Source organism: Rutidosis leptorrhynchoides, chromosome 4, assembly GCF_046630445.1.
Source record: "Rutidosis leptorrhynchoides isolate AG116_Rl617_1_P2 chromosome 4, CSIRO_AGI_Rlap_v1, whole genome shotgun sequence".
Taxonomy (NCBI): domain Eukaryota; kingdom Viridiplantae; phylum Streptophyta; class Magnoliopsida; order Asterales; family Asteraceae; genus Rutidosis; species Rutidosis leptorrhynchoides.
Window position 1 is genome coordinate 24290697 of NC_092336.1, and position 72089 is coordinate 24362785.

Sequence of the window (72089 nt, forward strand, 5' to 3'; positions counted from 1 at the left end):
AGTTCGAAGGTTGATTAAGAAAAAATTTTCGCAAGATTTTAACATGACTTCGGAGCAAGATATTCTCTAAAGATTTCAACGGATCCAGAATTACCCGGATTCTTTGAATATAGGGTATGGTCCTTGTATTTGTCCTTGGTCTCCTTCGTGGTTAGCTCAATCCGTTTTCCAGTTCCAACTTTTCTGAGCTTTTCCAACATACTATTCTTTATCATCAAACTTCCAGCGATTAAGGTCGTTTACGGTTGCCTACAGTTTCTGCTGCTTCATTCAGCTTTTTCAAAGTTCAATGTATTGATTCGTAGGCTGGGTGCTTTTCAAAATTTTAGAATTGAAGATCGTAATTCTAGGAGATAATTGTTATATGTATACATATAACTATTAATGTAGAAATGCTACTAGATTCGAAATACTGATTGCTGATTCTCGGTAATTGGTATGGCAATTCTCGTTACAATATGTGGATGAGTATATGAATAGGGTTTCAATGAATATAATGATTTTTCATAAAGTCCAAATTCATTGAAATTGCTGGTAAGTTTTACTACTAAAGTGGTGGAATATAAACGGTTCCCCGGTAACGATGACGACAGGCAAACTTATATATCGAGGTTATAATAAGGCTAATTTGAATGGAAGTCGAAGTTGATTTGTTGAAGCTGTAACAAAATTGGCTAATTTAAAAAAAATTGCAATGTTATTTTCGATAATAGCAATGCCAAAGGAGCTAACACATAGACGTGTTAAACGTTTACTCAGGTTCCGAGTGTTTTCAGGTGCATGACCATATGCATCAATCTTTTCTTCTGTAGATGAAGTACGGTCAGTTCATCCTCTCGATTGATGTGTTTTCAAGAATCATGAATGGTTTGTACGCATAATGGAATCGTCAAAATACAAATGAGGTTTAGAATGAAATCAAGTGGCAAACTTGAAGAAATGTTTAGTTTCATATGTTATAATCAATATTTTAATTCATTTTAATTGTCCAATGTTATTAGTCCACAGTCGATAGTTCACAGTTAACAGTCCAATAATTCATATATAGTTTAATATATAATATTCAAATTAATTAATACATATCGTGACCCGTGTACATGTCTCAGACTCGATCACAACTCAAACTATATATATTATTGTAGAATCAACCTCAACCTTGTATAGCTAACTCCAGCATTACTGCATATAGAGTGTCTATGGTTATTCCAAATAATATATATAGATGCGTCAATACGATATGTCAAAACCTTGTATACGTGTCCCGATATTTTAAGTGCGTAAAATAAATAACAGAAATTAAATGACGATAAATAAAATTGCGAGAATATAAACTGCGATAATTAAATTGCAATAAATAAAATGTAATCAGTTTGCTAGGAACAGTTAGCGTGGATTCTTAACAAAATTTCAATTAGTTAATTCGTTTATTTCTAACAAATTTTATTTTGTCCAATATTTTCTTCATTATGCCACTTGTTGAATTATGATAAGTCAAAATCCAAATATGAAATTGAATAAAAATGGTTATTCTGCGGTGAACAGATTCGTATCTCTGTAGATGTAAGTAGGATAGTAAATGAATGTTGAATCAGATTCGAAGAATGTACAGTATAATTTATTAAAGTGAAATCTAAATATTCCTCGGGTATTACCTACCCGTTAAAATATTTTCACCATTAACAGTTTGTACAAAAGAATTTTTAATTACAATCTTTATGAAAACATATATACATATATATTTTCTTCAGACGTAATCATGGATATAATGAGGCAATGTGATATTAAACTCATCAGATTTACGGCTAGAACAAGAGTACATAATCTCTAAAACATTAGGGATTACATAATCACCATGAAGGACGAAGATAGTTTATGTAGAACGATTCGTAGAACGATGATTATGCTTGAGGTATAGATTGCGAGGTTGAGACGTGTGATGATGTTATTGTTGTTGGTACTGGTTATGCTGCTGGTGCTGCTGATGGTGGTACTGTTGCTGTCAGTGCTACAAGTGTTGTTGGTGCTGAGGTTGGTGATGATGTTGGTGTAGTAAGTATAGCTTGTAAATCATGCACCAATCTTGTCAGGGTTTCTATCCTACCCTCTATCATTTCTATCCATCCACTCATCTGATTCGATAGATCTTGATTATCAATTCGAAGTTCCCTAACTTCTTCTAATATTCCCCTTCGAATGGTATTCGGAAGTAGAGGTTGAATATTTTCTGAGATTGCAGTAATGCGACCTTCGAGGTGGAAAACTTTAGCAAGAAGGGTGAATACAGTGTTGCGCATAGGTTCACCGGTGAGTACATCGTTTTCTCCGATGTTAGGAGGTAAGTTTGGTTCACGGTAGGGCTCGCCTTCTTCATTTCTCCATCGAGTGAGTAAGTCTCGGACCCACCCCCATCTCCTCCAGAAAGAAAAATTGTTAAACGGTGGAGACACTTCGGGTTCATTGACTTCGGATTCTACTTCAATACGCATCTCGAAATTGCTTCCGGAACTAATGGAATCCAAGCTAGGTGTAGGATCCATCTCTTATGATCAGTTAGAGGATTTTTGATATGAAATGATTTTCGGTTATCGGATAATATTCTAATTATATAGAATATCTAATATAGTACAGAAGATCCCATAGATTACGGAGGAAATTAAGGAAACGTGTCAGATAAAGTCTACAGTAACAGATACGCTAAGATATAGATTTGTCTATACACTATTCATGCAATCAATGCAGTAAGATGTGTCTAGACTAGGAATGATAAGCAGGTAATTTCCTAAGGATGATAAGTAGATGATTTTCGACACGAAATGATAAGCAAAACTTTTGACATGCAGACACGGTCGAAGTCCAGACTCACTAATGCATCTAAACAACTTATCAATTAGACACACTAATGCAGACCTGATTCGCTAAGACCACCGCTCTGATACCACATGTAAATACAGTGGGGACAACCACCGTCCCACCCAGTGCCTTCCCAGCTAACCGCCTGGTGACCACTGAGTGTACCTCAGATACTGATTTTAGGGCCTGCCTCTCGGCTATTGCCAACCCTCGTAAGGGATCGCAAGGAGTAAGAGCCAATGCTTCGTCACAGGTAACACTGTGAGAACCTCCTTTACGACTAACCCGCCACACATGGACGGAGTTATACCAGCTCTGATACCACATGAGATGACCCGTCCCAATCCATAAGGACGAATACAATAACATATGATTACATCGCGAGGTATTTGACCTCTATATGATACATTTTACAAACATTGCATTCGTTTTTAAAAGACAACCTTTCATTACATCGAAAGTTGACAGACATGCATACCATTTCATAATATATCAAACTATCAATGACTTCTTATCAATCTTGAAGAACTTAATGACTCGAATGCAACGTCTTTTGAAATATGTCATGAATGACTCCAAGTAATATCTTTAAAATGGGCAAATGCACAGCGGAAGATTTCTTTCAAACCTGAGAATAAACATGCTTTCAAGTGTCAACCAAAAGGTTGGTGAGTTCATTAGTTTATCGAAATCAATCATTTTCATAATTTTAATAGACCACAAGATTTTCTTTATTCAATAATCATACACTCGTAAGTGTTTAAAATTCATTCATATGGATTGAACACCTGGTAACCGACATTAACAAAATGCATCTAGAATATCCCCATATATAAATATCGAAGTACTAAAGCAGTTCAAATTCTCTGACTGGGGCTTGTCAATGGCCCATAGATCTATCTTTAGGATTCGCGTCAATTGGTGGCAATTATAATAAACACCAATTCTTAGGTTACCAAGTTCAACAAGGGTGATATCCGGTATAACAATTCAACCATAGAATGTAGTTTCAATTACTTGTGTCTATTTCGTAAAACAGTTATAAAAGCAGTGCATGTATTTTCAGCCCAAAAATATATATTGCAAAAGCATTTAAAAGGGGAGTAATGAAACTCACAATACTGTATTTTGTAGTAAAAATACATATGACGAAACTGAACAATGCAGGGTTGGCCTCGGATTCACAAACCTATATCATTTATTTATATATTAACACACATAGTTGTAATCGAACAAATTTATATATATGAATTTATTATTTATATCATTTTTATATTAATAACCTATATGTTTCATATATTCATTTTATAAAAATATAAATTTTGTTATGTTATATATTATATATATATATATATATATATATATCGTTTATTTTGTTAAAATTATAATAATACTAAAATAATATTAGTAATGATAAAATTAATAATAATGATAATAGAGTTAAAAATAATACTTTTGATATAAATGTTAAAATGATAACTTTAATAAAAAAATACTTTTTAATAAAAATGTTAATTTTATTAATAATGAATACTAATAACAATAACTAAAAAATAATGATTTTTCTATAATACTAATGATACTAATATTTATATTAATAACTATAATGATGATAATACTACTAATAATACTGCTAATATTCTTAATGATATTAATAATAATACTTATAATAATATTAGTAGTAATAATAACAATAATATTTATTATAATAACGAAAATTAATAATAATAACAATAATAAGAATAATAATAATACTAATAGTAAAAAAAAATGATAACTTATATTATATTCATAATAATAATAATAATAATAATAATAATAATAATAATAATAATAATAACAATTTTAATGATACTAGTAGTAAAACTGATAATAATACTAATATAGTTGTAGCAATAATAATTAATAGTAACAATGCTAATAATGTTAATACTAATGTTATTAATAATAATAATGATAATAATTATAATACTTATACATGTGATAATAATAATAATCTTTATAACATTAATAATAACAATAATAATAACACTAACAATCATGACAATAATAATAATAATAAGAAAAGTAATTGTGTATACCCTCAAAGCTTTGTCTAAAAAGAATGCTCCAGACGGGACTCGAACACGCAACCTCTCGCTCCCCAACAACTCCCTTAACCATCTACTCTGATCAGTTTTTCTGTCTTAACTCCTGACTTATATTTATTTAACCAATATTTCGATTTCTTCTTTAACTAACAGCCCAACATCACTCATCATTTGGCCCAACAGGGGAGGGCAGCCCAACAGCGATTAATCACAGCCCACATCAGTTTCTCTTATAATTAAATAAAAAAAATTGCAGTGGCCTGGGTTCGAACCCAGGACCTCTCGTTTAACCCACACCACACCAAACCATTACACCGCTACTTCTTTTCTATTTTAATTATCAACTTAAATTTATTTAGCTAATATTTCTGATTCATCTTCTACTTCATAACCATCATCATCGTCAGCTTAAACATCACCATCATTATATACTCCGTATACATAAACATTAAGTTTTTCGATCATCACGTACATAACAGCGTCATTGTCCCTCAATATCGAGCATCATCACCATACATAACAACATCATCATCATCATCTCTAACCTCGTGTATTATCTAACATCATCGCATATATCTTCATCATCATTTCTCTCAGTCACCATCATCATTATCATCCTGTCTTCACTGAGCAGAAACAGGAAAAAGAAAGAGAAGAAAAAAAAATTTGTTGGGCGATGGTAGTTTCAAAGTTCACGAGAGAAAAAAAAATGTAGAGAGAGAGAAAAGATTTGGGGGTGGCGGTTGATGTAGTGGCCGACGGTTGGAGTGATGAAGTGGAGAAAGTGGTGATGGGTAACCGGAGGTGGTTTGAAGAGGAAGAGGGTGGTAGCCGTGAGTTGATGATGGCCGATTGTGGTGTGATGATTAAAGTGATGATGGCTGTTTTAATGGTTCATGATGGTGGTAGTCTTGGTGTCGGTTCAGAGGTGGTTACATGGTGGGGGTCTTGGTGACTGACGGTTGTGATCTTGGTGGTGATATAAGCCGAATAAGGAAGTGATAAGGTGGTTTGAGTGGTTGGCGAGTGTGAAGTTGTAGTGGTGGTGATTCACCAAAATTTAAATGAGATATAGAGAGATAAAGACGAGAGATATATAGATAGAGAGGTGGTGACCGGAGATTGAGCTGTGGTGGTTGGCGGCAGAGGTGGTGGAGGTTGATGGCAGGTGATGGTGGCCGAAGTGCTAGAGTTTGTGTCTCCCTCTCCATATGTATATGTGCATCTATGTATATATATATATAAAAGTTACATTTATATAATATATAATATAATAATAAATATAGTAAATATAAAATTAATCACATGCACTAATAGAAAGTGATACGTGATCATACAGTGCAAGTAGTCATCAAATGTGAAATTAGGTGCCGACAGTCTATCACGGATACTATATCGTGTCCATTGCTAAACAGTTGACATAAAAAGTGTTCCTAAAAATTCCAAAATTTTAGATTAAATGTATTTATTTATTTTGGTCATTATGGTATAAAATTCAATCATTAATTTAATAAATAAAAATTACATCAACTGTCCCTCTCATTTATGGGTGGAATATAAAAAGTGCTAAAACTTAACAATTAGTTCCTAAATACAGTTTTAATAAGCCTAAAATTTATAGAACTCATTTTCGTGTCACCGTTTATTTTAAAATAATATTAGTTCGTATTTTACTCATGTAATATCCATAGAATGGCAATTGAGTGTAATAGTCGTTTACTAAATAGATTCAAAATTACAAAATATATATTTAATATACTTTATTTATATATATAGATATGTTTAAAAATAATAATTATCATAATATCATTTTTATTTTATTTTACATAATTACTTTTAATAAGAACAACATATAATATTTCAAATTATATTTTCAATTATTATTACATATATATATATATATATATATATATATATATATACACACACACACACACATAACTATTTACAATTAATTGTTCGTGAATCGTCGGAAGCGGTCGAAGGGTAATTGCATATATGAACATAGTTCCAAAATTTTCGAGACTCAACATTATAGACTTTGCTTATCGTATCGAAATCATACAAAGATTAAGTTTAAATTTAGTCGAAAATTCCCGGGTCGCCACAAAATCTCAACTCAGTCAACGAAGCTACCTAAAACACTTGTTGGGAAGCTCAAGAACACCATCCTCGAGACCGCAATAAACAACCCGAAAAGAACTATAGATAACCAAATACCCTAACTAATTCGGCCAACACAACAGACCACCTTGAAGCATGAGACATACGAATTGAACATACTGACAATTGAGAAAATACCAAGAGACCTCCTCAAAGAACCTATCCATATCAAATAAGAAGGCAACAACTTCAGAACTCCCCGAATAGAAGTGACGACGAGAAGGGTTGAACGAGTGAAATTGTAACCGAATAACGAACCGAGAAGCTAACATAACACGGCTAACCAAATCGAAATATGGCACTAGTAAAATCTAATCAAAACTTTGGCATCTGCCCCCCATTCCTGCAAAAAGTCGAGAGGACGGGAGAAGCGAAAAATAGGACGATTGGGAAGAAACTAAAATAAAAAAAGTGAAATTTTTTATAGCATTTCTCTTAGTCACATCAAAATCTTAATAAATCATTACATGTTTTTTTTTTTGAAAATATGATGATATCATAATCATATTTTTAAGATATATGTAATGATTTTATTAACATGTCGACGTGACAATAGAAATGACTTTCAATTTCTTTCTTGTCAACTTGTTTGATTAATTTGAATTTTGAACTTATAATATAGATGACAATTTTCTCTTTTTGGTGAAAAATACATATACGTTATATAAATAAAATGATCAGATGGGAAGGTTGAGTTACAAAGAACATGAATCGTGTGTTCGGTTTGAAACAACATTACGTTATCTTGAACGATACATACAATGACAATTTACCACAAACCACCATAACTAACAATAAACAATCGTAATATAACAAGTGCATCTAAAAAACCCCAATCGATCAACTAGCTTCCGATCTTAAAAACAACCTAAAACATACCGAGTCCCGCAACACGAAAAAAGACTCTAGTGAACCTCTAGCTACAAAAGAAAATATCAACTCAGTCGAAGAAGCTACCTGAAACACCCGTCGTGAAGCCCAAGAATACCATCATCGAGACCACAACCAACAAACCGAAAAGAACTATAGATAACCAAATACCCTGATTGAGTCCGTCAACATAATAGACCAACTATAAGCACCAGTTAGACAAATCCAACTTACCAACGGTCGAAAAACTACCAAGAGATCTCTCAGATAGCCAAGCCCTATCAACTAAGTATGCAACAACATCAGAACTCCCTGAAAAGAATCGACGTCGAGAAGGGTTGAATGAGCGAAGCTGTAACCGAATAATTCGAATTAGAAAGTGGAAAATAGAATAACCAAATCGACATAAGGCACCAGTAAATGCGGTCGGAACTTCGACATCTGCCCCTATTCTAGCAAGAAAAGCCGAGAAGATAACAAAAGTTATTTCTAGTAGTCACATCAGGGAATAACTAAAATAACGAAAAGGAAAAAAATAAATAGTTATTTCTAGTAGTCACATCAGAATCTTAATAAATCATTACATATTTTTTGAAAATATGAAATAAACATTATCATATTCTCAAGAAATATGTAATGATTATATTAAGATATCGATGTGACTATCGAATGACTATTTTTTTTTCTCTTTCCAGTTTTTTTAAGTCAATTTGAATTTTGAAGTCATAATAGAGAGGATAATGTTTTTCTTTATAACGAAAAAAACATATATCCTTTATAAATAAAATAATTAGATGACGAGGTCGGGTTACAAAGAACACGAATCATGCGATCTGTTTGAAACATCATTTGTGTTCTACTGAACGATAAACACAATGACAATTGACCACGAACCACCATAACTGAACAATAAAACAAACATTAGATTACCAGTGTATCCGAAAAAACTCAATCAACCAACATCGATCAACTAGATTCTAATCTTTAAAACAACCCAAGACATATCGAGTTACGCAACGCAAAAAACGACTCTACTACTGAGCCTCTGGCTACATAAGAAAATCTCAACTCAGTTAACGAACTACCCAAAACACCTGCCGGGAAGCCCAATAACACCATCCTCGGGACCACAACCGACAAATCGAAAAGAACTATAGATAACCGAATACCCTAGCAAATTTCGCTAACAATATGGACCATCTATTAGCATCAATCAGACGAATCCAACCTAATGACGGTCGAGAAACTACCAAGAGACCTTCACAGAGAACCTGGCCATATAAACTAAATGGGCAAAAACGTCAGAACTCCCCGAAAAAAATCGACGGCGAGAAGGGTTGAACGAGCTAAACTGTAACTGAATAATTCGAACCGGAAAGCAAATATAACATAGCTAATCAAATCGAAATTGGGCTCCAGTAAAATCCAGTTGAAACTACAACATAAGCCCTATTCTAGCAGAAAGCCGAGAAGATATAAGAAGTGAAAAATGTGACGATTAGGAAGAAACTAAAATATAGAAAAGAAAAAAAAATAGTCATTTCTACTAGTCAATTCGAAATCTTAATGAATCATTACATATTTTTTGGAAATATGAAGAAAATCTTTATCATATTTTCAAGAAATATGTAATTATTTTATTACGATATCGACGTGACTATAGAAATGACAATTTAACTTTTTCCCTTTCCAAGTTTTTTGTATTTATTTCAATTTTAAATTGATAATAGAGATGTCAATGTTTTTCTTTTTGGCAAAAATTACATAAATTGCTTATAATAAAATGATCAGATGAGAAGGTTTTAATTACAATGAACACGGATCGTGCAATATGTTTGAAACATTATGCGTCTATTGAGTGACACATACAACAACAATTTACCACAAACCCCCATAACTGAACAATAAACAACATTAGATAACTAGTGCATTCAAAACACCCAATCAACCAACATGTACGTTTAAGAAGAAACTAAAATAAAAAAGATAGGGAAATTTTAAATTGTCATTTCTCGTAGTCACATCAAAATCTTACTAAAATCATTACATATTTCTTGAAAATATGATGAAAAATCATTACATGTATTTTGAAATTATTAAGATTTATCAAAATTTCAAGAAATATATAATTATTGTATTGATATTTTGACCTGACTATTAGAAATGACTAATTAAAATTCTTCTCTTCCCAATTTCTTGGATTAGCTATTTGAATTTTAAATTTGATAATAGAGAGACATTTTTATTTATTGGCGAAAAATACATACATATATTATATATAAATAAAATGATTAGATGATCATGTTAAGTTACAAAGAACACATATATCATTGCGTTCTATTAAACATCCATAATTATTCGTTTATTTATTTCGTCAATATCTACCTATATTGAATAGACTGGGTTGATACACCTTAAATCCGACGGTGAATCTCATGTTGTCTTGAGATACATCAACTGAAAATTGTTAGGAGTTATCAGTCGATAATTAGAAGGATTGTCAAAAGCTTCTTTGGATGTAGTTTATAAATTTCTAACCTCCAAACATTTTTGCTATAAACTAAAAAGCTGGATTATTGGGCTACTGATGAATCCTGTAATGGGCTACTAGTTAGTATGAATTATTGAGATGCATGTTACTATGATACTATCGTGTCACCAGTTACAAGCCCAAACATTATAAAACTGTAGCAGCACAAAAGACTAGTGAAGTATGAGCTTAAAAAATGTCTAAGCTGAATGTATATTGCAATTTTTCTATTAAGATTACACATTTACACAAATTTCTACAATCCAAATTGTTACTAGTACAACATAACATCTGCATATCTTTACTATTACCCTGTCATGCTACGCTTCGCGCGATATCAAGTACCAAATGAACGCAACATAAACAGTATTCACAAACGAAACCAAAAAACCAACCATAAATCCCTTAACTTTTGATATGAAAACCTCCATTAAAACACACCCATTAACTGTGATTACCAGGCCAGCCACAAGCCACGAAATCATCTACAAAACCGACAACCAAATAATCAAAAGATTGAAACTTTATCAACTGTAATTAAAACTTTAAACCGAACTGACCATAATTGTATAGATACCTTCATTGTAGGTTTGATCTTAAACGGACCCATTAAACGCTCACTTGATACCAGCTTAAGAAGTGGGATTAGAGCAAAAGGAATCTGCAAACCTTGAAGCACATTTAGCCATTGATTTAAAACATCTAACGAATCTTCCGATCTGTTAAACCAAACTGCTATGATAATAGTTGGCACAATGGCGCAACTTCGTGTAATTAACGTTCTTAACCATTTTCTCATTGGAAGGTCTAAAAACCCGCCCATTATAAACTGACCCGCGTAAGTACCTGTCAAAGTACTACTTTGACCCGCTGCCAGTAACCCGATTCCCCAAATGTAAAGAATAGGAAAAAGCCCGTCACCGTATCGTTCTTCTAAAAAATGACCTGCGTTTAATAGGCCAATATTATCGGCCTCTTTTGTGTTGTAGAATCCTTTGGCAAAAATTGTAGTAACAAACAGATTGATCGTGAAAGTTACAAAAACGGCAATGGATGATTCTATCGTGTAGTAGTACAACGCCTCTTGAACTTGACCTTTCTTTTTTACGTCAACTTTTCTTGATTGTACAACTGCTGAATATAAGAAGATATTGTGGGGAGTCATTATACCACCCAGTAAACCAACTGCTTTCTGTATTGTTTTTGAGCCAACTTTTGGTATCAAAAGACCTGCAAACGGTATTGTGTTAGATGATATTTTTGAACATCGGCTGCAAACGAATCGAACTGTTCAAGAACATTTAAGAGTTATAACATAAATTTTGTTTATTTTTTAGGGTGGATCCAAGTGTGATTGTGTTTTCAGTATTTACCATATATTCTACTTTGATTATGTGAAGATTAAGCTTTTGAAGATGTATCATGAGTTGAGTTGATCTGTTTGCAGCCTTATTAATCTTTAACAATGATTAAACAAAATAAGGACATATGGTGGAACCTAATAGTAGTTCTTTTCCATTAGGATTGGTATCAGCAAACATCCATGCAAATGAAAGTGCCATTATTGAAATAAAACCAGCAAAAACAGCTTCCAATTTCCTCACTCCATAGTTCTCAAGAAACAAGAATATGAAACTAGTAAAACAAATTCAGTTAAGTATTTCAAATCTTATAGCGTGTTTGATTGTTTCTTAATTGAATGGTTCACCACAGCCATTCAGCATTCAGTTTGTTTGTTAGTGACATCTGAATAACAAATGATATTAAACCGTTCAACAATCTTTGTTGAATCACTATTCAACACATTCATTTTCTTTAATATCCTTAAATTATATCCTGATCACTTATCAAACAATTATATTCTTTTAATTTTCCATTTAAAAGTTTAGTACATTAATTTACATCATTCATAAAGTTCATTCAGAATTTGAGGTGATTCTTGTAGGGTTTATGGGTGATCAATATTTAACACATTCGATTAAATTAAGGAAACTATTTTACAGGCAGAACGAGTAACTATACCAATCGAAAGCCGTAATCAAAACGCCACACCAGAGGGGCACACCTCCATTGCTTAAAATCTTGATAGCAATTGCACTTCCAATCACCTCCTGAATATCGGCCGCAATGAGCGCTATTTCTGCCATAAACCATAGAAACAAAATCGCCCAATACGGGTATTCATCTCTACAGATTTCCGCCATGTGGCGCCCAGTCACCACACCAATCCTACATGACAAGAGCTGGATCAAAAGCCCCATTGCAGTGGACCACAACAACAACCATAATAACGAGTACCCTGAAACCGCACCAGCTTGTAGATCGCCTTCAAGGTTACCAGGATCAAGAAACGCTACGCTCATTAAAAAACCGGGGCCCGTGAATTTCCATAGTTTCTTCAAAGAAAATGGTGGTAAAGGTGGTAATGTGGTGTCATCTGGTAACATAACATGATGAATATTATCATCATGGGGAATTTTGATATCAGGAGGTTGATAAGAAATTTGATCAAGTTCTTCGTCAGATGATGATAATAGACGGTCGATTTCTTGATCAAGAGATGTGGTATCTATGAGATTATCATCATCAACATTCCGTTTTAATGGTAATGGGTCAAGATCCATTGAAGTAACATTCGAGATTTAAGTTTGTTGATTATTGTAATGGATTTTCCCCTTTTTTTTTTTGCTTGAATCTGATAAAGATTTAAACTTTTTTATGTGCATGACTAGATTAAGATTTGATTTAACAAAAGTGTTTCATGTTATTGACATCTAAAGTAATTAATATGAAGTATGGCTTTGATAATTCAATAATTAGTAACTGCCTTTTCGTTAATTTTTGACCTGCAAAACATATGTATTATAGGTCTTTTAATATATCTAAATAAATCTTAATATATATATATATATATATATATATATATATATATATATATATATATATATATATATATATATATATATATATATATATATAATCCATTATTAAATCTTAATTACAATTTTAATTTCCATCACATACATGGATTCGATTATTTCTATGAATCGAATTAATGTGAAAGGGTAGATTGATCTTTGTCGCACCGCATTAGAGTAGGATGGGTGAAGTGGAGGGCAGCGACCGGAGTCTTATGCGACAAGAAGATCCCCTTAAGCTGAAAGGGAAATTCTTCAAGGTGGCAATTAGACCTGCCATGCTATACGGATCAGAGTGTTGGCCATTGACGAAGGCGCAAGAGAGAAGGATGGAGATGGCAGAGATGAGGATGCTTAGGTGGACATGCGGTAAAACCATGTTGGATATGATTCCAAATAGTGTTTTTAGGGAGAACATGAAAGTTAGAAGCATCATCGACAAGCTAAGAGAAGAACGACATCGATGGTTTGGGCATGTGAGGAGGCGACCTCTTACTGCACCTGTTAGGAGAGTCGAGGCACTTACGGTTGACGGTGTAAGGAGAAGGGGTAGACCTACACGTAGGTGGGAGGACAGAATTAAGCTCGACTTGAAGGAGCTTTTATTGACCGAGGACATGACTTCTGATAGGAATGCGTGGAGGACTATAATTAGAATAGACGAGTAGGTTTTGGTACGTAGGTGCGTATGTGGGTTTGTATGTTTGTGGGTTTATGGGTATGGGTGATTGTGTGTATGTGTCCCCTTTTAGAGTGATCTACGTATGATTGTTTATGTATAGTATGTATCTCCATGTTTTGTGTATTTTCGCGCTTTGAATTTTACCAGGACCCCCTCTTGGTATCGGGTTTGTTTGTTTGTGCATGTATGTTGTATGTATGGGTGTTTGTGTTTGTATGTACGTACGCATGTTTTGGGTTTTAGGTATGGATGCATGATTGTCTATGTATGTATGTTTTTGGGCATGCTTGTGTGCGTTTGTTTGTATGTGTGCATATATGGTTGCATATTTGTATCTTTGTGGACGTATGTTCGTATGTTTTTTTTTATTTATGTATGTATGCGTATGTAGGTATGCTAGTTTGTATGTATGTATGTATGTATGTATGTATGTATGTATGTATGTATGTATGTATGTATGTGGTGTATGTATGTATGTATGTATGTATGTATGTATGTGTGTGTGTGTGTGTATGTACCATGTATATTCCTTTTTTTATATGTGCTGTGTATGTTTCGGTCCAGATGTAGGTTTGTATGTATGTATATATGGATTGTTGTGGGATGTATGTAAGTATGTAGATATGCATGTTTAGGTGTGTTTATCATTTATGGTTATTGTTCTTTTAGTATAGCTTTTCCCTGTATGCCTTAAGCACCCCAAGGCGGCCTAAGGTACGTTTTATATATATATATATATATATATATATATATATATATACACATTTTTATTTTTCTTTTTTATGGCTCTATTAAGTGGGGCAATAGCTAGTGTCGACTTGTTGGCGCCTAACTGCTGCTTAGAGCCTAAATTGAACTCCAGGCATGTTCTAAAACCCATGAAAATTTGATTTTACCATTTTCATGGTGTCGTTATTTATTTTATTCTTTGTTTTATTTTTTATTATTATTTTTTATTTATTTGTTTTTATTTTTATATATTTATTATTTTATTTTTATCTATTTATTTATTTATTTTAAAATTTTAAATTTCCTCTACTTTTTGGCCAGAGGTCCGCTTAGAAGCAATCTCTCTATCCGTCGAATCGAGAGAGGGATGACTCTCTCTACTCTTGTGAGTGTTTCACTCGGGGTGGAGAAACGATTTCTCTTTATTCAAGGATAGAGGAAGGATTGTCTATGTCACACCTCCCCCATACCTCATTCATATGGGATTGGGTTTTGTTGTTGTTGTTGTTGTTGGTAGATTGATCTTTGTCAACCATTCAACCAAGTGTTTGGATTGATTTTTACTTATTTATTAGATATTAGATTTATAAGTTCTTGTGTTTTTAATTAATGGTTTACAGTTTCCTCTAAATTTACGCCTTTCATCATGCATGCATATATACGCCCATACATTATTATTGTGCATTTTATATCAATTCTTATAAGTGATAAAAAAAATTAAAAAAAAATATAAATAAAGAATAAATGTCTACAAGGCATCATTTTTTAATCCTTGTTCTTATATCCCTAACCACATTAAGATTAACTCCCCAAATCAATGCTGCAAGGTTTCCTAAAGTTTTGTCGGAAGAGATCAAAACAGGTCACCGAGTTTTTGGTTCAAATGCAAGGGTGGTAGCAGAAGAAAAGGATATTAAGAACCCTGACACACAGCCCCAGTCGATTCCAAGTAAAACACAAACCGAAAATGTTCATGAGGACATAACAGCTAACCCAAAACCAAGGGTAATGGGACATGGTCGTTATTACAGGATTTGGAGGGCCCAACCACAAGGTGCAAAGGAGGAAGATAATATGTACGGTAGAGAGGTTATCTTTTCAAAGGAACCGGAAAATGAAGGTCAGAAAGGCATTGACCCCTAGATAAATTGGAACATATGTTTAGACGAATTATTAGATACATAATAACAGTGATCATTATGTACGCAATTATTAGGGTGGCAATTTGGGTTGCTTCGGGTTAATTCGTTCGAGTCATGGGGTTGACGGATCAGATTTAGTCAATCTATACCTGACCTGATTTTCTAAACAGGTCAAGATCTAGCACCCTATATATAGCATAACATTAGCAATTACATGTACCCCTAACTCAAAACCTGCAAACGCAGGGTTTTAGATAGTTGCACCATATATATAGCATAACATTCAAAAGCCCACGAATAAAAAGGTACAATGATCTAACACCCTATATCGAACCTAGGAGTTTTTGTACAATGCAAGCAACAACTCATGCAAAAAGATTGTCTAAATGCAAATTGGCTCTCTATTTTCTGATCTATAGAGTTCACTCAAAGCAACTCGGCCAATATCCAAAAAAGCTCGGAAAAAGTGTTACACAAATTTCACTATAAGGCTAAACCAGGAAGATGGTAAGCAATCTCCATAATTCATGAGATATAATATAAATATCACATATGCAGCGGTACATGTAATTGCTAATGACCAAATAAAAATACGTTGACCTCAGTTATAAAGAAACCGAGCAAAAGGTAACCATTGATCACCATCACTAGGGCAGAACCCCACAGATAGGGGTACATTGGTCATATTGGAACAAGTTTGAAAGTTACATGGATATGTTGATGACTTATCGATAAAATGTAGAGAGGTACGATGCTATTATATGGCTCTCCTTATCATAGTTCTTAAGTTCTACCTAATCAGGATCAGGATAAGATGGTATACAACAATAGATATTTATATATAAGCCAAAAGACATAAGAGTTAAACAAACAACATACCTCTAAAGTAGGTCCAATTTTGATGACTCCCTTGACTTCCTCTTAAGCCACCAGTGTTAGAAGAAGAATAAGTGCAAACGGGATCTGAATAGACTGAAGAACGTTAAACATTCATTCAACACATCCAACTAAGATTCCGATTTGTTAAAACAAGTGCTACAATCATAATTGGCACGATTGCACAACTTCTAGTTATCAACGTCGTTAAACCATTTTTCCAAACGAAGGCTAAGAAACAACTCCCATTATAAACTGACCCGTATAAGTACCCGTAATAGTACTACTTTGACCAGCTGCTAATAAACGCTACCCCATAAAACAAAACTGGCATTGATCCTCCACCGTACTCAAAAATGTCTTAACCAGAACAGATATAAGCAGTATGTACATGTGCGTTTAATGACCGTAATCAAAAGTCATAGACATTCACCAGTCAAAAGTGTAGTTTAATGACCAATTATCTTAACTACTTTATATTATTAATTCTTAACTTCATTTTATAACGAATCATATTCAAACTATGTCTGTTGTTTATTGCATAATTGACATGTTTATAGCTATACTTCAATCTCAAGACTTACCCTGGTATGCATATTATCCCTCATAACGATACAACCAGCAACAGATAATTGAAACCGAACCGATTAAACACCTTTGACGATCACTTCATGCCAAAATTTAGTGATCATCAGACAAACTTATATAAATTGCTAGTACTCGTATTTAGTTACTTTCTTCAGGTATTACTGTTGACATCTGCAGCATGAAATTGGTGAGCAAATACACAAAAATAACAACTTTTAATCACTTAACAAAACCAAAATCAATTTATTAAGAACTTTCAGCAGCAAAAACTTGCAAGTGATTACAGAATTTGTACATATCTAAGCATTTAGTCAGAACTTTTCTTCATCACAAGAAACTTCTTCCAACAAATCCATAAACCCTTTACCTCTACTATCATCATTATTATTACTAGTCTCTTGATTCACAGATGCTTTCAAATGAAACCCGTGACCGGTTGCCGCCTCGAATCTCGTCCACAGTTCTTTCTTTAGTGTGTTCTCACCAGCACGCTTGCCTTTTAAAATTGTTGTATCAAGATCCTTACAAATTGGAGTACTTTCAATAACTGCACATACATAAACAGAAGATTCAACTATAACTCATACTGTAGTAGAGCGTTAGAAATTAAAATCGAAATTTAAACCTGGCTCCTTAAATTTGGTACTTCCTTTAATGGAGTGCACATGGGGTAATAATATAAAATATAAAGTAGAATTAGATTACAAGTATTACTTGGAGAACAGTTATTGATAGTAGCATTAGATTACAAGTAGGACATTACCCGTTTGGTAAGTTTCTAACTATCATACTCATTATTTAAGAATTAAAATTAGTATTATTAGCTTCATAGTAACTATTTTAACCCATAAAAAAATCAATATAAGCTCTCTATGGTGGTAGTGGATTAAGCAGACTGACTTAATCTGCCAAACACTTCCACATAATTTTGTGTGTTCATTTTCTGTTCAATCAAGTTTGTTTCGTTTGTTATTTATTTGTTGTCCCCAACATTGAAGATAATCTCGTTTGTGCATATTATGTGTACTAATGTGGGTCGAGAGTGGTTGCTAGTAGGTGGTAACGTGTGAATGATAAATTTTCTACCAAGCAGTTGCTAGTAGGTGGCATTATGGGTAAGAGAATACAGACTACAAGAGAAACCCGCGCGGTCTTGTATTAGGAATCAAAGTTATATTGATTTTTAATAAATGTCTAGTTTTACTTCCCGACCACTCATCCAAGGCTATCTACCTACCTCGATGTTTCATTATATACTGCTCGAAACAAACCAAACTTGAGTTTCACTCATAAGGCCAGAATCCATCCGAATATAAAACAATGAACAGACTCTGCTCGTTTATAACCACACGTAACTCCCACAGGTAACCCAAAGTGTTTAAAAATGGTTAAAATATTCTAAACAACTTCGTAGAAACTGGATTATCAATGTAACAATATAGTATTTTTGAATATTTATAAAGAAAGAAATGAACAGCCACCTTACGATTTGGCACATAACCCAACCCACTAATGTTGATACATTTTAGAAGAGATAATTGTTACCTTCGTTGCATGAAACAGCACTTGTAAAACCACCTGCCTTGGGCACGTTTGTTCGAACATCTTTAATTTTATCATCATTAGGCTCCAGTAGAACACATGTCTTCGGTGGTGAAATTGGCATACACCAATTCGGCGATGCTTCTGCCATTTTTCTAACATTTCCCAGTTTATTACCAGATCTAATACCAAAAAGCTCAGGGTATTTTAATGTCAAATGCCTAGAATGCATAGTTGAGTTCTTCGGGGCATTAGTCTTATTCCAGCATTCAGAAGCAGGTTCCATGATTATACAAGACTTCGGTGGGGACATCTTTATGTAAGGCGTTGAAACAACTATGGTATCATTCACCGATATCAACTTTTCTGGCGAAGAAAATACACTGTCAACTGGCCCGGCACTAACATCAGTGGTTATCTGTTTTAAAACTGATTTGGATTTGGATGGTTTGTTTAGTTTAGAAGTGAACGGTGTAGGTCTAGGAATCGGTGTTAGCATAAAAAGGTTTCGACCACCTTCTGCAGCACAGTCCGCACGCCAAGACACGAGAGGTGAAGGTGACACCAAAAAGTCAAACTTGTCTATATACGGACTGTCAAGACCTTTGCTTGTTTCCCTGTTTATAGGAGCTATCTTCGTACTTGTTATACTTGTTTCCAATGACTTTTTAGACCTTACTGCTTGAGTCATAAAAACTTTCTGGAATCTTGGAATCCATGGCTGTATTTTTATATCAATGCAAAATGTTAGAATAACACGGGACATAAAAATATTAAATATAACATATTCTGGCATCAGCTAAATCAACCTTTAATGATGTTTGCATTTCTTTCAACACATCAGTAAAAGACTCAATCTCCTTCGTGTTCTTCACTTTTTGTTCCACTGCTTGTACAACAAGTTCATCGATCTGCATATCAGAAACTGACACATATTAGAGGATAAATAACAAATATATACAATTAATGTCGTTCCATTAAACTAAAAAAATTGCAAAATATTTAGAAAGTGCTAAGTAGAAAGGATGCATCATACTTCCAGTTTCTTGTATTATTTCACTGTCTATAACTTTTTTATTCTTTTATTAAGTTTTGTTTAGGGCATGACACATATCAGATACCACTTTTAAATCTTAAGTTAGCCATATAAAATCAGATAAAAAATTCACCAATCCTAAAACCAAAAGCACAAATTCCTTCAAAGCAACAAAAATAAATGTCCAAAATACAAAAAATAATAAAAGAAAGAAATTGTGATCATTCACCCTCAATTGTTGCTGTGATTTAACAAATTGTAATTTATATAAAATCTTAGTTATAATACATACAGTCATTTTGCAGATATTTCCCCTCTAATTTCTTATTTAATTCAAATTATTGTTTACATGTAATCCAAAATTATCATTAATTAAATCAATTACCCTGCATTTCGTTTTTGATAGGTTTAATGACGTGTGTACAGTGTACGCATAATTGAATTAAACACCATGAACTATATGGCTAACTAGATGGAATCACAATATTTGCCCTAATTTATAACGCAAGCGTATAAAACCCTAAAAAATCGGTTAAAGGTCAAAATCATCATATTTATAACAATCAACGCATACTTACCTGATGAATAAGAGTCGAGAGATTGGAGTGAGCAAGAAGAAGGCGATCGAACGAGTCGCTGCAACCGTCACCACCGCCGCAAGTGGTTACCGATTGCTGTTGTTGTTGTTGTTGTTGTTGTTGTTGAGTATTTAAGAATTTAGATTTCATAGTTGATGTAGTTAAAGAAGTTTTATTTGATACGTCTCTAAGAGGTTTTCTTCTTGGTTTGGATTTCGATTTCATGTCGGTGACGGTCTTCGGCATTTCTTATCACCGGTGGAGATGACGACGACTGTCTAACGGTAACTTTTGCGTGCGAGGTTTCAAATAGGATTTGGTATTTTATTTGTCTGGAAATTGAACACATTAATACATTATATAGTCGATTTTAATTTTGACCAGAGTGAAAAAGAATTTACGTCGATTTTATTGAATTATTATTTAAACTATTTATTTATTATTTATATTTATTATTTATTACTCCGTATTTATTTACAGAAAATTCTAATGCCAATTAAGAAGTAATTTAAAAAAAAAAAAATGCGGTAAATTTTATTAGTTAAAGTTATTTTTTCCTAAGAATTGAGTGGTTATTTAAATTGTACACTCATAATATTTCTAGATGTAATAAATTTTTAATAACAACTCTAAAAGTTATCATTATAGAAAAACTTTATTTATTTACTATAGAAATAAAAAAATAAAATATTATTTGGTATTTTTTTTAACAACGAACATGAACAATTTTGTCCATAATCGGACAAGAACTTGGAACCTCAATATTGATAAAGACCTCGAAGTCTAACTCCTAAAATGATTATCGAAGTATCACAAACTCCCGATATCGTTAGCATAAATAGACAAGAAGAGATCAAACTCTTCAACACTTGATGAGAGCACTTTATTATTATCTTTGATATTAACTTTTAAAAGAAATATAAATAAATTATTTTATAAATTTTCAATAAATATTATTATGTTTATTTATAGGCTTTTACGAACCAAAAAAAGGATAGATCACTTAATGTAGCATTCACATCCTACTTGACATTTTCATCCCTTAGTGGGGCGTTTTGGTAGGTACGAGACATACACAAGAGATGATTGCAATCCCAAAGTCTCAAATCCGGGCGAAAATAGTGCAACGGTAACACAACGAGGCAAACCAAAATTCTCTCGAGCAGTGAACATTATACAACCGGAATATACCAACCATTAGCTAAATGTTTAAAAGTTTTATCAGTTGGACATATGTGTTTATATGAAATTTCATAAACACAATAAGATGTTTGTTTTTAAGATGTTTTTGTCTGACCTGCGAACCATGTCTGTTGAGAATATGTGATCCAAAGGTTTGTTTACTGAATAATGAAGATTGTTTGTTTTTGTGTGTGGTTTGCACCACCATGAAACACATTTTTTTTTTTTTTTTGGAAAAACAGTCATATTATTTATTTACTCTCAAAATTATACATCAGAAAGGAGGCCACATTTACGACCCCACCATCTCAATTCTCAAATACATGTACATTTGTCAATCACAGTTGGCCAGTTGCTAAGGAAGAAACCTATTGACATTTTACTCTAGAAGGCTAGATGGACTGTGCAACCAAGTATGCTAATTAATTCGTTTAATCTCGCCTCTTTTCGTAATCCAATCGTAGCTCATGACTTGTATCTCACTAAGCGCCAACGAACTCGTCCAACACTTATTTTTAAAAACCTTTTGAATATGATTTTTCCAAATAAGATAACCACTCGTCCATTCAACCGCTTGCCATATATTCGCACCCAATTCCGACATCCCACGAGTTGCACGCCCTTTGAATAACTAGTTTATACTCAAGTTTGTCACGTTACCAAGTCCCCACCAATCAAAGATCTTAGCCCAATTCTCGAGGCTCGGAGGACATAGAACAAGCGAGTGGTCGACCAACTCAACCCCACCATCGCAGATTGGACAACGGACGGAGTGTAGGTCGATGTCTCGCTTGTCCAATTCCTCCAGTACCGGGATAGGTCTTCGCCTAGCTCTCCACACAAAAACTTCAACTTTCTTTGGTACAAAGTTATTTCTCAAAGTCTCCATACTGTTACTACCAAGGGAACAAGAGTCAATAATATTAGTAAGAGATTTGGTCGAGAAAGTACCATTGTTTTCTAGCTCCCACACTCACTTGTCAGCCCTATTCTCCCGATGTTGCAGCAGTACCGGGAGGCTAGTAAGCTGCTCGAATTCAGCAGCCACTCTACCTCTCGGCTGTCTCAACCATTCCCACGAACCAATGTATTTTGTACCATCCCACTTATTCTCTACACATGTCTCTATTTTTTTTTTTTTTTGGTAATTTACTCTTTAAATGGGCCTGAATGCAAATGTTGGTCCATTAACAGTCCATAGCAATTCGGGCTGATTTATATTTGGGTAAAAAGTATGCTTCAGAACGCCGCGAACAGAAAAACACAAAACCCTCGCAAAGAAAATGCTACTACTGAAGTCACCGTCAACCACTGTCACTTCCTCAACTGCCGTAATCAGTCGTACATCTCCGGCGACGTCATCACACATTCCGCTTACCCGTTCCGAGCTCTCAAGCTCTCATAGACTTGGCCAATTTTGCTCTCAACAGGTTTTTAATAAACTTTCTACTGTCTTACTTACATTTTAACCTTATTTTACTCTTTAGGTTTGTTATCAATCAAACACTGTAATTCATTCATAGGATGTTATGTTGAATTTAGGTTCTAAGTTATTCATCAAGATTGAATTGTTTTCGATATAAAGCAACAACCGAAGCTGCTGAAACCATGGCTGGCTCTATAGTTACTCCCTCTGGTAATTTTTATTAAACTTATTATTCCATATAAATGCTAATTTAAATTAATAAATTTAGTCAATAGTTAAATGTAATTGAAATAATTCTTTTACCGAATTCGGCTTAGTAGCTTTATTAGAACGCTGAAATGTTAAAACATTGAAAGGTCCTAAAAATCCACTACAAGCCATATTTAACTTATTAAATATGGTTTTGTATGTATCCAAATGTTGTTCAACTGTATTCAATGGGATATAAAAGTGTATACGTGTCTGATATGTCGATTTATATGATTTAAGTTACAAACTTTTGAGCGTCTGGCCATCTTTATTGTAGAAATGTTCTAGCATTATCGTTATTGGTATCATTTTCGCTCTTCTGTATGTATGTATGTATGTATATCATTTTCACTCCTGTATGTATGTATGTATTTTGGCACATGAGAGTCTAACCAGAGCTATGAAAAGAGATAAGACTAACTAACTATTTGACTCATGTCATCTTATTTTCAGCAAGCAAGCAAGCGTTGATTTCATTGTCAGACAAGAAGGATCTGGATCTTCTTGCCACTGGACTTCAAGAGTTGGGGTATACTGCTCTACTCAGTGGCGGACCCAGAAATTATTTTCAACGGGGGCGAAAATTATTTTTAAAATGTAGGGATTTTTTTTTTGGCAAAACATTGGAGGTTTTGGGACAAAATACAGAGTTTTTTGAGCAAAATTTGAAGTTTTTTGGACAAAATACGAAGATATTGGGCAAAATATGAATGTTTGGGACAAAATATGAAGGGTTTGGGGCAAAAAAAAATAATTACACCGGGGGAAAAATCGAAAAACCAAAAAAATTTGCACTAAAAATTGTAAATCCACTGAGGGCGGGCGCCCGCCCTGCCCCTACATAGGTCCGCCCATGGCTCTACTTATACGTGTCATACTATTTTTTTCTATACTCTGTATTTGTTTACACGTGTTCTGCATACCAAAAAACAAGTTGAATTGACTTTGTTGACCATGTAGATACACAATCGTGTCAACTGGAGGAACAGCATCCGCTTTGGAGAAAGCTGGAATCGCTGTAACAAAAGTAGAAGACCTTACGAGGTTCCCAGAAATGGTCAGCCATTCACTAAAGCATCACAAATATACGTCATCGTTTATTATAAAAGTATGTCAGTGATTGTTATTTCTATATTTTGCAGCTTGATGGCCGCGTAAAAACGTTACATCCTAATGTACATGGAGGCATTCTTGCCAGAAGAGACCAAAGCCATCACATGGAAGCGTTAGAAAAGCATAGTATTGGTACATTTGAACTGGTGGTGGTAAATTTATATCCTTTTTATGAAAAAGTTACTTCTACCAATGGAATTACATTTGATGATGGAATTGAAAACATCGACATTGGTGGTCCGACAATGATAAGAGCTGCAGCAAAGGTTATTATTCTTATCACATATATGTATTTTTTATATTAGTTACAATTATCTTCCTGTGTCGCTTCGGCATATTATAATTTTGCTTGTATTGTTAACAGAATCACAAGGATGTATTGGTTGTCGTTGATTCAGCAGACTACGTTGTACTTCTCGAATTCCTTAAGGGAAACAAGGATGACCAACAATTTAGAAGGAAGCTAGCTTGGAAAGCTTTTCAACATGTTGCTTCTTATGACTCCGCAGTTTCTGAGTGGTTGTGGAAGCAGACTGAAGGAGGTACTATTTCTATTTTGTTAACATGTCTTTTTTTTTTTTTTTTTTTTTTTTTTTTTTGAAATACAACATGAAATTTAACTATTTTATTTTGTGTTTGAAGATAAATTCCCACCTAGCTTTACAGTGCCACTTTCTCTAAAAAGTTCACTTCGTTATGGTGAAAATCCTCATCAAAAAGCTGCATTTTACACTGATAGTAGCTTGTCCGAGTTTAACGGTGGTGGTATCGCAACAGCTATTCAACACCATGGGAAGGTAACACATTATATTGCAGCTTACACATACTTTTCTACTGACACATTTCATTAAATTCCACTAAAATTTCAGTATTGCTATATTTAACTGTAAGGTTAATGACTCTTGGATGACACTCTTATGATCATGACAAGTTTATAAATAATATACTCTTTGGCACAGGAAATGTCGTATAACAATTATCTGGACGCTGATGCAGCTTGGAACTGTGTTTGTGAGTTTGAAAACCCGACATGCGTTGTTGTAAAGCACACGAACCCTTGTGGGGTAGCTTCACGTGAGGATCTAATTGAAGCATATAGGTTAGCTGTAAAAGCTGATCCCGTAAGTGCATTTGGTGGTATAGTAGCCTTCAACAAAGAAGTTGGCGAGGTTCGTTTTTCTTTTTTATTATTGTTTCGTTCTATTTTATGAATTTATTAGATTAAATTATCATACTTGACTGTCAATATCAATATGTTTTGAAGGATCTTGCTAGGGATATTAGGGAATTCAGAAGCCCAACAGATGGTGAAACTCGAATGTTTTACGAGATTGTTGTTGCTCCTAGCTATACTGAAAAGGGTCTTGAAATCCTACGTGGAAAGTCAAAGACTTTGAGAATTCTTGAAGCGAAGAAAAACAGTAGAGGGAAACTGTCACTTAGACAAGTAGGCGGTGGTTGGTTAGCTCAGGATTCAGACGATCTAACACCGCAAGAAATTAAATTCGATGTAGTTTCTAAAAAGGTCCCAGAAAAAACCGAACTTGATGATGCAAAATTTGCATGGTTGTGTGTGAAACATGTCAAAAGCAATGCCATTGTAATTGGAAAGGTTAGTATTAATCACAATTGGTCTTCATATAATCATATGTGTTATTTGAGGTAGCAGTATTGACATCTTGGGTCGACCCAAAACATTTGTTTGTCAAAATTCAATATTTTTTCTTGTACTGTATGATTTTCTAGTCGCGTGATATGTCAAAGGTGCCCTGCATTGAAAATACAATTGACTCTTTTGTTCACTTTATCTTTATTTTATGACCAATTAAGAAATGGAGAATAAGACCCAATTATAAGTAGATGGGTTGAAATTGTCCCATATATTTTGAACATTAAGTTAGTTTGGTGAATTTGGTGCAGAACAACTGTATGTTAGGTATGGGAAGTGGTCAACCAAACCGTGTAGACAGTTTGAGAATAGCTGTGAGAAAAGCAGGTGACGAGGTCAAAGGAGCTGCGTTGGCTAGTGACGCGTTTTTCCCTTTTGGTAAGTACTTAAAACCATCTTCACTATACATATGCGATATACATATAAATCATTGGATAACGTTTGGTTAACAGCATGGAAAGATGCGGTTGAGGAAGCTTGTGAGAGCGGGATTGGTGTTATTGCTGAGCCAGGGGGAAGCATAAGAGACAATGATGCAATTGACTGCTGTAACAAGTATAATGTTTCGCTCGTGTTCACAGGTGTAAGGCACTTTCGACATTGAAGATCAAAAGCTTATAATTTATGTCTGTACTTGGTTTTAGAATCATAATGCTCTGTACTTGGTTTTAGAATCATAATGCTCTTTGGAATTTTGAGTATAAGAGCTTTGTTGTAAAACACCATGTTGAACTGTGTTGTAGACATCAAGAAATCATTTTTCAAACAAAAGTTAAAACGTTCACAAGCATAAACCATACACATCTGCATATGCACAAATCAACCGAATTAACATGATTTTGTAACCATAAAGGTGTTGGTACTACGCACTTTCTGTTCACTTACACAGGATTATTTTGGAGTAACAAATGTACAAAACAAGCTCATATATGGGCTAGCGTACTCTGCATCTCTGCACGCGGTTTGCACTTGGCTACCAATGGTTCGGCTTTAGGCATAGTAAGACCAGGACCTTCAGTCATATCAATCATCTTTTCAGTTAACCTTTCCCAATTAAAACACTGAATTAGCAACCCCAAAGTGGACCCCATCACACGAACCGCCAAACCTTCACCCGGACAACTTCTTCTTCCAGACCCAAATGGCATCAACTTGTACCCATCTCTTGTACCTTCTAGACCTTCAAACCTTTCGGGATAGAACGTTTCAGGGTTGGTCCACAATTTGGGGTCATGATGTATGGCCCATTGGTTAATAAGTAGTGTGGTCCCACGTGGGACGTTATAACCACCAATAACACAATCTTCTGAAGATGCGTGGGGAACTAGTAACGGGCCTGCAGGGTACAAGCGTAGTGTCTCGTTTATAATACAACGGAGGTAAGGTAGGTTTACGATGTCTGACTCATCAACGAGACGATCTTTGCCAACGACTCTATCGATTTCGTTTTGTGCTTTTTGTAAAACTTGTGGGTGATTTAGTAGAAGTGACATAGCCCATTCCATGGTACCAGCAGAAGTATCAGTTCCAGCTGATAATAGTACCTAATCAACATGTAAAAAAGAAAATGTTATAATTGTTTAAAACTATATACGTCTATTTTTTTTTTTATTATTATCCATTATCCATAAGTATGATAATTGGATTATATGTCATGAATTTGTGAAGTTTCTAAATTCTGTACTTCTATGAGCAAATTTCAAAAACTGGATCAAGAGCACATAATCAACAAAAATATATTTTTAAAACTATTCCCGATTGGGTGTGGTTTTGACCCGTTTTCCCCAAAAGGCAAAAAAATGACGCCGAAAGCGACCCCTGTGAGGCCGCCGCGTTGGTTTTAAATTTTGTTTGGGGCGTCGTTTATTTAATGATAGGAAAAATGTGAGGAGCGGTTTCTGATATTAAATTAAATTTCTTATTTTTTCACTTAGCTTTCAATGATATTTTACTAAATCATCCTAAAACCCCAAAGCGACCCCACGTCACATTTAATGCTACGAGTGATCTTAGATTAGTTTTGCTTTTTTAGAAGAAAATAAAACATAAAAAATAAAAGTAAATAAGGAAATCATATATATTTGAATATCCGTTTGAGAAGCATCGAGGTAGATGGCGTTATTTATTTCCTATTTATGAAGAATTAAAGTCGCTCATGTGCTGAACTATAAGTCAAAAAAGGCATCTCAATCTGAAAATGAATTAAAGTAGAGTTCCTTTCAGATTACAAGTCAAGAAACAGAGTATACAAGTCTAAAGTCTTGTTACCATTATCAAAAAATTGACTTTAGTACCTCATATAATATAATCATAGTTTATAGACCATGTCTCCTTCTCAAATGTGTTTTCACACTTTGTATGGCACAAGTTTTGGACATTCCCATATTTCTACGAGACTTGACACAAAAATAAGACCTCGTATAGACTATTATATTAGGGAGTATAATTACAATAACTAACACTCAATTTCGCAGTATCAATATTTATAGACTAACTAGATTTGTGGTCCGCGCTTCGCGGCGGATTAGTGTCATTTTAACGCTACAATATCGTTAGACAGTTTTCGGCCTGAAAGTCATCAAAATGTTATCCACTCTTTCTAGACCATTTACGCAACGGCCGGCAACTGTTATGGTAATATTCTACTATATAAATAAAAAATACATAAACAACTGGATATATGTTACAGTCTGGGTTGCAATGCTCAATTTAACAACAAAACGAATAAAAACAAATTAAGTTTTGAGGCTTCTAAACAAATTACTTATTCGGCAAAACTTTATGGTCCATATAATTTTAGTAGGTTTTTTAAAAGATAAAAAATCAAATAATATATAGTATATTGAAAAAGGTGATGAAAATATAAAAAATATAACCCTTTTTACCTATATTTTTTAGGCTTCTATTACGATAGGATTGTATTAGTAAGTAAAAAAAAAAATGTTACTACAGTATAACAGTACTTTTGCTGACGTGGGGGGGCGTGATTGGTGGGTGATTATCCATATTTAGTATATATATAAATTATGAATGCACGTTTGATATGAGTATTAATTAGTTATATTTTGATTTATACGGAGTATTTGTTAATAGTGATTTGTAAATATGATATTAAACTAAAGATACTAATTACTCCATATATAAATACTAAAAGATACATGGTTTGTAATATACTAATTTGAGAGGGTGAATATTGAAAAGTTAAAAAGGTGTAGGGGTAAATGTAAAATATGAAGAAGATTGTGAAGATGACATGTGAACCAATTATTTGTTTGGCTTTTGTCATATATAGTAAAGTAATAATAATAATAGTATAATGCTCTCTCCTACTGAACCCTTCATCTTCCTCACAACTTCGCCGGATCTTATCTCCGGTACCGATTTCTGATTGTTTACTGCACTCGCTTTCTTTTACGATTCTGTATTTCTCTATTTGCATTTTCCTTTTTGGTTCTCTTCATCATGTATCATATTCCTACATCTCCTTTCACCCCACAACAACCCAACCGCCGTTACAACAAACCTGGTTTTTCCTCCAACCACATCCAATACCAACCTATCAACGAAGGAATCTGGGTTAAAGTTGAACAAGGAAACCGAAAAAAACCTTCCTCATCCAACACCAAAACCGACACCATTAACCCTAACCCTAAGAACACCAATCTTAACTCTTCATCTAATCTCATCTACAACCAGTTCAAACAAAGAGAAGCATCTATTAATCTTGTCAGGCAATTCGGAAATCACAAACCCAATACATCCACACCCCTAAAACCTATCGACAAAAACCGTATCACATCCTATCTATTTTATAATTTCCCTGAACAATGGACATCTGCTGATTTATGGGCAACCTTCAAAAAGTATGGGAACATCCATGAGGTCTACATTCCAAAAAAAACCCTAAAAAATGGAAAAAGGTTCGGTTTCGTTAGATTTTTAGACGTGCCTGATTATCACAAAGAATCTCTGGCCAGAAGATTAAGTTTAGTTGTTGCTGGGGATTTGATGCTCAAGGTCCATAAAGCTTGGGACAAGAAACCTAATGATAACTCTAAACCGTCTCAACAGCCTCCTCCCAAACCTAACATGTCTGATTTCCCCAAAAATAATATGTCCAGCAAGGTGGATGGCCGCAGCTTCATGGATGCCTTTACGAACAAGAAACAATCTGATGCAAACACTCCTACGATTAAGGTAACATCTAATGAATCCCTAATTGATTTGCTTGGTCATGCGGTTATTGGTAAGGTAAAGGATCTCGAATTCCTTGAATACTTTCACGAAATATGTCAAAGTGAAAACTTAGATGGTTTCAAGATTAAGTATCTAGGTGGACACGATATCATGCTTGTTTATGATGATAAACGTATTGCCCTTGAAATGCTTAACAATCAAAATCACCCACTATGGAATTGGCTCGAGGATATCAATCCATGGGACCCTGAAGAGTATTCCACTTCTGGCCGTCTTGCTTACATCGATATTCTGGGTGTACCGATTACATGCTGGATGGAATCCACCTTTCATGATATTGCTAGCAATTGGGGCCATGTTATCGAAACTTTTAATTGTTCTATTACTAATGAGGATAATCAGGATCTATCACATGGCTCGGTTATTATTAAAACGAATGATTTTAAGCCTATTGATTCACGAGCTTTAATCTGTCATGATGAGTCGAAGCAAACGGTCATATATGTCAAGGAACTCCTGAATTTTTCCATGTTTAATTGTCATGAAAACTCAGCTTATGATCTTACTTCTTGTAATGAAACGGACAACGATGACCCGGTTTCGGATGAGGAATCCTATATGGACGAAGATGACCTAAATGATGATAATCCAACTAACCGTAATCCACAAAAAGTACAGGACACTTTTATCTCCGGCAACATTCCCGATCATAATTCCGTCAATACTACACCGGTTAACCCCTCGAATTCTCAGTCCACCAAACGTATGGAAACCAATAGTTTCAATAATAATGAGGGTAATAAATATCACAACGGCTCATCTCACGTGACTTCCAAGCTTGATATCGGGTATAATTCCAATGATGACAACTCAGAAGCATCGAACTCTGAACCCTCCTCACCCCTACCCATTTCCCCTACAGCCCAACAAACTAATTCAGAAGCTTCTATACCCCAAACTGCCGTAAACCAATCAAATGGGCCTAATCATACAGGTTTATCTTCACAGCCCATTAATCCACCACTTATTCCCACTAGCCCAAGCCCAACGGTCAACTCATCTTTGCATACAGACGAACAGGAAGAATTAATCAGAGACACTCCTAATCCTGATGACAATCCAATTGGCACTCAAACACCTTCTCAACCTTATCATATATCCCCTATAAACCTTATGCCCGACCCACCTCAATCCAACATCGATAACGCACCTTCTGACCCTTTCAATCTTGAAGACCTTATTAACATCACCAAGAAAAAACCCAAAACCAAACAAAAACTCTCCTCCGGTTTTAAACCCAAACTAATCCCTAAAGAGAAAGAACGTCCATTTAAGAGAAGTGTTAAAGATGATATATTGAAAAACAACACCTCGACACGCATACCTACCGATGCCCCTCTCCCTAATCCGAAAACCAGGCCTAGATCAAACATGCTCTACATGAAACACCTAGCAAGAAGTGGCCAAAAATTACGATTCTCACAACTATCGAAGCGTAGCAAAACACCATCATTAAACGAGGATAACTCTTTTGGACACAATCGCGCTGCTGACACTTCCACAGGTCGATGTCACAATAAAATTCCATCGGGTTCCTCAACTGACAAAAGCCTGGACACTAAGGATTTTGGAAACAACATCGGTATCCAATGGAACTCCCGGTAATCTCACTCCTCTTATTTCGTTTTTTATTATCATTCATAATGTGTACGATATCTCTTAACATTCGGGGACTTGGGCAAATGGGTAAAATCTCATGGCTAAAACGAATCTGCAACAAAGAAAAACCGGTAATACTTGGTCTTCAAGAAACTAAAAGTGAACAAACGCAAGACAACATCATTGAATCATTCTGGGGAAACCCCGACTTCAAATTTGTTCAAAAAGACTCGATTGGTGCATCGGGTGGGATCATCACTATATGGGATTGTAATTCTTTCACCTTCGACCACGCTATTGAAGGTGAATTCTTTCTTGCAATTTGCGGTTTTTGGGTGGGTTATGATTCTAAGATTGCTTTCATAAATGTCTACGGCCCACACTCCTCAGTCAAAAAGCTTAGACTTTGGTCTGAGCTATCCTCTCTTATAAGCTCTCTCACTATCCCTTTTATCATTTTCGGTGACTTCAATGAAGTCAGAAAAGCTTCCGAACGTATGAATTGTGAATTTAACCATCAATGGGCCACTAACTTTAATAATTTCATTAACAACTTTGGACTAATAGACATCCCACTTGGCGGAAAAAAATTCACCAGAATCTGCATTAAAAGAATGAAATTTAGTAAATTAGATAGATTCCTCGTTTCGGACGACATCCTGAAAATTTGGCCAAACATCTCATCTAAAACCCTCGATCGTGATCTCTCGGACCACTGTCCCATACTCCTTAGGAACACATTATTTAACTCCGGCCCCAAACCTATTCGTGTCTTTAACACTTGGCTCGACCTTAAAAACGCTGACTCGATCATCTCTCGTGCTTGGTCAATTCCTGTAAGAGGAACCCGCCCTGATTGTATCTTTCGTAACAAGCTTAAAAACGTCAAATCTGAACTTAAGAAACATAGCGAACAACTCGATAACCTTGATTCTCAGATCCTAGATCATTTAACAAATATTAACAAATGGGAAACCCTAGCTAAATCTAGACCGTTAACCGAATCCGAAAAAAACAAATGGCTTGAGGATAAACACTCACATCTCGAAAAAGAAAAGAAGAAAACAAACATGTTAAAACAAAAATCCAGAATTAAATGGGCCCTCGAAGGAGACGAAAACTCGAAATATTTTCACAACTTTATTAAAAAACGCAACAGCAAAAACAATCTTCATGGGCTATCGATTAACGGAACTTGGATTGAAGACCCTGACATCATAAAACGCGAAACCTATCTTCATTACAAAAATCTCTTTAAATCCAATAATCTAAACAACCAATGCCCTCTTGATAATGCACCTCACCTAGATTATATCTCCTCGCAAGACAATCTACTTCTAGAATCCGAATTCCTCGAAAACGAAATCTGGGATGCTATCCACGGCTGCGATAGCTCGAAAGCTCCAGGTCCCGACGGTTTTAACATGAAATTTTTTAAAAAATATTGGGACCTCATAAAACACGACCTTATCGCAGCACTAAACTGGTTTTGGTCCAATTCCGAAATTTCCAAAGGCTGTAATGCGTCTTTCTTCACCTTAATACCCAAAAAATCTAATCCAATCGGTCTTAATGAATATCGCCCTATTTGTCTAATAGGGAGCTACTATAAAATTCTAACCAAGATTTTATCCAACCGCCTCGCCAAAGTCATTCACAAGGTCATTGGGGTGGAGCAAACCGCTTTCCTTAAAGGCCGTAACATCTTAGATAGCGTATTAATTGCTAATGAAATTATAGATGAACTTAAACGCAAAAAACGCAAAGGTTTAATCTTCAAAGTGGATTTCGAAAAAGCTTTTGACTGCATCGAATGGGATTTCCTATTTAACACCATGCATTACATGGGATTTGGTCCTAAATGGATCAGTTTCATTCGTGCATGTCTTTCCTCTTCATCTATCTCCATCTTAATCAATGGATCCCCTACGGCCGAATTCTCCCCCGAAAGAGGTATACGCCAAGGGGACCCAATCTCGCCTTTCCTATTCATTATCGTCGCTGAAGGCCTTAACATACTCACTAAACGGGCCTTATCTAGCGGTCACCTCCGTGGAATCAATGTTGGCGATGACAACATTTGCGTCACCCATCTTCAATACGCCGATGACACAATCTTCTTCGGGGAATGGAGTAAAAGAAATGCCAAACACATTTCCAAACTCCTCAAATGCTTTGAAAAAATTTCTGGACTCAAAGTCAATTTTCAAAAAAGCAAACTCTACGGTATCGGTATTCCTCCCCATGAGGTAGAAGAAATGGCCAACTATATTAATTGTTCCTCCGATACCTTCCCCTTCACATACCTTGGACTCCCCATTGGTGTTCCCTCATCCCACCCTTCCTCTTGGCAACCAATTATGGATAAGTTTGATAAAAGACTTTCCGACTGGACTGCCAAAACAATATCTTTCGGAGGACGACTTACCCTCATTAAATCTATTCTAAGCAGCATTCCTCTATATTATTTCTCCCTCTTCCATGCACCTTCCTCCATCCTTAAACTCCTTGAATCTAAAAGACGCAAATTCTTCTGGGGCGGGTCTTCAAGTGAAAATAAAATTAATTGGATAAAATGGGATCAAATTTTATTACCTTATGATAAAGGGGGATTAAATGTGGGTTCACTTTTTAGTAAAAACATCTCACTACTATGTAAATGGTGGTGGCGCTTTAAAAACGAAAAACACGCACTATGGGTAAAAATTATCACCAGTATTTACGGGGGGGGCGGGGGGTTGGATACTAACGTTTCTTGCAGGAACATTTCAGGTCGCACGGTTTGGAAGGAAATTATTAAAGCTGGAAAAATCGCTGACAACACTGGAGCTTCATTTTCTTCATCCATTACAAAAAGTCTCGGGAATGGCACATCCATCAATTTCTGGAATGACACTTGGTTCGGCTCGGAACGTTTTAGCACACTTTTTCGCAGGTTATACATGCTTGAAACCAAGAAAGATGCTACAGTCGCTGAAAGAATTATACATTACAACGGATCTTCTGTTGGTAATTGGTGCTGGACAAGACCCCCATCTGGTCGGGCCACAAATGACCTCTTAGAATTAAACAACATCATATCTTCCGTATCTTTATCAGACGTCCAAGATTCATGGAGATACGAGTTAGACCCCACAGGGATTTTCACTACCAAATCTTTGTCACGCCTGATCAACTCTCTAAAGCTCGGAAGTAACGCTTTAACTTTATCGATTCCGCGTAACAAACTTCTCCCTCAAAAAGTTTACACATTCATCTGGCGAGCCATTCAAAAAAAGATCCCAGTCCGATTCGAAATAGACAAAAGGGGCATTGATCTCGATTCCTCCTTATGCCCCCTATGTGAAGCAGATATTGAAACCACAGATCATATTCTCATTGCTTGCCCCAAAGCAACACTCATATGGAAACTTGTTCTCGATTGGTGGGCCCAAGATGTCTCTCTTATCTCCAGCCTCAACGACGCCATTATAAATGATCAACCATTTGCTTCCAACAACTTTGGTTCTTCACTTTGGCAAGCAACAAAATGGATAACTTGCTACATAATATGGAAACACAGGAACCAGAAAGTTTTCTCCAAAAAAACGTGGTCTCCGGGCTCGATTCTCTCCGAAATACAATCCCAAAGTTTTTCCTGGATATCTACAAGAACACGTAAAAAGATATTAATCGAATGGCATCAATGGCTCATAAATCCTTCCTTCTTTGTTGCAGGCTCTCCACAACGTGTCGGGATTGGCTAATCTTATAACAACACCTTCGGGTATCCCTCAGATTCCATTTCTTCTACTGAGGGTCTGATTAATCGGGCTAGTGTTGTTGCCTTTGTTGGCGCTTGATCGTCACTGGTATCCTCTCTAGTCCGGCTTGTTTCTTTCAAGTTCTTATTCCCTCTTTAGTTTTTTTGGTTTTTGTTGGGTCCCGTAAATATTCTAGCCTACTTTTTGTAGTTCCGTTCCATCATTGTATAGATATGTATAGGGCCATGTAACTACATTTTATTAATGAAATATTTTCTTGCTTTTCAAAAAAAAAATAATAATAATATATAGACTAATATATTATAGAGTATAATTATTTATTACTCCGAAGTTAATATTTGGAACATGTTTACTGATTATGCCATAAACTATTAATAATAATGTTTATGCAAATATAGGTGTTAAAAGTTTTGTTAACGTGATGAATTCATATTTTTTAGAAGCAAAACATACATACATACATAAGATAGTAGATTAAGATCGAAGATACTCCTAAATCATAGTTAAATTAGATAAACGAGTATCAATTGTAAATGATAATAATTTTGTTTTTAAAAAAATTGAATATAATTTAATTTTAACTTTAAGTATTCTTATTCTTAATAATTACAACCACCAAGCACCGGTGTGTCGTAATACTCCAAAGGACACCTATAAACAATTACACACTCAACAGTCAATACATTTCTATCAATCTTTACTTTTTCTTAATCACTTGAATCAAATAATCAACTAATGGCATCAACTTAGATAATGATGACGTGGCGTTCAAGTTCAAGTGATAGCCACGACTGATTTGTGAACAATATTACTGTTACTATATTATTTAATTGACAAAAACGGTGAATAGTAATTAGGTGTATTTTCATCTTTTTATCCCTTTTTTTTAATTCTAATTAATTTCACTACACTAACAACAAAGACCCTTACACTTTTTTTAAATATTTAAATCGACCCTCAAACGTAAAGTGTCAAATAACTATTTTCATAAAAAATCTTAAATAAACTCCACCAAAATATTCAACGGGTCATATCTTCTCCCTCGCAACTGAGTTAAATGTTTCCGACACCATCGTTAAACTCGAAATAATTTGGAGAACACAATGTCACTAATTATACGCAAAACGGACGCTTTTTAAAAAACGCTAAATATTTGGGGTATTTTTCATACACGTTGATTTTGCGTTAAATTTTTAAAAGTCGATAATTACATAGCTAAACGCGGAGATGGACATATATTGTTAATTTAAAATAACATTTAAATCTTTCACGAGTTATATCTTTTAGTTCGACTCGAGTTGCGCTTAAACGACATCATACTTTAGCCACGAAATAATTTTACAAACTAAACCCAATAAAATACATTGAAAACCAAACCCCGAACGCGCGAAGTGAGGGTTCAACAACTAGTTAACACAATTTCACACTTTTTGAAAAAATAATCATTTTCTGAACATAATTAAAGTACACAATATTATTCGTATATTATTTGTGTATCTAGTAAAAGTAATATTACTTTCATTGTTAGTTTAATTAACTTATGTTACCTATTTGACCATAATATTTTAAAAAGTTGGATATAAATTGAATTTTTGACTTTAAGTATTAAGTATACACTACAAAGGACACGTATTAACAATTACACACTCAATAGTCAATACATGTCTATAGATCTTACTTTTTCTTAATGTTATCACTTAAACCAAATAATCAGCTAACCTTAATATAGGTAGATCTATCATTATCATCCTTATCTAGACTTTTGAATATTACTTGTTAAATTTAATTATCTAATTAGTGCAATATTCAAATTTAATATGTGACATTAAATTAATCAAGATGAAGATTTTACCAGCACAAAGCTTCTGATCATTTCGTCATTATAATATTTAGGATCCGATTCTTGTAACGTTAACAACAATTCAATCATCGTCTTCTTCTTCTTAATACCATTATCATTATTATCATTATCAGCCCCCTTCTTTTCCCTTAATTGCTCAATCAACCCTTGAAAAAACACATCTCGTTTTTTTCGCAACGAAATTAACTTGTGCTCTAAACCATTCATTCCAAAATACTTCAAAAACGGCAAATAATCGCCCAAATTTGCAGCACCCCCAAGCAAAAACGTCTCATCCAAAATCTCCCTAAATCGTTTTCCTTCTTCTTCAACCGCAACAATATCGCCACCAAAATATCGTTTCCCCGATATCATCCGCATCATTACATTCAAAGTAAGTTCATAAAAAACTGCCTTCACGTTAACACTAGAACTTTCTATAAGTTTACGTATCAAAAGCTTTCCTTCCTCTACACGAATGTCATGAAACTCATTGAGTCGATGAATCGATAAGATTTCAATGGAAGCGATTCGGCGTAAGTTACGCCAGTGGTCCCCGTACGGGGACCACGCGAGACTAGTGTAGTTGTTACCAATAATCTTGCCAAATAACATATGAGGACGGTTGGCGAAAACGACGTCGTTTTTGGTAAGGCATTCTTCTGAAGCGGAAGGTGATGAGATGATGAGGAGGTTACGTGAGCCGAAATGGAGGTTGAGAATTGGGCCGTGTTTGGCAGCGAGTTTAGCTAAAGTTCGGTATAGGGGTGGTTTGAAAAGGTAAAGATGACCGACGATTGGGAGAGATGGGAAGATTGTTGGTGGTTGGTTAGCGGATTTACGACGGAAATGTGATATGAAAAGGTATGAAAGTGTAAGAAGTAAGAGAGAAATATAGAGATAAAGGTTCTCCATTACTTATGAGGTTTGGGTTAGTGTTTGTGGTGGTGTTTGGCCTTAGATTTATAGGGACGTCATTGTTTTAGTAATACTCGTAGTAGAAATGTAGAAATGTAGAAATGGGTGGGGTCAAATGAAATGAGTGGTCATGATATACGGAGTGATTGCTTGATATTCACAATTTTAACCGAAAAATTCACAATTTTAATTGATTTAATGAAAAAGGTAAACAATTATATAGACTATATCTTTTTTTTTTTTTTTTTTTTTTTTTTTTTTTTTTTTTTTTAAAGGCAAGTATAGACTATAGTATAGTCTATATAGTATAGACTATATCTATACTATTAACGAATTTTACTTCAAGAGTAAAAATACTAAATTTTGTTATGATTCTTATGTAGGCACACAAAGTATGTCAATTGAGTTCAACGGATATGCGAAATATATAGAAAAAAAATCAGCAAGTTGCATCGGTGTTGACCATAAATGACTACTTCAAACGCTTTTTTACATTGAATAAACTCCAAATAAACTCTACTATTAACACATAATTGACACATAATCGTTAAAAGACACTTAGCTCCAAATAAACTCTACTATTGACACATAATTGGACAACATCATATACAAGTTGTCTTCCCAATTAAATCTTATCAAACACTCGAACTATAATTTTATTTTATGCAACGTTTGCATTCTTCTTTTTTTTTAATGTATTATTTGTTAAACTACATTATTAGTCTGCAAATCATTATTACATCATTGAATTTAATTATTACATGAAATCACTCATAATTTCTTATCACATTATATTTAGTCAAAAGTGCATATGAAAATAATACAATAGTGAAAACTATAAGAACCAACAAATTATATAGCCCGCGTATGTTTTATTTGAAACGGCTAATTATATTAAATAAATTAAAATCTTGCAAGGAGCTAGGCTCAAAAAATAAAATAAAAAGAATTTTTATAGGATTACCAAGTCAAGAATTTCAACTGCCGCTATTTTATTTCAAGATTTGAGCAAGAAAAAACAACTAATCTAATACTATCGAATATATCACTTTTACTGACTTTATGCGAATCATGGACTGTGTCGTTACGTAATCCCCAAATCCACCATAAAGTTGTATCCGTAACGCAGTAAAATCGATCCGAATGGATGCGAGATCCAGAGGCATCAACAATCCACTTGAATAGCTCATCGTAGAATCAATATTAGTAGGCTAGACAATACCCACCCAAGAACAAAAGTGTCTCCAAAAAATCAATCGCCAAAGTACAATGCAAAAAAAAAAGTGATCACGAGAGTCCCCTCCAATACCACGGTTCGGACACACGATTGAGTTAATATCAATACCTTTGAATGCAAGATTAATACGCGTAGGAATATGATCATTTCATATGCGCCAAAGAAAGATATTAACCTTTATGGGAATCATTTTGCACCAAGGAGTACCGCGATAATGCGTCGGAAGAAGGTAATCATCTAACCTTTTGGGCATACCTGCTACCGAAGACAAACCATTAGGTTGTGTATTCCAAGCCCATCGATCCTCCTAATCATTTAACACAGTCCCTTGAAGATAAATACTTCATAAAACAAGTATGAAAACTATGACTAACATCAAACAAGCAAAATAAACATCCGAAAGTAAGAATCAAGCTTAAGTTCATAAGTTACAAAACATAGAAAAAAAAAAACAACTAATTAACATATATTTAAACCATGAAATCAACATCCGATTACCTTGTTATGTTACTGAAATCAAGGACACTAGATTGCACAGTTAATTGAAGCCAAGAAACAAGAATCAAAGTTAGAGTTTAAATGGTATAAGGGTGTTTTGGTGTGTATGTGTGTTTGAGATATTTCCAAACAAAGAAATAAGAATTGATACAGAGTATAAATGTAACTGGGGTTTCTTCAATGTGTGAAATCCCACTCTCAATTTCACACGGGTATTTACCAAAAATAAAAAATAAAAAATAAAAATGTACCTCATTAAGTGATTCTAACGAAGCCCAAATTATATATAAACCTATATGTTTTGTGACTCTTGTCATAGAATAACTAATCAATAATATAATTATAAACACATAAATTATAAAACATCCATATTAACCACTTAATATTAAACACCATAAAGATTCGATTTACCAAGGTTGATTTTGAGACCAGATGATCGATGAAAAGGGTCAGGGATCTGAAGGATGTTGTGAAGATTATTAGAGCTCCATTCTGAAACCAAAGCAACATCATTCTCGAATAAAAAATGAGATATGTTGAGAGTGTTAATATCATCCACTCATTTCAATGCTCGATTTTGAATAGTTTCATTTAAAACCAAGTGTAAAGTCTCTATGACAATAATAAAGAGTAAAGGGGATAATCGTTGTCTTAGGACGCATTTAATCGAAAACTCAGAAGTAGGATTACCATTTACTATAACCGAAGTTCTAACCGAAGAGAGACACACTGAAATCCATATACGCCATTTAGATTCGAAGCCAAAGTGATGCAACATGTGATCAAGTTATATAGCCTATGTAAGTAGATTTAGGGGTTGTTTACTTTTTTATGTATTAAATGTTGTTTACATTTGACTCTCTTTGAGATGGCGGTTTGATTCTATGTCTCTTAAAAATAGACCATTTCAGATTAAGCGACAAAGAAAAAACAATTTTACTTAATGAATTAAAAGATGTACAATAACACATCATTAAGTGGAAAGTAAACATGTCATTAATTCATATTTTATATTAATGTAGATATAGATATAGATTAAGGTTAAGTGTAAATTAGTTTAAAAGCTTAAGTTTTATATATTAATGTAGATGTAGATGTAGATATAGATTAAGGTTAAGTGTAAAATAGTTTAAAAACTCGTGTTTTAACTTAAAAAATAAAATTATATTTTTCGTTTACATGTGTACATTTTTGTGTCTATGAATGATCATGCATGGATTTTCCATAAGGAATATCATCCATAATCTACGAATAATATGAGGTTTAAGGATCTTAGTATTTAGCTCTCCGGTCCGGCTACCGTGAATAACCCAGATTGATATGATGATATCGATTGGGTGGCTAAATGGTTAAGTCCCCCACCGATGACGTTCGTCGATCGATGGCCCCAAAAAGGTTGTAGGTTACCGTCGACGATGACTGACCTGTTAACCTTGAATGTTGAACGAGTGAAGATGTTGTTTACGTAACTCGATTGTCAGATGAATTCGAAAGAGTATGATTGTGACACCGCTATATATATATATATATATATATATATATATATATATATATATATATATATATATATATATATATATATATATATATATATATATATATATATATATATATTATATACATACACACTGCGGAAGCATTATTTTATATTATTAAAACCACAGTGACTTACAACTAGTTAATTCAATACATTTGGTGCAACGTGCCACTACAGCGAAATACAATTTTACCAGAAATGACGTATCCACATTACATTTACAAAAGAACACGGTTCAAACAAAGTAAAACAACATCAGAGTTAAATCTAGTCAAACATAACATCCTCATGCCCGTCTTCTCCCCAAAAGCAATGTCTACAAAAGTTAACAACCTGCAGGGAGGAGACTGAGGGGAATTAGCACGAAGCAAAGTGAGTACAACTAACTACAGGTAATGGCATACAGAAACTGTCATACTAATCATGTCACATAGTCCAACACATAAACATCACCCAGTAGTTCAGTCAACAGAGACTCCGGCTGAACCATTAACCACCTTGATCGGGCTGGGGTTTACCGGAAGTTCCTCCTACATACCGTGCTGCATAAATCATCCACACTCAACGAACGCGTCATTCAAAAATATACCCCACGGATGCTAATTAGGCTACCACATGAGGAACCCAACTCGCAAGTTGATCTCTCCTATTAAATTAGACTACCACAAGATAGGTAGGGGCGGATCTAGGATTCGTGGTCACTGGTGTCACCGATTAATACCCCAAAAATTTTTCTAATACATGAATTATTTCAATGGTGTCCCACAAAAAAATTTACATTATCTACTGGTATCACTAGTTAAAAACCTCAAAAAAAAAGTTCACTACATCGTGTAATTCAATGGTATCCCGTGCAACCACTGGTAACACACTAGATCCGCCCCTGCTCGAATGCACACAAACACATGAAGTTGTTATCGCAACCTTTTCATCGTGCATTATCTCTAATTCTCGCATCATGACCGAGTTGTCAATAGTGCATCAAGTTTAGCTGCTAACCAGCGAGCGCAGTAGCTTAAGAAACCTATTTCGACGTTGATCACTAAAGGCTAATCCATTTCAACCTCCGCCTTCAATCTTAAATTTTGTAATCACATCTTAAACATGCTTACCCCAAATAAAGAGAAATATTTATGACAAGATGGATATGGGTACAAATGGAAGTTAATATTGACCCGAGACTTTCAAAAATTAGTATCCAGCTAAATGTAATACTCCTTAACATTGTAAACCAATAATCAAATAGAGAACCGTGTATTACAAGAAGGAAAATGGGTTAAAAAGGAAATGAATAACCCAGTGACGGATCTAGGATTCATAAATTTTTTTACACTATTTAGTTCTGTTACTCAAAAATATTTGCACAATACAGTGACGGATCAAGGATTTCTTTCCTGGGGGGGGGGGGGGGGGGGGGGGAGTTAGATTAGTAATTACTTTATAACTTTTTTTTAAAGGCAATAATTACTTTATAAACTATTATCTCCGTCATACTATAAGTTTATACTATTGATTTTCAAAGTATTTCTTTGTTAACTTTACTGTAAATAGTTTTATCTGTGTTAATGTTTATATGTGTTATATATGATTTGATGAAACTTATATGTATGAAAATATTTTTTAAAAATAATTTATTCATATAATACTTCTCAATTGTATTAAGAGTACTTTCTATTAAAATAATATACTCCATATATAAATATATAGATTAAATACTACAGAGCCGGTTCTCATATTATTGATGCCTAGTATGATATAAGAAAATTATGCCCCATAATTTTTTTGTAAGAAGTAATCAGCTATTTTTTATATTTAAATTTTAATAAAGTTACTTGTTTCATGTTAATCATACACTTTGATTATACATTATTATTATTATTATTATTATTATTATTATTATTATTATTATTATTATTATTATTATTATTATTATTATTATTATTATTATTATTATTATTATTTTTATTATTATCATCATCATCATCATCATCATCATCATCATCATCATCATTATTATTATTATTATTATTATTATTATTATTATTATTATTATTATTATTATTATTATTATTATTATTATTATTATTATTTGATTCGCGGATGAAACCTTCATTTGGGTCTCCAATATTATTGTTATTAAATTATTAGGGGTAACTTTTTAAACTTGAACTTTTAATAATAATACTGTATGTTATTGTCCGTACGTAGTAAGGAGTAATTAATAAATAAAAGAAGTATATAAATTGAAAATTTAATTGAAGTAGGTATCTTGTAGACTTGTGGAATTACGAGGTACACCGTTCATAGAGCGCATCTTGTACAGTATATTATAGGGGCCTATAGAGTTAAATATTAAATTTAAGTTCCTAAACTATACTACTCCTATAATATAAATGGGTAATTAAACAAATATATTTAGTACGGAGTACATATCATCTTCTTCAAAACATCACCTGCAACTAAACTCCTCTCAAACAACCATAACTCTTCAAAACATCACTTGCAACATCAAAAAGTTTTAAATAACTGGTTCAACCGTTCAACTGACCCAGTTTGGTCTGAACTAGATCCGTGCCCAAATTTCAGTGGTGTCACTAGTTTAAAACTTAAATTTTTCTCCATTAGATGGCTTATTTCAGTGGTAGCACGTGCAACCACTGCTAACACTATATATCCGCCCCTGAAGATAGGGACGCACTGGGCTCCATCAATAAGCATCAACTAACATAGAGTCATCACAATAATAACTAACACTAGTAGCATGTTAATTCTAACAAGCATGGCAATCTTAGGATTACAAACTACTCTATCTTATTAATCTCCAGTTAGTCCCACTCACCGATACCAGCAAATGAGAAGGTGTTCAGCTATCTAATCATTGAACCTTCTCTTTCTCCTTTTCTCCTGAGAAAGACATATACATAAGTTAGTTATATCATTAAAATCAGCAGTATACAAACGGGCAGCATAACTGCTAGAAAATACCCTTAAACAACATGTCAGGTTCTGATATACAACCGTACGGTTGCAGGTACAACCGTACGGTTACAGCCTCAACCGTACGGATACAACATGTATCCGTGCGGTTACAAGTTTATGGTCTGGTTGCACAACACTGCTGCATCCGTACGATTACATTTGCATCTGTACGGTTACACAATGCACCCGTACGATTACAAGCAGCAACTATACGGTTGTGTTCTTCAGCAGCAGCAACAACTAACCTACGGGTTTTAAGCTAAAATCATCAATTCTTACTCTAGAGCTCAATTTTGACCCCAAAACTGACCGAAGCACAACCAAAATCACTCATGTTTCAATAACTAAAATCCACCTCAAACAAATAGTGATCAGAATTGACACCCACCCCACTGAAAAATTCAGCATTTGATTCACCATCTCTAACCACCTTTTCTTTTCTTTTCTCTTTTCTCTTTTCTCTTTTCTCTTTTAAAAGCCAATAAATACACACACAATTAACATGCAATTCAAACAAAAAATAAACCTACAAATAACCTGCAACTACAAAAAAATAACCCTTGAAAATAGCGATCGTGAACCAAACTCTTGAAAAAAGCAACAACAAACAACATCATTGTCGTAATCGAAAATAACCACAAAAATTATGTCGCCGGCGATACTGGTCGAAATTGAAGAATGACTCACCAAAAAGAAGGTTGGATGGCACTATAGCAACGGCTGTGATGATACCGACGGTTATGGAGGTCAAATCGAATAGGACTCACAAAGATGGCGATTTTAGAAGGTTGGTGCCCTAGTTTTGTTTTACACCCAGTTCTGTGATTTTTTTTTATCAAATGGGGGTTTAATTTTTTATTTGTTATAAAATTAGCTTAATAGCTTAATAGATATTCGAGATTGCATGCTTGATTTATGAAATTAGCTTTATGAAACTTGCTTGTTTCAATTTTGTTTAGATAATTAGCTTGATATAATCTGCTTGCTTCACTTTTTTATGATATCATATTCGATGAATATTATCAACAGATTATAGAGGGTACACCGTATGTGTGTTTATTTATAGATCGGTATGTGTGTTTATTTATAAATTTTACGATTTTGTTTCAATATTAATCTTTTGGTTTTCTTTGTGCTGATTAGGTTATAACATATGTGATTTTTAGATTTTGGTCTATAGATGAAAATTTGGATAAATATTAGGGTACGAGATTTGTAAATTTGGTTGATAATGTAAACTTGTTGCTTTCGAAGTGAAGTTTCATGGAAGGGAAAGGCTGAAATGGTGAGGAAAAAGATATGTATTGAAAGGGAGTAGATGTGAAAAAAGATTGAAATACTCTCACATGATATGTACATGATTCAGCTTAACAGAAAAAGGAACGGAAAGTAGACGGAAGAACAACGAACGTTATTTTGTGAAAGTTCAGTGGCGACGCAAACAAAAAAAAGGTTAAGGACGACGTGAGTAATTTAGATACAAGTTCAAAGACGACCGTCGTAATTTTTTCTTCTGAAAAATTTATGATCACAATTGATAAGCATGTACATTTGAAAACTAGTTATACCAATAATAAATTTAATGAATTTTTTCTCCAAAATAACAATAACATTGATATATCCGAAGATCAAACTAGTACAACTGAACAAAATGTAAGTAAAAAACGAGCCCTAGTCAATGAAACAACAAAATATACATAACTAACTCACCAACATGTTGAAAATTATTTTTAACTAGGAAATAAAAATACGACTAAATGCTCATGGATACAATCATACAATTGAAACGACTATGCTAAACCATTCCGACCGAAGCACAACCAAACTCGTAGTTACCCTATGTATTACAGTACCACACAACGACACTAAATCATTACAGACAAATAAGCCATTACCTTCTAACTCACTCATGTTTCAATAACTAAAATCCACCTTAAACAAATAATGATCAAAATTGACACCAACCCCACTGGAAAATTCAGCATTTGATTCACCATCTCTAACCACCTTACCTAAAGCTACTTGAATAGCTTCAATTTGGTTCTCGCAAACCTACGAAACCAGCTCCAATGTGACTTCCTCCTCTTCAAAATCAAATTGAGAACGAAAAGTGGCACAAATCCCTACCCTCATGGTTTACCCTCACAGAGTCAGTACATGTTTCACAAATTAAAACATGAACACAAACAAGTAAAACTCTACAGTTAAAAATAGCAGTAAGATGAGCATCTATTTATATCTTAATGTCATAAGTTAATAATTGTTTTAAGAAGTTAATTGTTCTACAAAGATAAAGTTACGCCCGTCGTCCTTGAACGTGTATATAAATTACTCACGTCGTCCTTAAACTTTTTTTTTTGTTTGCTTACTTCATCACTTAACTTTCAAAAAATAACCGTCTTATTACCGTCTAAACTTACCATCGACATGAAGCATGTGACAAACATGTGAAGGTATTTTAGTCTTTTTATACTTTTCTAATTACATAATTTAATATATCTCTTCTTTTCTTTTCTCTTTTCTTTTCTTTTATTTTCTTTTATCTTTTCTCTTTTAAAACCCAATAAATACACATACAATTAACATGCAAATCAAACAAAAAATACACCTACAAATAACCTGCAACTACAAAAAAATAACCCTTGAAAATAGCGGCCGTGAACCAAACCCTTGAAAAAAGCAGCAACAAACAACATCATTGTCGTAATCGAAAATAACCGCAACAATGATGTCGCCGGCTATACTGGTCGGAATTGAAGAATGACTCACCAAAAAGAAGGTTGGATGGCGATATAGCAGCGGTTGTGATGATGCCGACGGTTATGGAGGTCAAATCGAATAAGGACTCACCAAGATGGCAATTTTAGAAGGTTGGTGCCCTAGTTTTGTTTTACACCTAGTTCTATGATTTTTTTTTATCAAATGGGGATTTAATTTTTTATTTTTTATAAAATTAGCTTAACAGCTTAATAGATATTCGAGATTGCATGCTTGATTTATGAAATTAGCTTTATGAAACTTGTTTGTTTCAATTTTGTTTAGATAATTAGCTTGATAGAATCTGCTTGCTTCACTTTTTTATGATATCATATTCGATGAATATTATCAACAGATTATAGAGGGTACACGGTATGTGAGTTTATTTATAGATCGGTATGTGTGTTTATTTATAATTTTTATGATTTTGTTTCAACATTAATCATTTGGTTTTCTTTTGTGTTGATTAGGTTATAGCTTATTTGATTTTTAGATTTTGGTATGTGGATGTAAATTTAGATAAATATTAGGGTACGAGATTTGTAAATTTGGTTGATAATGTAAACTTGTTGCTTCCTAAGTGAAGTTTCATGAAGGGAAATGCTGAAATGGTGAGGAAAAAGATATATATTGAAAGGGAGTAGATGTGAAAAAAGATTGAAATATTCTCATATGATATGTACATGATTCAGCTTAATAGAAAAAGGAACGGGAAGTAGACGGAAGAATGACGAGCGTTATTTTGTGAAAGTTCAGTGGCGACGCAAACAAAAAAAAGGTTAAGGACGACCTGAGTAATTTAGATACAAGTTCAAAGACGACCGTCGTAATTTTTTCTTCTGAAAATTTTATGATCACAATTGATAAGCATGTACATTTGAAAACTAGTTATACCAATAATAAATTTAATGAATTTTTTCTCCAAAATAACAATAACATTGATATATCCGAAGATAAAACCAGTATAACTGAACAAAATGTAAGTAAAAAATGAGCCCTAGTCAATGAAACAACAAAATATACATAAACTAACTCACCAACATGTTGAAAATCATTTTTAACTAGGAAATAAAAAATACGACTAAATGCTCATGGATACAATTGAAACGACTATGCTAAACCAATCCGACTGAAGCACAACTAAACCCGTAGTTACCCTATGTATTACAATACCACTCAACGACACTAAATCATTACGGACAAATAAGCCATTAGTTTCTAACTCACTCATGTTTCAATAACTAAAACCCACCTTAAACAAATAGTGATCAAAATTGACACCAACCCCACTGAAAAATTCAACATTTGATTCACCATCTCTAATCACCTTACCTAAAGCTACTTGAATAGCTTCAATTTGTTTCTCGCAAACCTACGACACCAGCTCCAATGTGACTTTCTCCTCTTCAAAACCAAATTGAGAACGAAAAGTGGCACAAATCGTTCCCCCTACTCTCATTGTTCACCCTCACAGAATCAGTACATGTTTCACAAATTAAAACATGATCACAAACAAATAAAACCCTACGGTTAAAAACAGTAGTAAGATGAGCATCCATTTATATTTTATGTCATAAGTTAATAATTGTTTTAAGAAGTAAATTGTTCTACAAAGATAAAGTTACGCCCGTCGTCCTTGAACGTGTATATAAATTACTCGCGTCGTCCTTAAACTTTTTTTTTGCTTGCGTCATCACTTAACTTTCAAAAAATAACTGTCTTATTACTGTCTAAACATACCATTGACATGAAGAATGTGACAAATATGTGAGAGTATTTTAGTCTTTTTATACTTTTCTAATTACATAATTTAATGTATCTTTTCTTTTCTTTTATTTTCTTTTCTCTTTTCTCTTTTAAAGCCCAATAAATACACATACAATTAACATGCAAATCAAACAAAAAATACACCTACAAATAACCTGCAACTACAAAAAAATAACCCTTGAAAATAGCGGTCGTGAACCAAACCCTTGAAAAAAGCAGCAACGAACAACATCATTGTCGTAATCGAAAATAACCACATCAATGATGTCGCCGGCTATACTGGTCGGAATTGAATAATGACTCACCAAAAAGAAGGTTGGATGGCGATATAGCAGCGGTTGTGATGATGCCGACGGTTATGGAGGTCATATCGAATAAAGACTCACCAAGATGGCGATTTTAGAAGGTTGGTGCCCTAGTTTTGTTTTACACCCAATCTGTAATTTTTTTTTATCAAAAGGGGAATTAATTTTTTATTTTTTATAAAATTAGCTTAATAGCTTAATAGATATTCGAGATTGCATGCTTGATTTATGAAATTAGCTTTATGAAACTTGTTTGTTTCAATTTTGTTTAGATAATTAGCTTGATAAAATCTGCTTGCTTCACTTTTTTATGATATCATATTCGATGAATATTATCAATAGATTATAGAGAGTACACAGTATGTGTGTTTATTTATAGATCGGTATGTGTGTTTATTTATAAATTTTATGATTTTGTTTCAACATTAATCATTTGGTTTTCTTTTGTGTTGATTAGGTTATATGTGATTTTTAGATTTTGGTCTGTGGATGTAAATTTGGATAAATATTAGGGTACAAGATTTGTAAATTTGGTTGATAATGTAAACTTGTTGCTTTCGAAGTGAAGTTTTATGAAGGGAAAGGCCGAAATGGTGAGGAAAAAGATATATATTGAAAGGGAGTAGATGTGAAAAAAGATTGAAATACTCTCACATGATATGTACATGCTTCAGCTTAACAGAAAAAAGAACGGAAAGTAGACGGAAGAATGACGAGCGTTATTTTGTGAAAGTTTAGTGGTGACGCAAACAAAAAAAAGGTTAAGGACGATGTGAGTAATTTAGATACAAGTTCAAAGATGACCGTCGTAATTTTTTCTTCTGAAAAATTTATGATCACAATTGATAAGCATGTACATTTGAAAAATAGTTATACCAATAATAAATTTAATGAATTGTTTCTCCAAAATAACAATAACATTGATATATCCAAAGATTAAACCAGTACAATTGAACAAAATGTAAGTAAAAAACGAGTCCTAGTCAATGAAACAACAAAATATACATAAACTAGCTCACCAACATGTTGAAAATCATTTTTAACTAGGAAATAAAAAAATACGACTAAATGCTCATGGATACAATTGAAATGACTATGCTAAACAAATCCTATGATCACAAAAATTTCCAGTAAAAAAGTCAGAGACTCCACACTGGCGGAAATCAGAAAAAACATAAAAATGAAATAAAATAACATGTATACAATTAGGAGAACATCAACCACCTCTAAAATTGATGTTATACTTAAATAAATTTTGTACATTTAGTGAATCTTATCTTATACAGTTATCTCATTATTATCTAACTAGTGAAATGATCTGTGGAACTATGAGTTCGTTTAAACAAAACAGTTTAATGATATATTTTAGATATTAAGCGAATGTAATAAAGTCATTTAGTTTAATGAACCGTGGAACTAAGGATTCCGACTAAGAAACTTGTCGTTGTTTTTACAAACATATTGATATATTTAATTTGATCAGAATAAATGAATTACATTTATTCCTCTATGTAACGACCCTACTTTTTCCGTTATCTTTTACCGTTAATTATTTAACGACCGTTAACAGTTATTCGTGCCACGTCATTTCTATGACCTATATTATTATATTTGTAATAATATATTAATTATTATGTATTATATGAATATTTGTATTCATATCTTTAATTGTACATTTACGTGTCGCGGATTTCTATCCGGCGAATCTTTTCGGTTTTCAAACCAACGGTCGAGCTTTTGGGATTTTTAAGTCCTAATTATTTTAAATATGATATTTTAATGTCATATGATCATATATAGTGTTTATATATTTTATCCGTCGCGTAGTTGTTATCTCTCCGAAAAATCAATCGCGTAGTAGCGTTTTCGCGTTTCGGGCTTCGATCGGGCGTTCGGGCCACAAGCAATTAGTCATTTATCAATTTTGGGCCGTAAAAGGGGCCCACCCTCTTGCTAGAGCAGGCCATCACCCCATGGGGAGGGGGTGTTTGTGCCATTTTTCAAAACTAGTGATTTTATGGAACAAAACCTAGTTTTCACTCCTCATTTCACATTCTAATTTTTTTTTTGTGTGTTTCTACTCTCCTTGCTCTCCTAGCCGTCACCACTAGCATCATCATCATCATCATCATCCTTCAACCAAATATTAATTGGATCAAGAAGCTTTAATCATCAACGGATTCCTCTCTTCGATCTCTACACACTCATACCATTCGATTCTTGATTAGGGTATAAACCCTAATCCTAGATTTTTAATTTTTCTTTATTTTTATGTATTTTGATTATATTTTAATAGTATGATGATTACTTGTTGTTGTAATGGTGTTTGTATGCATAGAATTACTCATAAACACATGTTTTCGGTTTGATAAAATTGGGACAGCAGCTATTTCGTGTATTTCTGATATTGTGACTGTTATAAAAGTTAAAATAAAGTATCTAGATGAGTTCCTCTCATCAAGACATTAATTTTAGACTCCGGATTCATGTCGTTTCGATTCCCGGAACCCTAATTATGATCAAAATGGTATTTTGTTAAGATTGAAGTGTGATATTGGTATGAACCAGGTTTGGTCCGACTTTACAACCATATTTGGTGACTTTAGGGTGTGTTAGGACTGATGGTGGGGCGAACTTTCATGTTCGGGTCATCTCAATCCGAGCCACGAATCACCCGTTACGTCTAAAACACGTTTTTGGTTGAATTGAAGTTCCAAGTAGTGAATTGGCTGTACATCACGAATTTTGGGCTATTCATGATGTGTTCTTGAGTGTACCGAAGTGTCGGGTGGTTTGATTAGGCGGAGATATATGTAAGGCTCGCCGAAAACCGACCCACGGGGCTCAAGATACGACCCAATGAACTTTTGATTTAAAACTTGTGATTAATTATTAAACTTATGATATAAATAATGAATTTCATTATCATTTAATTACTTATGATATAAAAAGTAATTATTATAATTTAAGACTTATGATATATAATTATTATATCATTTAATTATTACTTATGATTTAATTAACTTTTTAATTAAACTTATGATTAATAATACTTTTATTATTAATGGAAAATACTTATGATAAGTATTAAAATTATATTATAAGATTATTATTATAAGACTTATAATAAAGATTAATTAATTATTTAATTATTATAAGGCTTAGTTATTATTTAATTATAATTTAATTATTAAATACTTATGATTTAATAATTATAATTAGAAACTTATGATATGATTAATAATTCATTATTAATTAATAATACTTATGATATGATTTAAAATTTATTATTAATTAATAATACTTATATTATGACTAATATTTAATTAATTAATTAAATACTTATGTTATATTAATTATATCATTTAAACTTATGTTAACTTTAATAATTCATTTTAATTTAATTAAACTTATGTTATGACATAATTATACATATTTAACTTTAATTAACATTACAACCTATATTATTATTATAACCTATACTTTTAAAATTAATGTTGACTATGTTTGACCGAGGTTGACTTTTGAGTTGACTTTCGGTTGACTTTGACTTTCAGTTGACTTTTGTTGACTTTCTAAATAAGGAAACTTTCCTAACTTAAAACTTTCTAAAAATAGAAACTTTCTAAATTTGGAAACTTTCCAAAAATATAAACTTTCCTAAAATAGAAACTTTCCTAAAATAGAAACTTTCCAAAAATAGAAACTTTCCAAAAATGGAAACCTGCTAAAAATAGAAACTTTCTAAAAATAGAAAGTGTGTGTCCGTACGTTGTTCCGATCAAACCGATGCATGTTGAGTATTGTTCTATGACTACTTGCAATATGTACAATAGCTATCATACTAAGACTTGACCTAAGTTAGTTATTTATATCGACCTTCTTTATTTATAGGTCGGCGTTGTGATCATTCCTGATCACTTTACTTCATTTGTTGTTCGCATATTTGTATGGTTACTTCGTTTGCTATTAAGGTGAGTTATAGTCCCATTTTCTATTTTAAATCTTTTGGGATGAGAATACATGCAATTTATTTTATATTTTGGACACAAGTGAAAGTTGGTTTAAATTATTCATTGTGAGTTGAACAAAAATATTCCCTAGTCTGGTAACTGTAATCACTGATTTCTACTAGTGAACGCGAATCCTATGGATAGATCTATCGGGTTTGACAACCCCATTTCGAGCTAGTCGCGCTAGCAATTTATAATCGGAATGTTTAGTACTTCGTTTGTAGATACACTTGTTCGGTGTATATTATTTATTGTGTTTGGCAAGGGTAAATAAATGGTTAAGTGTTTACCAGGTGGCTCACGGTAAATGGAATAATGTTTTTATATGTTTTCTAGCATATAATTTTGTGGTCCAAAAAGGAGTTTTTATGTTTTCAAACATAAATTTTTACGGTTTAAATTAAATATTGTTTGCAATATTAAACCTATAATTCACTCAATATTTTTTGTTGACAGTTACTCGCATGTTTTATTCTCAGGTTCATGATTGATTGCTTCCGCTGTGCTTAGAGAGTCTGCATATTTATGATGGCAGCATTTGTTAAACAATAACTTGCATTCTATTTTGATACATTTAATAGTGGATGCTGTTGACGTTGTTTTGGTCAACTTTTGGTTAAGTAATAATGTATGGTTTTTCTAAACTTACATATTTTGATAGGTTTCCTTTATAGGAAATCATTTTTAAATAAAGAATGCAAGGTTATTTATTAAATTCATATAGAGTTATGATCAAGCTGTGGGACCAAGATAACAAATGGTCGTCAAGTGTACTTTGACAGGTCGTTAAAGTTGGTATCAGAGCTCTGGTTGTAGGGAATTAGGCTGCATTGATGTCGTTACCCGAGTCAATAGGGTGCGTTAGTGAGTCTAGTCTACAGCCCGGCCTATAATATATTATTATATGTGATTACTTGTATCGTATTTGTATGTATATTGTTATCATACATACATCTCTATTATGTTCCTAATCCGGGAGGAACTCCCATTCCGATTTAAACGTATTCTTCGACTCTTGCGAACTGATCCTTATATGAACACCTCGGGTAGTGAAACCGAGGGATGTCATTCTGGACTTCTGAAATTTCCGACATTTCTATGTCATCTATTATGGTTATGTATATGACGTTTGAGTTATATTATGTGAGATGTCATTCTTGACTTCTAAAGGCTCGACATTTCAATGTCAGCTATTATGTTTAGGTATATAACATTCTTGTTATATTACATGCCTTTGTGCCGTTGTGCTTTGGTTTTTGAACCGGAAAACATCATTCTTGACTTTTAGAGATTCTTGGTACTTCGAAGACATTTCTATGTCATCGTTACTGCTATTCATTACCTTGGATGTTTTGCCTCTTGTGATATCCTTAGCACATTGTTTAAGAAATCGTTTTAGAAAAATTTTGTAGAAATTCGAGGTTGATCGCGTGTCCTGACCTCATGTAGTGCTATTGGAATGGAACTATGAATTAGTGAAATATAATGGCGTCAGGCCAACGTGCTTATATTACGTTAATTCATAAAGAAGTCCCAATATTGTGACATGAGGAATAGAAAGCGAGTCAAAGAAAATTTTTACACTACTCGTTCAGAAGTTCCGATGTATTACATGGATAGGAAAAATATTCATTATCTTATTTATTGATATACGAGAAGTTCGTTTTAACTAGATTGTCTATCTCATGCTCTATCCTTCATAAATCGCTTGTTAGCAACAGCTTCGCTCGAGAACAGTTTTGGCCTAAGGACTTATGTCCTGATAATAGTCAAAACAATATTTAACTCATTGGTTTTCATGACCTCGTAACATTTGTTGGTCAAATGTCACACGACGATTCAAGTCCTTTACTCGATCTTCCACGATCTTACTTAAACTTGTAACCTCTGAAATACAGATACTCTGTTATCATCGGGAGTTTTACACATTTGTTTAATTGGGCGGTCCTCACGGGATTATGGGCGAATAGAAGTAATAAAATATTTTGTCATGTATACAACTTATAAAATCATATATGTACGTATGGATTCAAATGAATAAATTTACCCTTACCTATTTTGGCTAGTATATACTAAATCATACCTTCAAAATTATTTTAAAACCACTCATTTATTGAGTTGTTTGATTAAGTCAATTTGTTTTATAAAAAAATGGTAAACGTTGTACATACTTCTTAATTTATTAAGAACTTCGTTCCGTTTATGTTGTCACATCAAACGTTTAAAGCTTTTTCAAAACTCCTTTGATTAATTTTATCAAATTTTTGCATTACTCTACAGAGTGTTTGGATCACAGTTCTTCTCATCCTCGGTTTAAGGATGAAACTTACCATTAAGTTCATTGATAGAAACTCTTACGCCACTTTGGATGCCGGTTTTATAAAATTTATTGGAAAGTCTTTGCGCTCATAAAATTTTCCCTCTTATGGTTGGACATGGCTGAAACACGGACCGATAAATCAATTTTTTGGGATACGCTCGGTGGTCACCCTATTGTAGAAAAGGTGCTAGGTGGGTTTCTACCCCAACTGTTGTTATAGTGGGTATCATGGATATATATTACACTAGACCATTTGAGGAGTTTCTACTCTCAATATTCGCTGTCAATCGCAACACCCTCGTAAACATCAATCCTAGGATTCAATACTTTGAGGTGCACGAAATTATTTTTGGAGATTCATCCCACCTGGAGTCGGTCATTCTTTAAAACCCATGATTCGCGTTCTTTTCATCCGCACATAAATTTAAGGATATGGATGAATCCTAGATTGACTCACTCATTGTGCGAGGAAGTTCACTCTTGTTGAAATATCACACCTTTCGTACGTCTTCCTTTCGAAAATGTAATGAAAATTTACTTTAAAGTCCATGATCCTCTTTATCTCCTTTGAGAGAATTGCCCTAAATATCTATGCCACCGATGTGACTACTCCATATATTTCTTCCTTCATTGTTGCAACTGTATTTCATTCGTCCCAATTCGTCCCCTTGGGGAGCTCCTGTCCTGTTTGTTAAGAAGAAAGATGGTTCCTTTCGTTTGTGTATGGATTATCGTGAATTAAGCAAGCTCACTGTTAAAAACCGTTACCCTCTTCCTAGAATCGATGATCTGTTCGATCAGCTTCAAGGTTCATCTGTTTATTCTAAGATCGATCTTCGTTCCAATTATCACCAACTGCGGGCTAAAGAAACTGATATTCCGAAAACCGTTTTCCGTACCCGTTATGGTCACTACGAATTCCTTGTTATGCCTTTTGGATTGACAAACGCACCTGCTGTGTTCATGGACCTCATGAACCGTGTGTGTAGACCCTATCTGGACAAGTTCGTTATTGTTTTCATAGACGACATCCTTATTTATTCCAAGAGTGATGAAGAGCACGAAGAACATTTGAAGTTAGTGCTTGATCTGTTGAGGAAAGAAGAGTTGTACGCTAAGTTCTCTAAGTGTGCTTTCTGGTTGAGAGAAGTTCAATTCCTTGGACATGTTGTTAGTAAACAGGGATTACAGGTTGATCCTGCTAAGATTGAGGCAATTGAGAAGTGGGAAATTTCGAAGACTCCTACTCAGATTCATCAGTTTCTAGGTTTGGCAGACTATTATAGAAGGTTCATTCAAGATTTTCCATGAGTAGCGAAACCTCTGACTGCTTTAACGCACAAGGGGGAGAAATATGAGTGGAAGGATGAACAAGAGACTGCTTTTCAAACTCTGAAGAAGAAGTTGACTACCGCTCCGATATTATCACTACCTGAGGGTAATGACAATTTTGTTGTTTATTGTGATGCTTCGCGTCAGGGCTTTGGCTGCATCTTGATGCAGCGAAAGAAAGTCATTGCGTACACGTCACGTCAGTTGAAGATCTACGAGCAGAATTATACAACCCAAGATTTAGAATTGGGAGTTGCTGTTGTGTTCGCACTCAAGATTTGAGATATTACTTATATAGGGTCAAATGTACTGTGTACACTAATCACAAAAGTCTTCAACATATCCTTGATCAGAAACAGTCGAATATGAGGCAATGAAGATGGATTGAGACGTTGAACGATTATGATTGTGAACTTTTATATCATCTGGGGAAGGGTAATTGATATTACTCAAAATAGACATATCATTAGTCACAATATCAAGTCCTATTGTCGGTTATTTCATACGAATTTGTAATATTTCCATTATTATTCCGTTGTATTGTAATTAAGCATAGAATCATTGAATACTTGAAGAAATGTTGAAGATAATGAATGAAACAACTCAAAGATCAAAACCAAATAAAGAAACGAAGAAACAGAAAAATGAAAGCTACAGTGCGCGCCGCGAACTATCCGCGCACACCACCGCGCACTCAAGACTTTGATCAGAACATTTGATTAAAATGGAAACCAGAGAGCGCCCCGCGCAAGTTTAACAGAGCGCGCCGCGCACAACAGAGCGCGCCGCGCACTTCGCCGCGCACAAGTACCTGAAACGTCCAAATTGAAGTGCGATCGTGAACTGGAAAGTAAAAGTGTGGTAGGTGAGTAGTGCGCTCCGTGCACCCCTTATGTGCGCGCCGCATACAGTGCTTTCCAGCTACTTTTCAGCCTTTTTAAACCTCTTTCCAGCTTCATTCCAAGTGTGCCAGTTTTCTTTCTATTCAGAGACGAAAACATATCATTCAAAACAGTTCTTGAGCTTATCAAAGTGCATCTAAACACTAAAATCATTGAAGATTCAAGGATCATTCAAGGGCTTCATCCAAGATTACTCTAAAAAGGTAAATCTTGTATTTACAATGAATTCTATCTTTGTTACTGTTATGTTTAAGTTTTCTAGCATGATTGTTGGCTAGTTCCTTTTATGTTCATCTAGATAAATAACCGAGATGTTGAATGTTTACTTTTGATTGATAGTTACCATGCACGATAGTTTGATGTTTGAATACAAGAACCATTCTTGTTAAGTTTAATCTTTTCGATTCAACTAGTTAGTATACTTGTTCAACTAAGAAACACCATCTTGCTGATTTAGTATATTGATTTACACCTAGTGACAAGTGTTTGCCCGTCTTTTACCAAAAGGGGTAAGTTGCGTTCAAACGGTTAATCTATATAGGAATGTAAGAACGAATCTTGTAGATACTTTCAGATAGCTTAATTGATATGTGTAGTTGTCTAGGTGAACGATCAATTCCCTAGAATCTGTTATACATATTTTCACTACTCAATTCCATATAACTAATAGGTGTTAGTAATTTGCCTTATCTAGTGACATTTATAGGAATCTTATTACCACACTTAATTGTTTACTTGGGTTGGGTGAATTGAACATTTAACCAGACCAAGGGAATGAACTAAGCTAAACCATTAGTTGACATAGGAGTGGATCATGATCAACACACCATTGACTTGATCATTCTTCAAGTCTTTAGACTAGTTGAATTAGTTGATTACAAATAGGAGGTCTTAGATGACGAGAACATCACTTGCGTCGTGTAATCCCGTTTGAGTGTTTATTCAAGACTACTCTTGGTAAACCGATCAATTAGTTCTCGTGCATAACCAATCAATCCGATCTTAATCCTAAATAAACATTCACATCAAGGGTAAAAAGTCTAGATGAGCATATTTCATCTCTTTGATATCAAAACTATCTTAATTGCTTTCCTTGCACTTATAAATTTAAAAGACCAAAAATATTGTTTTTACTTTTACTCTTCTCTGATTTGGCTAATCGTTAAATAAGCCACAAAACATAAAACTTGTACCTTTAAGCTTCATTTACTTAGTTAATCATAATATAGTTTATAATTCTAGTTTGACTAATACAACTGTCCTTGGAACGATACCCGGAACTAAACCAGTTACTATACTACTACACGATCGTTTACACTGCCCGTTAGTGTGTAGCAATCTCTAATCAGTATTTTTCCATATTATTTTATACGACAATTCATATACCATTTTACGACCATCAAGTTTTTGGCGTCGCTGCCGGGGACAGTTTTGTGTCAAAATAGAATTATTAACTGATTTGTGATTAAGTAGTTTCTTAATTATTTTAAATTATTAATAGTCTTTGATTTTTAAACTTATAGAATCGGTATGTTTAATAGTTTTTGTTAGTTGTGTGATTGACAGTTTATAGGTCGCATATGCCACATACCCGAAGTTCAGAATCTCCATTACTTACACCGTTTACAGAACTTGATAGAAAGCTTGGTAGGATTCCAAAAGAAGTACTTGAAATTTTTGAATCTTCATCAAAGCAAGAAACCTTTGATTCAGAATCAAGTACGACCAAGCCTCGATATTCAGACTTTGGTAAACCCGTTCAACCCCCAAATTTTGAAATGGAAGGAGAAAGACCGTTGGTACCACGACAATCAATGGCAGCAAAGATGAAAGCAACCCGGACCGGACAAGGTAGTGCTATTACTCCACCTACTGGTGAGGTAACTTTTGAAACAAAAGGACCTATTCTTCAAATGATTAATAACAGGTGTCAATTTGGTGGTGGTCCGAATGAAGATGCAAACGAACATATTCGTCTCTTTCAAGAGATATGTCTTCTTTTTAAACTTAAACCAGAAACTGACCAGGCCATATTATTAAGACTTTTCCCTTGGACACTCCAAGGGGAAGCACGAATTTGGTTAGATTCATTGGCCGAGGCTACGATAGAAACGTGGGATGGTATGTTGGAAAAATTTCTTAAGAAATATTTTCCAGCATCCAAGTCCGAGAGACTCCAACACGAAATTACCCAATTCTGTCAAAAGCCGATGGAAACCCTGTACGGAGCATGGAATCGATTTTCCAAAATGCTAAGAGGTTGTCCAAACCATGGTTTGGATACCTTTCAAAAGGTCCAAATCTTTTACAAAGGTTGTGATGTAGCAACCCGAATTTCAATTGACCAAGCGACCGGTGGTTCTCTTATGGACAAAACAGAGTAAGAGGCTTATGAAATAATCAAGAAGCTAGCCGATTATTCTCATGAGTGGCATCAAGAATGCCCAATTACTCGTAATGCTCAAGTCCAAAGCGCCGGCGCCTATGATGACCTTAGTTCCCTAAGTGTTAAAATAGACGGTGTTGCTCAAACCATGGATAAAATCACCAAGGAAATTCATAGTATGAAAGTAGGTTGTGAATACTGTGGTGGTCTTCATTTAGGAAAAGATTGTGATGCCGGTTTAACAATGGCTCAAAAAGAAGAAGTGGCTTTCATAAGCCAAAGAAATAACAATCAATTTCAAGGAAGAGCCCAATTTAACCGGAACTTTAACAACCCCTACAACCCTCAAGGTCAAAATTCCAATTACCAACAAGGGTCAAGTAGTGGGTTCCAACAACAAACTCCGGGTTTTTATCAAAAACCCCAACAGGAAGAAAAAAAAGTCAAATTTGGAGAGTATGTTGGAAAAGTTGATTTCATCACAAACTCAGCTTGTCACAAATATAAACCAAACCAAAGAGAAAAACGAACACCAGTTTCAAAATCAACAAGCCTTAATTCAGAATTTGGAGAAACAAATGAGTGGTTTAGCTAATTTACTTAGTGAGAGAAAACCAGGTAGTTTACCGGGCGATACAAATAAGAACCCTCGAAATGAGCACGCCAATGTTATCACCACACGGAGTGGTTTAGCATACGATGCTCCAAAAATGCCCGAAAATTCTGATTTTAGTGTTCCGTTGAACCGAAATGATGAACCGGTTAAGGAGCCGGAAAAAGTGGTTGAAAAGGAAGAACGGGAAAAACCCGTAGTGAAACCATATTAACCACCGCTCCCATACCCAAGAAAACAACAACAAGAAAGGCTAGAGGCCGAAAGGTCAAAATTCCTAGATATGTTAAAACAAATTAACATAAATATGCCTTTCATTGATGTAATCTCAGGTATGCCCAAGTATGCTAAGTTCTTAAAAGACTTACTTACTAATCGGAAGAAAATGGAGGAACTTTCATCCGTCACCATGAATGCTAATTGTTCAGCAATTTTGATGAACAAAATACCAAAGAAATTAGCAGATCCTGGAAGTTTTACCATACCATGTCTCCTGGGAGATTTGGAATGCATTAAAGCATTAGCGGATTTAGGGGCTAGCATAAATTTAATGCCTTATTCATTATATGTTAAGCTAAACCCCGGGTTACTAAAACCAACCCGAATGGAAATTCAACTAGCGGACCGCTCTGTTAAATTCCCTCATGGAATTTTAGAGAATATGTTGGTAAAAGTAGGTACCCTAGTATTTCCGGCTGACTTTGTAATTTTGGACATGGAGGAGGACACACGTGTGCCTCTTATATTAGGTCGACCTTTCCTCAATACCGCTAGAGCTATGATAGATGTTCATGGGCAGAAATTGACCCTTAGTATTAAGGATATGAAGGTTACCTTTTCCGTTGACCATGCCCTACAATACCCCGAGTCTACTGATGATCAATGTTATTATGTGCAAACCATAGACACATATTCGGAGTTGTTGCAGGAATTTCCAGAATTGCAAGGTACGGGAGAATGCCTTTTTGCGGAAGGTGATGAAGAGAATATGTTGGAAGAAGTGGAGATGTTGACCACCTTGATGGCTAACGGTTATGAGCCAAATGATGAAGAATACAGAAAGTTGGATTTAGGAAATGAGTACCGATGTAAAACATCGATTGAAGAACCTCCCATTTTAGAACTCAAGCCACTTCCAAAACACTTGGAATATGCTTACCTACAAGAAGGTTCTACTCTCCCGGTTATCATTTCATCCGAACTCTCTGTAAGTGAGAAGTCTAAACTTGTTTCCATGTTAAAAGCCCATAAAACGGCTCTAGCATGGAAAATTCATGACATCAAGGGTATAAGTCCCTCTTATTGTACGCATAAGATATTAAAGGAAGATAACTATAAGCCATGTGTACAAAGACAAAGGCGACTCAACCCTAATATGCAAGAAGTTGTTAAAAAGGAGATTGTCAAACTCCTAGATGCAGGTCTCATTTATCCAATTTCGGATAGCCCTTGGGTGAGTCCGGTCCAATGCGTGCCCAAAAAGGGTGGCATGACCGTTGTCACAAATGAAGACGACCAATTAATTTCTACCAGGACTATCACGGGTTGGAGGGTATGTATTGATTACAGAAAATTAAATGATGCTACCCGAAAAGACCATTTTCCTCTTCCTTACATTGATCAAATGTTGGAAAGGTTGGCAGGAAAGAACTTTTATTGTTTTCTTGACGGTTTCTCGGGATATTTCCAAATCCCTATAGCACCCGAGGACCAAGAGAAAACGACCTTTACATGCCCTTATGGTACTTTCTCCTATCGACGTATGCCCTTTGGCTTATGCAATGCTCCTGCTACCTTTCAAAGATGTATGGTAGCTATTTTTCATGATATGATTGAAGACTTTATGGAAGTATTCATGGATGACTTTTCAGTCTTCGGTGATTCTTTTGACTCATGTCTTCATAATCTTGAGCGTATGTTGATTAGGTGTGAAGAATCAAATCTTGTGCTAAACTGGGAAAAATGCCATTTTATGGTAAAAGAGGGCATTGTATTGGGTCATAAAATTTCTTGTGCAGGTCTGGAGGTGGATAGAGCTAAAGTGGAAGTCATAGCCAAATTACCACCACCGTCAATTGTAAAAGGCGTAAGAAGTTTTCTGGGGCACGCCGGTTTTTACCGGCGGTTCATTAAAGATTTTTCCAAAATTGCAACCCCCATGAACAAACTTCTTGAGAAAGACGCTCCATTTGTCTTTACGGATGAGTGTCTTACCGCCTTTAACCTACTTAAAGCAAATCTCACACAATCACCCATTCTCATATCGCCGAATTGGTCAATACCATTCGAACTTATGTGTGACGCTAGTGACTTTGCTATTGGTGCCGTCTTGGGGCAAAGAATTGAAAAACATTTCAAGCCCATTTATTATGCTAGCAAGACATTGCAAGGAGCCCAACTTAATTACACTACCACCGAGAAGGAACTCCTGGCAATCGTCTTTTCGTTTGATAAATTCTGATCCTATTTGGTACTAGCAAAGACGGTTGTCTATACAGACCACTTGGCATTGAAGTACTTGCTTGCTAAGCAAGATGCTAAACCCCGGTTAATACGTTGGGTCTTGCTTTTGCAAGAATTCGACATCGATATTAAAGACAAAAAGGGGGCCGAAAACCTAGCTGCCGATCACCTTTCTCGACTTGAGAACCCGAATCTTGGGGTTCTCCATGAGACTGTTATCCAAGATAACTTTCCAGACGAAAATCTCATGAAGATTGAGAAAATTGATGATCCATGGTTTGTAGACATAGCCAACTATCTTGCGGGTGGATTCCTAGAAACCGGTATGTCACATCAGAAACGAAAAAAAATTTTCAGTGACATAAAATACTATTTTTGGGAAAACCAGTATCTCTTCAAACGGTGTCCCGATGGGATAATCCGTCGATGTGTCTCCGGGGAAGAATGCAATCAGATTCTTCTCCAATGTCATCTTGGTCCCACTGGTGGACATTTCGGACCCCAAGTCACGGGGAGAAAAGTCTATGAGGCCGGTTTTTATTGGCCTAACATCTTCAAGGATGCCCACCAAGTATGTAAATCATGCGATTCATGCCAAAGGGCAGGAAAAATTAGTCAGAAAGACGAAATGCCTCAAAACATAATCCAAGTTTGTGAGGTTTTCGACATTTGGGGCATTGATTTCATGGGACCATTCCCAAAATCTAATTCCAACCAATACATACTCGTTGCAGTTGACTACGTGTCAAAATGGGCGGAGGCAAAGGCTCTCCCCACAAACGATGCACGAGTTGTTATAATTTTTTTTAAAGAGCTTTTTGCCCGATTTGGTACCCCGAAATCATTAATTAGTGACCGTGGTACCCATTTTTGCAACACCCAATTGGAAAAGGTGTTGAAACGATATGGGGTAACCCATAAAATTTCTACATCTTATCACCCACAAACAAGTGGGCAAGTTGAAAACACGAATCGGGCATTGAAAAGGATCCTTGAGAAAATAGTTGGATCAAATCCTAAGGTGTGGTCAACAAAGCTTGACGATGCTTTGTGGGCGTTTAGAACCGTCTACAAAACTCCTATTGGAACCACACCTTACCGCCTAGTCTATGGGAAGGCATGTCATCTCCCTTTGGAGATAGAGCACAAATCACATTGGGCTCTTAAGACATGTAATCTCGATCTTACTGAAGCGGGAAACCTTCGTCTAAACCAACTTAATGAGTTGGATGAGTTGAGACAAAATGCCTATGAAAACTCACTCATTTACAAGGAAAAGACCAAAGTTTGGCACGATAACCGTCTCAAGAATCCAAAAGATTTTAAAGAGGGTGATCGTGTTTTGTTATTTAACTCACGATTTAATCTTTTCCCTGGAAAACTCAAGTCCCGATGGATGGGACCATTTGTGGTTAATAAGGTTTTTCCATATGGAATGGTGGAGTTAAGAAACGCAAAAGGTGACACGTTTAAGGTAAACGGGCACATGGTCAAACTATATGTTGATGGACCCATGAACATTGAAGATGAGGTCAACCTCATCTTCGACCCCAAAGCTACCTAAGTTTGGGGGAAGAGTCGAGTGAAGCGACTCAATTTTTAAACCTTCACGAATGTTAGAATTAGGATTGCGTGATTTTGAGTGATTCTGTGTGATTTTTTTTTTTTTACTTCTGTGATTACCTTAAAGTTACCAACTAAAGCTAAACCGATCAAAAGCGAAAAACAGTGAAGAACACATGGTGCGCGCCGCGCACCCTTGTTTGTGCGCCCCGCGCACACCACTGAATTCATTATATCGAGAAAAATTTTGATCAGCAAGCTTCCTAAGTTAGTCTCTGGTACACTCCGCGCAAAACCAAAAAGAAAAACACCGTGCAAGCTTGTGCGCGCCGCGCACACTTCTGTGTGCGCTCCGCGGACCCCTCCGTTCAGCTACTTTTTGGTTCAATTATTGTGGGACCCACTTTTAATTCTCAACCACAAAAACCCCAACCCCGATTTCTGCCATTTTTCATCCCCAAATTCTGCATCTATCTCTTCCAAACTCAAAAACCTACCAAACCCTAACCAATTTTCATCCAATCTTCACCAAATCTCTTCCATTTTCAAGCAAATTCAAGATGAGGAGAGTATGTTCATGTTCTTCTACTTTTTATTCTTTTTAATACATCGATTTTAATCTCTTAATTTCGAATTTATTGAAGAATTTAAGTGGGTTTTCTTTAAATTCATGATTTTTGTGAACATTAACATGCTATAATTATTTTGTACACCTTGTATGCCTTAAAATTGAGATTCCATTGTATTTTTATGATATTTTTATGAATCTAGGGTTTACATGCCAATAGAATTGCTAGCTTGATAATGTGTTAAGGATAGTTTGTAATTGGTAATTGTGGGTTGATTGAAGATGATTTTGGATGTTTTATGAGTCTTGTTATCTTGAATAAAAGTCTCAAAGTTAGAATGCTAACATGAATTGAATGAAAAATTGATAATGTAAGCATGAAAAAACTTTAGTGTTCCACTTAATTATGCTTGTTGTGATATGATTAATAGATTTTTGGGTAACAATAACATGATGAGTTAAATTGTGCTTAAGGATTATGTTCAAATTTGGTTTCTATAATGCTATACTAGTCATAATAATCTTTGCTCTTAAAATGATTTATTTGCTTGAAGGATTAACATAACTATTGCTATATGTATCTTTGAACATGTATTTTGATTTAACCTAACACTAACAAGGTATTATTTCTATATGCCTTTTTGTTTTGGTGATGTTTCTTATGTGTAGACAAGGTCATCTAGTCAAGCAGCCCAACAAGGACAAGGTTCAAACCAAGGAAGACAACAAGCACCCGTACCGGATCAAAATGATCCTGCTTTTTGGTTAGCTTATGTCCGGGATCATGAGGACTACGCGGAAGAATACGAATGGGTGGTAAGAAAAAAGTGTGAGGCCACTTGGTATTTTGATCCGGAACCATTGGTTCAAGCAAGAGAGTACAATAGAGTCACACGAATGTTAGAGGTGAAACACCAATCGGCTCATTCCCTTTGTTCCTAGGATGGAACCACCTCAAAACCCACCCCGTGCCCACAATCATGAAGCAGGTGGTAGCGGTGTCGGACGAGAAAATGTGCAGGAGGAGGTTCACATGGAGGAACCTGAAAGTGAAGAAGAATTACCTCAGTTTCAAAGGAGAAGGCGTAGGCAGACGCAAAGGACACGGGAAGAAGAGTTGGAGGAAGTGATTTCCGGTTTTCATGATTTTTGGGTTGGTTATCAACACAGAGATGACCAATATGAAGAACAAAGGCGACAATTTACCGAATTTCAGGAAGAATAACGGGAGCATAATAGGGCTTCAAGGTATGATCAAAGGTGGGGGAATTACAGGGGCGATTGGCTTCGCCATAATGTTAGTTTGTATATGCAACACCCACAGGATTATTATGCCACTTCCTACCAAAACCCGACCTATTATAACACACCGAACAGAGTTCCGAGTCCTCCCTTATACGATGAGCAAGCGGCTATGCAGGATGCACATACGCGCTTTGAGGACCAATACCCGCGCGGGAGACCTCGAAATGATGGTTCGGGAACCTACTCCGGATGGCCTTTTGGTAATTTCTCTAGTGATGATTAGAGGGCAAATGTACCTTATTTGATGATTGGTAACAATTTGGTGATTTTTCAGAAGCTTTGGTTTGTAATTATTTGAATATTTGTATTGTAGACTAATGTTTGTGGTGGTTGTGTTAAAAACACCATTTTTATCTATTTAAATTTTGTGTGCTTTTTTATTTCTTATTGTTAAGGTTTAGTGATGCTGGCATTAAGTTCAGCAACGTACAAACATTTTGGAATTTGTGATAGAGATCAAGGAATGAACGATGTTCTTATGCTGGCATTAAGTTCAGCGCCATCGCTCACCTAAGTTTCACGATCTCAGGCTTATTATCAAGGTTTTTCGAACTCTTTTCACACAAATGCCCTCGTGAATTTAAGTAATAAGATTTAAGTAATGAGGGCCTTACTTAATCTCAAGTGTGGGGAGAGGTAATTCTCTCGGGTACATCTTGGCTTACTTTCGAATTCTTAATGGAATGGTGAATTTTTTTTGAAATTTTATCTTCATAAATTCAAATTTTGTTTAAAATTTGTAAATTTTAAAACTAGGTGTATAAACCGAAATTATTATCACGAAACAAATTTAGAAACAACCAAATGATTGAATTTATTTCGGTTAAAAGTCATAAAACTAGTAATCATATAAAAGGGATAATCAACATGTTTTACCACATTCTTAATGGAAATAATTATTAAAGCCTTAACGAAAAAGCCAAGTGTGGGGGATTTTACCAATCTTTTCGAATTACTATCACAAATTTTGCAAAATTAAAACGATTAAAGTACGTTTGGCTTGAAAAAGGAATAAAAGTCACTAAACGAAAGGATGCATCTAGTTCATCCTTGAAGGAAGTAAAGTCTTCCGAATTTCGCCTTACTTGATATAGCAAACTTCCTAAACTATGTCATTTCATACTAATATCATTTCACGATATAAGGTACAGTGGGAAGGGAAAGTCTTGAACTTTCAAACCCGAAAATAAACTTGGTAGGGTAAATCCAAGTCGCTATCCAGTGCAAGACCGATTACGGTGTATAAGCTGGAGCAGGATCTGTCCCGCGCGATAGCTTAGTCTTCGCAGTTTTAACCCTTGATCTTAATTATACAAAATTGTCATAAAAGACCGATATTTATATCGCATCAGCGGGCGCCCGGTTAAGAGTTCCATGATACTACAATCATGGGGGCGAATAGCTTGCTAATCGCCGACTGAGACTTCGGTTTTCAGTTACCCTCAACCGGAATTTGAGGTTAAAACCGAAAAACGTGTCTAGTTAAAAAAAACTAGCAATGACATTTCCAAAATCTTAAAATGTTTTCTCAAAGATCCAATTTTCCCTAAGGATCCAAATTTTTAAAGAACTTTCATCGAAGTTCACCTCTCCCAAGCAATCCAAATGTGTGCGTGTGTTTCATAAATTGTGTGTGTACCCTCACGAGTGTGTATTCCAATTGTGTAAACATGTGTTCATATAGCGTGAGTTGTGTTACAAAATAATGTGTGTGTTTTGTGTACTTCGTGTGAATCGTGTGAAAATTGTGTACCATATAGCGTGAGTCTTTGTGTGTGTTTTGCGTGATTCGTGTGATTTGTGTATAATGTACTTCAAACAATGTTTTTGATTCATATATATTTGTGTTTTGTATACGCATGATTAGAACAAGACTTGCTTGAGGACAAGCAAGAGTTAAGTGTGGGGGATTTTGATATTACTCAAAATAGACATATCATTAGTCACAATATCAAGTCCTATCGTCGGTTATTTCATACGAATTTATAATATTTCCATTATTATTCCGTTGTATTGTAATTAAGCATAGAATCGTTGAATACTTGAAGAAATGTTGAAGATAATGAATGAAACAACTCAAAGATCAAAACCAGAACAAGAAACGAAGAAACAGAAAAATGAAAGCTACAGTGCACGCCGCGCACTATCCGCGCACACCACCGCGCACTCAAGACTTTGATCAGAACATTTGATTAAAATGGAAACCAGAGAGCTGAAAGGACCCGTTCATATACATTATAAACGATTCACAATAGTTGATTACATCGCGAGGTATTTGACCTCTATATGATACGTTTTACAAACATTGCATTCGTTTTTAAAAGACAAACTTTCTTTACATCTAAAATTGACGGCATGCATACCATTTCATATTACATCCAACTATAATTGACTTAATATTAATCTTGATGAACTCAACGACTCGAATGCAACGTCTTTCAAAGTATGTCATGAATGACTCCAAGTAATATCCTTAAAATGAGCTAATGCACAGCGGATGTAGTGACCCGAACTTTTTCATGTTTATATATATTAATTGAGATTGATATTTACATGATTAAATGTTTCCAACATGTTAAGCAATCAAACTTTTTAAGACTTGATTAATTGAAATATGTTTCATATAGACAATTGACCACCCAAGTTGATCGGTGATTCACGAACGTTAAAACTTGTAAAAACTATATGATGACATATATATGGATATATATATATAGTTAACATGATACTATGATAAGAAAACATATCATAAAGTATATTAACAATGAACTACAAGACTACTAACTCAATGATTTTTAAACGAGACATATATGTAACGATTATCGTTGTAAAGACATTTAATGTATATATATATCATATTAAGAGATATTCATACATGATAATATCATGATAATATAATAATTTAAAATCTCATTTGATATTATAAATATTGGGTTAACAACATTTAACAAGATCGTTAACCTAAAGGTTTCAAAACAACACTTACATGTAACGACTAACGATGACTTAACGACTCAGTTAAAATGTATATACATGTAGTGTTTTAATATGCATTTATACACTTTTGAAAGACTTCAATACACTTATCAAAATACTTCTACTTAACAAAAATGCTTACAATTACATCCTCGTTCAGTTTCATCAACAATTCTACTCGTATGCACCCGTATTCGTACTCGTACAATACACAGCTTTTAGATGTATGTACTATTGGTATATACACTCCAATGATCAGCTCTTAGCAGCCCATGTGAGTCACCTAACACATGTGGGAACCATCATTTGGCAACTAGCATGAAATATCTCATAAAATTACAAAAATATGAGTAATCATTCATGACTTATTTACATGAAAACAAAATTACATATCCTTTATATCTAATCCATACACCAACGACCAAAAACACCTACAAACACTTTCATTCTTCAATTTTCTTCATCTAATTGATCTCTCTCAAGTTCTATCTTCAAGTTCTAAGTGTTCTTCATAAATTCCAAAAGTTCTAGTTTCATAAAATCAAGAATACTTTCAAGTTTGCTAGCTCACTTCCAATCTTGTAAGGTGATCATCCAACCTCAAGAAATCTTTGTTTCTTACAGTAGGTTATCATTCTAATACAAGGTAATAATCATATTCAAACTTTGGTTCAATTTCTATAACTATAACAATCTTATTTCAAGTGATGATCTTACTTGAACTTGTTTTCGTGTCATGATTCTGCTTCAAGAACTTCGAGCCATCCAAGGATCCATTGAACCTAGATCCATTTTTCTCTTTTCCAGTAGGTTTATCCAAGGAAATTAAGGTAGTAATGATGTTCATAACATCATTCGATTCATACATATAAAGCTATCTTATTCGAAGGTTTAAACTTGTAATCACTAGAACATAGTTTAGTTAATTCTAAACTTGTTCGCAAACAAAAGTTAATCCTTCTAACTTGACTTTTAAAATCAACTAAACACATGTTCTATATCTATATGATATGCTAACTTAATGATTTAAAACCTGGAAACACGAAAAACACCGTAAAACCGGATTTACGCCGTCGTAGTAACACCGCGGGCTGTTTTGGGTTAGTTAATTAAAAACTATGATAAACTTTGATTTAAAAGTTGTTATTCTGAGAAAATGATTTTTATTATGAACATGAAACTATATCCAAAAATTATGGTTAAACTCAAAGTGGAAGTATGTTTTCTAAAATGGTCATCTAGACGTCGCTCTTTCGACTGAAATGAGTTATAGTCCCACTTTTAAAATCTAATATTTTTGGGATGAGAATACATGCAGGTTTTATAAATGATTTACAAAATAGACACAAGTACGTGAAACTACATTCTATGATTGAATTATCGAAATCGAATATGCCCCTTTTTATTAAGTCTGGTAATCTAAGAATTAGGGAACAGACACCCTAATTGACGCGAATCCTAAAGATAGATCTATTGGGCCTAACAAACCCCATCCAAAGTACCGGATGCTTTAGTACTTCGAAATTTATATCATATCCGAAGGGTGTCCCGGAATGATGGGGATATTCTTATATATGCATCTTGTTATTGTCGGTTACCAGGTGTTCACCATATGAATGATATTTATCTCTATGTATGGGATGTGTATTGAAATATGAAATCTTGTGGTCTATTGTTACGATTTGATATATATAGGTTAAACCTATAACTCACCAACATTTTTGTTGACGTTTAAAGCATGTTTATTCTCAGGTGAATATTAAGAGCTTCCGCTGTTGCATACTAAAATAAGGACAAGATTTGGAGTCCATGTTTGTATGATATTGTGTAAAAACTGCATTCAAGAAACTGATTTCGATGTAACATAATTGTATTGTAAACCATTATGTAATGGTCGTGTGTAAACAGGATATTTTAGATTATCATTATTTGATAATCTACGTAAAGCTTTTTAAAC

General features: G+C 34.4%; 4 protein-coding genes across 4 annotated transcripts; 1 reads left to right on the top strand and 3 right to left on the bottom strand.

Moving 5' to 3' along the window:
* Positions 1-10772: 10772 nt before the first annotated feature.
* Positions 10773-13127, bottom strand: LOC139840499 (metal transporter Nramp3.2-like). The gene is made up of 4 exons (XM_071830765.1): positions 12526-13127; positions 12002-12138; positions 11081-11733; positions 10773-10988 (listed from the first exon to the last, which is right to left on the bottom strand). The coding sequence occupies exons 1-4, from the start codon at positions 13125-13127 to the stop codon at positions 10824-10826; spliced, it is 1557 nt and encodes a 518-aa protein (XP_071686866.1). The 3' UTR covers positions 10773-10823.
* A 4593-nt stretch (positions 13128-17720) lies between these two features.
* Positions 17721-20840, bottom strand: LOC139840500 (uncharacterized). The gene is made up of 4 exons (XM_071830766.1): positions 20595-20840; positions 19790-19891; positions 18984-19701; positions 17721-17985 (listed from the first exon to the last, which is right to left on the bottom strand). The coding sequence occupies exons 1-4, from the start codon at positions 20838-20840 to the stop codon at positions 17750-17752; spliced, it is 1302 nt and encodes a 433-aa protein (XP_071686867.1). The 3' UTR covers positions 17721-17749.
* Positions 20841-23038: 2198 nt separating this feature from the next.
* Positions 23039-27015, top strand: LOC139840286 (uncharacterized). The gene is made up of 11 exons (XM_071830547.1): positions 23039-23206; positions 23319-23412; positions 23905-23980; positions 24412-24508; positions 24594-24830; positions 24929-25106; positions 25207-25361; positions 25524-25733; positions 25829-26176; positions 26485-26611; positions 26686-27015. Exons 1-11 carry the CDS (start codon positions 23060-23062, stop codon positions 26835-26837), a joined length of 1821 nt encoding a protein of 606 aa, XP_071686648.1. The 5' UTR covers positions 23039-23059; the 3' UTR covers positions 26838-27015.
* On the bottom strand, positions 26971-38647 carry LOC139840287 (cytochrome P450 81Q32-like). The gene is made up of 2 exons (XM_071830548.1): positions 37706-38647; positions 26971-27777 (listed from the first exon to the last, which is right to left on the bottom strand). The coding sequence occupies exons 1-2, from the start codon at positions 38606-38608 to the stop codon at positions 27157-27159; spliced, it is 1524 nt and encodes a 507-aa protein (XP_071686649.1). The 5' UTR covers positions 38609-38647; the 3' UTR covers positions 26971-27156.
* Between the last annotated feature and the right edge of the window lie 33442 nt (positions 38648-72089).

What these genes read in the sequence shown, in the direction of transcription:
- LOC139840499 (XM_071830765.1), bottom strand. Translation starts at nt 13,127, where the DNA reads ATGGATCTTGACCCATTACCATTAAAACGGAATGTTGATGATGATAAT. An exon ending in TGGAAAAGAACTACTATTAG is followed by an intron (nt 11,734 to 12,001) that starts GTTCCACCATAT and finishes TACCGTTTGCAG; the next exon opens with GTCTTTTGATACCAAAAGTT. An exon ending in AGATCAAACCTACAATGAAG is followed by an intron (nt 10,989 to 11,080) that starts GTATCTATACAA and finishes TCGGTTTTGTAG; the next exon opens with ATGATTTCGTGGCTTGTGGC.
- LOC139840500 (XM_071830766.1), bottom strand. Translation starts at nt 20,840, where the DNA reads ATGCCGAAGACCGTCACCGACATGAAATCGAAATCCAAACCAAGAAGA. An exon ending in TCTCGACTCTTATTCATCAG is followed by an intron (nt 19,892 to 20,594) that starts GTAAGTATGCGT and finishes TCTGATATGCAG; the next exon opens with ATCGATGAACTTGTTGTACA. An exon ending in TGCTGTTTCATGCAACGAAG is followed by an intron (nt 17,986 to 18,983) that starts GTAACAATTATC and finishes ATGTATGTGCAG; the next exon opens with TTATTGAAAGTACTCCAATT.
- LOC139840286 (XM_071830547.1), top strand. Translation starts at nt 23,060, where the DNA reads ATGCTACTACTGAAGTCACCGTCAACCACTGTCACTTCCTCAACTGCC. An exon ending in TGATAAGAGCTGCAGCAAAG is followed by an intron (nt 24,831 to 24,928) that starts GTTATTATTCTT and finishes TATTGTTAACAG; the next exon opens with AATCACAAGGATGTATTGGT. An exon ending in TGACGCGTTTTTCCCTTTTG is followed by an intron (nt 26,612 to 26,685) that starts GTAAGTACTTAA and finishes TTTGGTTAACAG; the next exon opens with CATGGAAAGATGCGGTTGAG.
- LOC139840287 (XM_071830548.1), bottom strand. Translation starts at nt 38,608, where the DNA reads ATGGAGAACCTTTATCTCTATATTTCTCTCTTACTTCTTACACTTTCA. An exon ending in TGATCAGAAGCTTTGTGCTG is followed by an intron (nt 27,778 to 37,705) that starts GTAAAATCTTCA and finishes CATGTTGATTAG; the next exon opens with GTACTATTATCAGCTGGAAC.